This window comes from Oncorhynchus kisutch, linkage group LG6 (assembly GCF_002021735.2).
Source record: "Oncorhynchus kisutch isolate 150728-3 linkage group LG6, Okis_V2, whole genome shotgun sequence".
NCBI lineage: Eukaryota > Metazoa > Chordata > Actinopteri > Salmoniformes > Salmonidae > Oncorhynchus > Oncorhynchus kisutch.
The window spans coordinates 32,503,662-32,564,609 of NC_034179.2; the positions used below are offsets into that span (position 1 = coordinate 32,503,662).

The following is a 60,948-nucleotide window of genomic DNA, read 5'->3' on the forward strand; positions in this document are numbered from 1 at the left end:
CGGCTGGGTTGGTGTTGGGTGCTGTGTCCCGCTGTGTCTTTCACGGGGCAGTCAGTTGGGACGTTGTTGGGTATTGTGTCCCGACAGCCCTGGTCTCCGACTCCTCTGGCGCCCTGTGATTACCTCTGCCTCTGCGGGATGGCCCTGCCTGAATTTTAAAGCCAGCCCTTCTCCTCCAGTCACATGGTACAGTCACCTATGAGGAATGATGCGCTCTCTCTCTCTCTACCTGGTTTATGGTCACCCTCAAGGCAAATGGGCTGTCACCTCCTCCTCCTCCACAGACACTCCCTCTCACCCCTTAGAGGATCTCTAAGTGTTTCAACACTTCCACAGCCTTTTTGGCATGACAATTGACTTTTTCTTGACTTCTGCCTATTCATTCTTTTTGGATCATACCGTATCTATGCCATTGATGGATCACTTCGGCTCTGAGCGGGTGCTCCAATGTATGAAGCTTGCTTCGATGTAAATCCACAATTCATGTATTTCCTCTCAAATACCTATTATTTTGCAGCCTACTAGTCACGTTGCTTCTACTGGTGCTATTTATTCTGGTGCTAATTGTTCTGATATTTATCTTAATTGGAGAGTCCCATGAATATCAGTCACTGGACGTCCGTGACAAACTGTGTTTATCAGATAGCAGCTTAATCTGCGTTGTGCTAGTTTCCCCTCATCTTACCAATGTGGGAGAAGGAGGGAGGGAAGGAGGAAAGAGGAATTCTCTTATCTACTTTGGGTTAGAATTGTCCATACAATTAGCTCTCCAAAGTGGCAATCCCCCCTCTCTCTCCTTCTCTCTATCTGCTCTATGTTTAAGAGACATGTAATTTAGGGGGGCTCCTGTGGAACCCTATCCTCATAAATCAGACTTGGGCAGCACCTGAGGACAGGAACACAGCACGGCCTGGACATCAAAGCAAAGGAAAATTAGGGCAGACTGGGCTGACTGGGCTGGGTTGGGGCCATCGACTCGAATTCTCTATGGTAATAATTTTGTTTGTTTTTTATTTTAGTATCTAGACAGGCCTAGTCCAAACTGGTTGGATGGAAGTTTCATATTGTGTTTTGTGTCAAGCTGGAGTTGGTCATGTGTCAAATCAGGTACAGATACAGATGACGATATTCTGAAGGATTTAGATTATCTGCATCAGATGTCAATTGAACAGATTGAAAAGAGCAAATTGTAAAAGTGCTTAATTCACTTCATCAGAGAAAACAACAGGGGGCCATACTCACAAACCTTTGCTTATACCTGAGGTTTAGACCTGTGGTCTAAAATTGCTAGCTGCTAGCTTTTCTCATAGGTCAACCTGGCACAATAAGCTACTATTATCTGAGTATGACCAGCTGAGCACATAATTATGGCCCCCAGTAGTTTAAACCGTGTGGGGTGAATGTTTTAGAGTTGGGGAAAGCCCTGCATATACAGGATTGACCTTTGTGTTGGTTGCTTTGGTGGACACAGTGAAAGGTGATTGGCCTGACCTTTTAAGGCTTCAAAGGCTCCTGGCCAAATGTGTGTGTTGGGTAACTTAAGGATAGGCCCTCACACGGAGAACTGGAGGTCGGTGATAAACATTGCTTTCTTCCTGCCCTCTTCGTTTTGAGGTATATGTCGTAGCTGAGAGATGTCAACCATTAGCACAATTACAAAGTCCTTTCCAATCACAACTTTCCAATCACAACTGTGGATCAGAGGTGCATGGTAACATACTTGTTTGGTAAAAAGGACTTTATAAGGCTTGGTGCAGCGGTCTAAGGCACTGCATCGCAGTGGTAGAGGTGTCACTACAGACCTGGGTTCGATCCCAGGCTGTGACACAGTTGGCCACAACCGGGAGACCAATGAGGCAGTGCACAATTGGCCCAGCGTCGTCCAGGTTAGAGGAGAGTTTGGCCGGCAGTGTTTCCTCTGACACATTGGTGCAACTGGCTTTCGGGTTAAGCGAGCAGTGTGTCAAAAAGCAGTACAGCTTGGCGAGGTCATGTTTTGGAGGACAGGTGGCTCTCGACCTTCGCCTCTCCTGAGTCCTGTACTGGAGTTGCAGCGATGGGGCTAGACTGTAACTACCAATTTGATATCACAAAAATATATATGAAAGGGGCTTTTTTAAATGAATTTGATTGATGAAAAATACATTTGTTTGGTTCTTGTGTATCTTTGTCATTAAAATGTTTCAGTGAGAAAATGACACAACATTTCATTTATTTCAATAAAGCCCTTCTTACATCAGCAGTTGTCACAGAGTTCTATACAAATACCCAGCCTAAAACTCCAAAGAGCAGGGCCATGCAGATGCAGAAGCACAGTGGCTAGGAAAAAATCCCTAGAGAGGAGCCAGGCTCCAAGGGGTGACCAGTCATCTTCTGGCTGTGCCGGGTGGAGATTATAAGAGTACATGGCCAATAAGGTCAACTCGTTCTTCAAAACATTGTCACGCCCTGACCGTAGATTGCTTTGTATGTTTCTATTTTTTTGTTTGGTCAGGGTGTGATGTGGGTGGGCATTCTATGTTTGTATGTCTAGGTTGTGTATTTCTATGTTTTGGCCGGGTATGGTTCTCAAATCAGGGACAGCTGTCTTTCGTTGTCTCTGATTGAGAACCATACTTAGGTAGCCTGTTTTCCCACTGTTATTTGTGGGTGGTTATTTTCTGTTTAGTGTTTGTTGCACCTGTCAGAACTGTTTCGGCTATTATTTTTGTTATTTTGTATTCAGCCAGAATAAATTATATGAACACGTACCACGCTGCACCTTGGTCTTCACCTTCTTCTAAGGAAAGTCGTTACAGACATTCAAACGTTCATAGATGACCAACAGGGTCAAATCATAACCACAGTGGTTATAGAGGGTGCAACAGTTCAACACCTCAGGAGTAAATGCCAGTTGGCTTTTGATCATTCTCACCTCCCTTCCTCACAGAAGAGTTCTACTTTGCTTTCTTCAGCATGACTTGATCTGTTTTCCTGTTTACTGTTCATGCGCAGGGTTATCAGTTCTCGTCTTTTGTGTTTGGTGACTTTACCATAAGGTTCAGGTAAGAGTTAAGTTCACCACTTCACCTGCTTCAGGTATGAATTAGCATCACTGCTTTTCTTCCTTCGTCTCTTAAGGGTCTTTAACATTATCTGACGAAGTTCACGTTCCATATGCTTATGTTCAATGTGCCATCTCTCTCTATTCGTCGAGGCGACTGATTCACCTGTTCAGCAGGTGGGTTCGAGGTCTCCGCCTACATAGACACTTTGCTCCCCATCCCGAGAACAAGTGGTACCAGACACAACTTCCCTTGTAACCCACTTCTCTGAGCTAAGGTTCAAGATCAATCAGAAAAATAACTGTTTGGTGCCAATAGAATACCTAGGCATAAGGCTAGATTCTCTCTCTTATAAGGTAACACTCTCAGAAGACCGCATCGCGTCCTTCCGACAGTGCCTCTCCCTGTAAACAGGGGGCGCTCTGTCACGTTCAAGACTATTACAACAAGCCTTGCTGCTAGGCAGCGTTCTGCTGACCGAAGTGAACTTATAGATTTTCCCTCTGGGCCTGGCCCGTGAAAGGTTAAATCTGGATGCGACAGGCCTGCCTCTCGGAGTCATTGATACTATAGAGTGCTAGGGCCCCTTCTACAGGATCACTGTATGGAAATAAGTGGTGGGTTTTTGAGAAGCGATGTGACCAAAAACAAATCATTCCTTACCAATGCTCTGTATTCAAGGTTTTATGCTTCCTGAAGGACTTTTTGAACAGAGGGAAGGCTTTCTCCACTGTTAAGGTGCTATCTTGGCCTGTAAATGTGCTATCTTGGCCTGCTGCTATCTTGGCCTGTAATATAAGCTCCAACACGAGCATGATGGGAAAACTCCACTTTTATGTATGTTTCATGAAGGGGGCACATCGCTTATCTCCAGTTCTCAAGCCTTAATTCCCATCATGGGATTTGTCTATTGTGCGTGAGGCTATTTCACAGCAGACTTTTGAGCTGCTGGAAGGTTTGGAGATATAATATCTCTCCTTTAAGGCCACTTTACTGGTCACCCTTACATTCATAAAGTGAGCTACATGCACTGTTCGGGCCTACAGTTTGCCTGGGGCTTTTCCAAAGATACCTTGTTGCCCAACCCCACCTTTATGCCTAAGGTTAGCGGCAATTAGAATTGTCTTGACTTGGAGCTTGTGGCTTGTGGCTTTCTACCCACCGCCTTTCCCTTCTATTGAAGAGGAGGGGCTACACCGTTTGTGTCCAGTACGCTTTGTGCATATACTTGGATAGGAGGAGAGCTTTGCGCAAGAGCGACCTACATTTATGTGTCCTAGGCACCTCCATTCAAGGGCAGGCCCATTTCTGGAACCTATTATATTGGCCTATAATAGCAAGGGGTTACAGCCTCTGGAGGGCCTAAGGGCTCACTCCACCAGAGCTATGGCTACCTCTTGGGCACTGTTCAAGGACATCTCCTTACAGGTTGATATGTGAGACTGCCTGGCTTCAGAGAGCATGTGCAATAAATGAGTTGGCCATATCCCACTGTGAGATAATTGAAAGAGAACTTAAAGCTGCAATTTGTAACTTTGTGGGCGACCGGACCAAATTCACATAGAAATGTGAGTTTTGTACACTAGCTTTAAACAGCTGAATATACAATATTTTTGGTTATGGAAAATATATTTCACAGCGGTTTAGATGGTACAATGATTTTCTACACTATTCTTTCTTGTTTTGTCACATAAACTGAAATTAGGCGAACTATTACAATTTTAGCAACCAAGAAATGGCAGAGAGATTTCTGCATAGTGCATCTTTTTAAGGTTACTGTACTTAAAATAAAATAAATCGTAACCCCTGGTTCTCTGATATTGTGAGTGAGACATCTCACCACATTCCCTTACTTACAAGAGGGTGAGGAAGTTTGGCATGCTCGAGAATGATCAGAGATGCCTCCCGAATGGTGCAGTGGTCTAAGGCACTGCATCGCAGTGCTAGCTGTGTCACTATAGATTCTGGGTTTGAGTCCAGGCTGTCGCAGCCGGCCGTGACTGGGAGACCCATGGGGCGGTGCACATTTGGCCCAGCGTCATCTGGGTTAGGGGAGGGTTTGGCCGGCAGGGATGTTCTTGTCTCATCACACACTAGAGACTCCTGTGGTGGCCCAGGCGCAGTGCATACTGACACGGTTGCCAGGTGTATGGTGTTTCCTCCGGCACATTGGTGCGGCTGGGTTAAATGGGCATTGTGTCAAGAAGCAGTGCGGCTTGGTTGGGTTGTGTTTCGGAGGATGCACGGCTCTCGATCTTCTCTCCAGAGTCCATACGGGAGTTGCAGCGATGGAATAAAACTGTAACTACCAATTGGATGCCACGAAATTGTGGAGAAAAAGGGTTAAAAAAAAGAGAATGATCAGAGGGCATGTGAGTGGCTCTTTAGTTTGAGGGGAGGGGCTCCCTCATTCGCCACATGACCTATCTGTCTCCGACAGATGTGTATGATCGGTTATTCGAGCTACTTAGGAGATTCTAGTGAATTTCACTGTGAGATGTCTCACTGATAATATCAGAGAACCAGGGTTACGCAAGTAACCTTAAGATATATGTTGCCCTAAGAGTTGTGCATAGTTGGTAGAATCTTATTTAAAATTATTCACAGGTGTAAAGGCTGCCAACTGTGTTTCCACCAAGTAATAACTCTGGGGTGTGAAGACATACGCAATCAATAAAACTTCATGTTAAAATGTTTATTCATTTAGAACATGTTTCATAATTTTTCTTTCACTTCGAAAATATTGAGTAGGTTGTGTAGATTGGAAGGAAACACATCCAATGTAATCCCTTTTTACATACAATTTGAAGGCAACAAAAAGTGAAGACCGTGCAAGGGGTGTGTAATTTCACTAAAGACTGTAGAAAGCTGTATGCAGACTTTGGCAAGCAATATTCACTTCACCTTACTTTGATTTAAGCTGCCAATAGTTCCCAGTCTACTGTATGTGTCCTGCTCTCCCTGTGCTTGGCTAATTCTATAGACCACTGCTTATCCAATTGTCTGTTTAAGGCAACCATATTGTCCACACAGCAACACCACACACCTACAATTACCCTGGTGATACACCACAAAACTCCTTTACATACATTTGTAATTGAAAGTGTTTGAAGTGTCCAACTGCCTACTTGCAACATGGAGTCATAACTCATGCAGCTCGAAGTAGTGAGCAGCAAGCTAGGCCTCTCTTCACAAGTTGTATGTGATTTATGTCTTTAAGAGCACATCAGATTTGCTGCTGCGGTTGTAGAGAGAGCATGGAGAGACTTGAGCCTCTGACTCTCCCAGTCCATTCAATTGGACAGGTAATTATTGGCCGCTGGGAGTAAATCACAGGCCTTTACTGTGTAAGGGAGACCGGGTCTAAATGTAACACCTTTTGCTTATGTATGATGTACTGTAGTCATGTAGTTTGATAAAACAAAACATTTTTTTTTACAAACAACATACATTTCTCAGTTGCCATTACACACTGCAACTACGTTTCTAGGACATACATGTGGCGGAAATAAAAATGTATGATTTGAAACAGATTTTTTATGAAAATACACAAAATGTACTAAATCTATTTTCATTTGATCTTTCAGGCATGCCATATTGACCAAAATGGAGTAACTAAAATGAATGTTTTATATTAGCATTCAAAAGTATGAACTTTAGTTTTTTCTGTTTAGAAGTAGAATGACTTACAGTGGGGAGAACAAGTATTTGATACACTGCTGATCTTGCAGGTTTTTCCTACTTACAAAGCATGTAGAGGTCTGTAATTTTTATCATAGGTACACTTCAACTGTGAGAGACGGAATCTAAAACAAATATCCCCAAAATCACATTGTATGCTTTTTATTTTGCATTTTATTGAATGACATAAGTATTTGATACATCAGAAAAGCAGAACTTAATATTTGGTACAGAAACCTTTGTTTGCAATTACAGAGATCATATGTTTCCTGTAGTTCTTGACCAGGTTAGCACACACTGCAGCAGGGATTTTGGCCCACTCCTCCATGCAGACCTTCTCCAGATCCTTCAGGTTTCGGGGCTGTCGCTGGGCAATACCGACTTTCAGCTCCCTCCAAAGATTTTCTATTGGGTTCAGGTCTGGAGACTGGCTAGGCCACTCCAGGACCTTGAGATGCTTCTTACGGAGCCACTCCTTAGTTTCCCTGGCTGTGTGTTTCGGGTCATTGTCATGCTGGAAGACCCAGCCATGACCCATCTTCAATGCTCTTACTGAGGGAAGGAGGTTGTTGGCCAAGATCTCGCGATACATGGCCCCATCCATCCTCCCCTCATAACAGAAGATCCCACCACCAAAGGACCAAGCAGTGTGGCCAGGAGGAGCAGGGAGTGGAGGACATCATGGATATGGGAGGAGGTTATGGCAGGGGACAAGAACCTGCCATGGAAGCAGGCGGAGGCAGCGAAGGAGGATCAACGACAACTCCAGGGTTCGTAACCACGACGCAAGCACGAGAGGCAGCCCCCCCCCAAAAAATGGGAGGGGGCACAAGGGGTGGTTGGCAGAGCCAGGTTTCAGACTAGAGCCAACTCCCCGCACTCGCTTTAAAGAGTGTGTGACCGTTCAGGCACCATGTTATGCGGTGATACGCATGGTGTCTCCAGTGCGCATTCACAGCCCGATGCGCTCGGTGCCAGCTCCCCTTTTCTGGGCGAAAATGAGCATCCAGCCAGGACGGGTTGTGCCGGCTCAGCGCTCCTGGTCTGCAGTACGCCTCCTCGGACCAGGATATCCTGCGCCGGCTCTACCAGTGCGCCTTCACAGCCCAGTGCGTCCTGTGCCAGCGTCCCGGACTTGCCGGGCTAAAGTGAGATGATCGTCTACCACGCTGCACCTTGGTCTCCTCATTGAAACGACGAACGTAACAGTAACACAACAAAATGTGGAGTAGCTCACTAAAGTTTATTGCACAATACTGGCCACCTAGTTTATTTCTCCAATCAAATAAAATAGAAAATAGCAAAATAGACACTGCAATAAATATCAAAAAAATATATATAATAGCATCAACACACGTAGACGGATTAATCTCAGTATATTTCTCGTGTTTATATTATGGCCATATACCCACCAATATTTCTTTATGTAATTAAGCTTTTCATCTGTATTTTTCTGTCTATATAATAATATTTAATTTGTACAGCGCATTTCCCACGCTCAGTGCACATGTGAAGCTTGTTGGTACTTGCAAATCAATTAACCCCTGCAGTTTGAGATTATTTCTTCCCTTTTATTTAAGTCATTCAAATGAGATAATTCCAAGAGTCTTAACTATTTTAGATTTTTTTGTCTTGGGCTTCAGGGCTTCCAAAACTTGCTTACACAGGTTTTGGTCAAGATAACTGCTGACAAACACTTCTTGTAGCCATCAATGAGCTTTCTGTACCTTTCCACTGGTAATTTGGCTCACACTTCATCAGAAAACTGCTCTAATTCTTCTATGTTTAAGGGGTGCCCTGTAGCAACTGTTGTTTTTCATAGGTTTTGGATGTGATTTAGATCTGGTTCTCATTCCCCAAAGCCTTTGTAGCGTTAAAATCTTGTTTCCCAGAACCTTTGTTAGTAACATGACTCTTAAAAACCTTTGCACATCTAAGAGTGATCCAGACCACTCGTAGAGCAGCCAAATGCATCATTACATGCTTGTTTCGGAAGGGATACCTCGTCAGTTGTACAACTGAAATGTGTCTTCCACATTTAACCCAACCCTTCTGAGTCAGAGAGGTGCGGGGGGCTGCCAGAATCGACATCCATGTCTTCAGCGCCCGGGGATCAGTTGGTTAACTGCCTTGCTCAGGGGCAGAACAGCAGATTTCTAGCTTGTCAGCTCAGGGATTCGATTCAGCAACCTTTTGGTTACTGGCACCACACTCTAACCACTAGGCTAAATTACAACTGTGAAAACAAGTAGTGATGAAGTCAATCTCTCTTCCATTTAGAGTCATGAGAGATTTACATGCATATTATTAATGTTAGCTCTCCGTGCACATTTAAGGCCAGCCAGGCTGCTCTGTTCTGAGCCAATTGTAATTTTCTGAGGCCCCTACTAAACAGTAGTCCAGGTGCGGCAAAACTAGGGCTGGTAGGACCTGCCTTGTTGATAGTGTTTTTAAAAAGGCAGAACAGTGCTTTATTATTAACAGACTTCTCCTCCATCTTAGCTATTCTTGTATCAACATGTTTTAACCATGACAAATTACAATACAGGGTTACTCCAAGCAGTTTAGTCACCTCAACTGGCTCAATTTCCACATTATTCATTATAAGATTTTATTGAGGTTCAGGGTTAATAAATTATTTGACCCAAATACAATGCTTTTAGTTTTTGAAATATTTAGGACTACTTATTCCTTACCACCCATTCTGAAACTATGACAGCATCCCTGGGGAATTCTTGATTCTACTGTACCTTGAGTGTGTTGGAGAGGCTTCTATTAAAGAACAGCCTCTATGTTCTGTTAGTCAGGCAACTCTTTATCTACAATATAGCAGACTATGATCGATAATGTCAAAAGGAGCACTGAAGTCCAACAAAACAGCTCCCACAATCTTTTTATCGTCACTTTCTCTCAGCCAACCACCTGACGTGCCACCCCCAGGTGGTAAGGGTAGGTAACAACACATCTGCCACGCTGATCCTCAACCCTGGATCCCCTGAGGTGTGCGTGCTCAGTCCCCCTTGTACTCCATGTTCACCCAATACTGCATGGCCAGGCACAACTCCAACACCATCATTAAGTTTGCAGACGACACTGACTGGCCTGATCACTGACAATGACGAGACAGTCTATAGGGAGGTCATAGACCTAGCCGGGTGGTGCCAGAATAACAACCTATTCCTCAACGTAATCAAGACAAAGGAGATGATTGTGGACTACAGGAAAAGGAGAACCGAGCACACCCCCATTCTCATCGACACGGCTTTTGTGGAGCAGGTTGAGAGCTTCAAGTTCCTTGGTGTCCACATCACCAACAAATGATCATGGTCCAAACACACCAAGACAGTCACGAAGAGGGCACGGAAAAGCCTATTCCCACCCCAGGAAACTAAAAAGATTTGGCATAGATCCTGAGATCCTCAAAAGGTTCTACAGTTGCAACCCTCTCTCCCTCAGTAACATTGTTAGATTCTAAGATCTCCACCCGTCTCCGCTACACGTTCCAAAGCCATCTGTCTCCTACAGATAACCATTAACTTCTGATGTTACAAGCATTCTCTATCACCCCTCAGATACTATAGTATTACTTCTGATCTATTATGTCTCTAGTATAGCAATTTTCTAAGTTTCAACCAGAATCAAACAATTTGATTTGAAGTGCCGTGCTTGTTGAATGTCCTTCCCTATAAGCTTGCTGAAATTTGTTTACAGTAGAATAGCATTGTATCTGGTCAAACACAATTTTTTCTAAAAGTTTAGTAAGGGTTGATAAAAGGCTGATTTGTCAGCTATTTGAGCCAGTAAAGGGGGCTTGACTATTCTTGGGTAACATAATTACTTTTGCTTTCCTCCAGGCCTAAAGGCACACACTTTGCTTAGATTGAAGATATGGAAAATAGGAGTGACAATATTGTTCGCTATTATCATTATCAGTCATTTTGGACCTGGGGAGTGTGAAAAGACCCCTGGTGGCATGTCTGGTGGGGTAAGTGTGTGTCAGTGCTGTGTGTAAGTTGACAATGCAAACGATTTGGAATTTCCAACACATTAATGTTTCTTATAAAAACAAAAAGCGATGCAGTCAGTCTTTCTCCAACTCTTAGCCAAGAGAGACTGGCAGGCATATTATTGATATTAGCCCTCTGATTACAATGAAGAGCAAAACGTGTCACTCTGTTCTGGGCCAGCTGCCGCTTAACTAGGTCCTTCTTTGCAGCATTTGACCATATGATTGTGTCAATAATTACAATAATCAAGATAAGATAAAACTAGAGCCTGCAGGACTTGCTTTGTGGAGTAAGGTTGAATATTTTCCTGGTATTTTACAAATGTTCCATCCTGAGAATAAATCACTTTCTACCAGGTAACCCAGTATTCCCCAACAAAACTGGAAGTGTCATTCATAAGCATTTTAAAGTATATAAATATGTCTGGATTTGATTAGAGCTTTGATCAGAATGAAAATTCCAACCTGATGCTACCTGAGCCTGATGAGCCATATATTAAATACGTTTTATGAGCCATACATTAACCACATTTAATGATCCCAAGCCTAAAAAAGCCCAAATGATTTTGCCATTATCCAATACATATATGATATAGGTTAATGCACATTAATTACGACGAAAAACATAAAAGCCCATAGATGTAGTTAGCTATATGCTCTCTTGTGTAAATAAATGAAACTAGCTCCATTAGGCAAATATTTTTTTGTGTGAACTGTATTACTGTTCAGTATTGTATTATACAGTATTATATTACTGTTCAGTATTGTATTATACAGTATTATATGGACTGGAATTACGCACATTCAATCCCTGATAAAGCAGGAGAGAACATGCAATTCTGGTGCAGCACATGCGGTTTACAAGGCTAGCATATTTACATATTTGAATTATAATAGGGCCTATTTGTATTCCACTGTAAGTCACTCTGGATAAGAGGATCTGATAAATTGAGTTGATGGTGAGAGAGAGACTACAAGAGAGTTCTCGCGAGTGCACTGATTTATGCTGCAGCAAATGTAGGCCTACCTGTCACAAGGAAAACGTCACCATGATGAGATAATAGGTTTATATGCATTGTATACTGCACTCCATACTGAGATGGGCTGTCTGTCCCTACCCTGAGCGTTGATTCATCATGCAGAGGCCGTAGAGAAGCCAGATTTAGACATAATTTAACAGTTCCATTTCACACCATGCTATTCATATAAATCATTTATTTAGAATTTACCTGTTTCTCACAGTTATTTATCCCGGGGAAAGGCAGTTGATTTGGGTGGTAAATCCCGGTAATTCTTGGTAACTGTGTTCCCGCCATTTAACACTATTGTGGAGTGTGGTGTCAAAAAAGCAGAGCATATCTTTATCACGGACAGACCCCTCCCCATCTTTACAAACATTGAATCAATATTTTTCTTCACCATGACAGTTGACAATTTAAGGTAACACCAAGTAATTTAGTCTCCTCAACTTGCTCAAAACCCACACCATTCATTACCAGATTCAGCTGTGGTCTAGAATTGAGGTCTAGATTGATTTGTATCAAATACAAGGCTCTTAGTTTTAGAGATGTTCAGGACCAGTTTATTAGTGGATACCCATTCTACAACTGACTGCAACTCTCTGTTTAGGGTTGTAGTGACTTCACTAGCTGTGGTTGCAGATGCATATACGGTTGATTCATCAGCATATATGGACACACAGTCTTTGTTAAAAATGGAAAAGAGTAGATGCCCAAGAGAGCTTCCCTGCAATACACAACACTTAACATGTTTAATATTAGAGAAGCTTCCATTAAAGAAAATCCTTTGTGTTCTATTAGAGAGATACTTTTGGTCATGTAGTGTATGTGGACACCTGCTCGTTGAACATCTTATTCTCAAATCATGGACTTTAATATGGAGTTGGTCCCACCTTCTCTGCACAAACAGCCTCCACTCTTCTGGGAAGGCTTTCCACTAGATGTTGGAACATTGATGTAGGGACTTGCTTCCATTCAGCCACGAGCATTAGTGAGGTCCGTCCGGGCACTGATGTTGGGTGATTAGTCCTGGCTTTTAGTCAGCGTTCCCGATTCATCCCAAAGGTGTTCGATGGGGTTGAGGTCAGGGCTCTGTGTAGGCCAGTCAAGTTCTTCCACACTGATCTTGACATGCCATCTCCATATGAACCTCACTTTGTGCACAGGGGCATTGTCATGCTGAAACAGGAAAGAGCCTTCCCCAAACTGTTGCCACAAAGTTGGAAGCATAGAATTGTCTAGAATGTCTAACACATAGAAATACAACACACAGAACAAAACATAGAAATGAAAAACATAGAATGCCCACCCCAACTCACACCCTGACCAAACCAAAATAGAGACATAAAAAAGGAACTAAGGTCAGGACGTGACACCTATACCATTATTCCTCCTCCACCAAACTTTACACGTTTCCACTGCTCCAGAGTCCAATGGCGGTGAGCTTTACATCACTCCAGCTGACGTTTGGCATTGCACATGGTGATCTTAGGTTTGTGTGTGGCTGCTCGGCTATGGAAACCTATTTCATGAAGCTCCTGACGAACAGTTATTGTGCTGACATTGCTTCCAGAGGCAGTTTTGAACTCGGTAGTGAGTGTTGCAGCCGGGGTCATACGATTTTTACATACTACACACTTCAGCACACGGCGGTCACATTCTATGAGCTTGTGTGGCCTACCACTTCGCGGCTGAGCCGTTGTTGCTCCTGGACATTTCCACTTCACAATAACAGCATTTGCAATTGACCGGGGCAGCTCTAGAAAGGCAGAAATCTGACTAACTGACTTTTTGGAAAGGTGGCATCCTACGACAGTGCCACTTTGAAAGTCACTGAGGTCTTCAGTAAGGCCATTCTAGTAAGGCCATTCTATTAACAATATTTGTCTACGGAGATTGCATTGCTCTGTGCTCGATTTTGTACACCTGTCAGCAGGGTGTACAAAGGGGTGTCCACATACTTTTGTATATATAGCGTAGCTCTGAAACTGCTTTATTGCAGAGGTTGAAGACACATAACACATATGTTTTTTCAACAACATGTTATGGTCAATAATATCAAAGGCTGCGCTGAAATCTAACAGTACAGCTCTCATAATCTTATTATTATCACTTTCTTTCAACCAATCATCAGTCATTTGTGTCAGTGCAGTGTTGAGTGCCCTTATCTACAGTTGAAGTCGGAAGTTTACCTACACTTAGGTTGGTATCATTAAAACTCGTTTTTCAACCACTCCACAAATGTCTTGTTAGCAAACTATGGTTTCGCCAAGTCGGTTAGGACATCTACTTTGTGCATGACACAAGTCATTTTTCCAACAATTGTTTACAGACAGATTGTTTAACTTATAATTCACTTTGTCACAATTTCAGTGGGTCAGAGGTTTACATACACTAAGTTGACTGTGCCTTTAAACAGCTTGGAAAATGTCAGAAAAAAGATGTCATGGCTTTAGAAGTTTCTGATAGGCTCATTCACACCATTTGAGTCAATCGCCAGTGTACCTGTGGATGTATTTCAAGGTCTACCTTCAAACTCAGTGTCTCTTTGCTTGACATCATGGGAGAATCAAAAGAAATCAGCCAAGACCTCAGCAAAAAAATTGTAGACCTCCACAAGTCTGGTTCATCCTTGGGAGCAATTTCCAAACGCCTGAAGGTACCACGTTCATCTGTACAAACAATAGTACGCAAGTATAAACACCAAGGGACCATGCAGCTGTCATACTGCTCTGGAAGGAGATGCGTTCTGTCTCCTAGAGATGAACGTACTTTGGTGCGAAAAGTGCAAATCAATCACAGAACAACAGAAAATGACCTTGCGAAGATGCTGGAGGAAACAGGTACAAAAGTATCAATATCCACAGTAAAAGTCCTATATAAGAGTCCTATATCGACATAACCTGAAAGGCCGCCTAGCAAGGACGAAGCCACTGCTCCAAAACCGCCATAAAAATGCCAGACTACAGTTTGCAACTGCACATGGGGACAAAGATTGTACTTTTTGTACTCTGGTCTGATGAAACAAAAATAGAACTGTTTGGCCATAATGATCATCATTATGTTTGTAGGAAAAAAGGGGTTAAAAAAAGTTCAAGCTTGGTCAAAAATGGCTCTTCCAAATGGACATTGACCCCAAGCATACTTCCAAAATTGTGGCAAAATGGCTTAAGGACAACAAAGTCAAGGTATTGTCGTTGCCATCAAAAAGCCCTGACCTCAATCCCATAGAACATTTGTGGGCAACACTGAAAAAGCATATGAGAGCAAGGAGGCCTACAAACCTGACTCAGGTACACCAGTTCTGTCAGGAGGAATGGGGCAAAATTCACCCAACTTATTGTGGGAAGCTTGTGGATGGCTACCCGAAACGTTTGACCCAAGTAAAACAATTTAAAGGCAATGCTACCAAATAATAATTGAGTGTATGTAAACGTCTGACCCACTGGGAATGTGATGAAAGAAATAAAAGCTGAAATAAATCATTCTCTGTGCTATTATTCTGACATTTCACATTCTTAAAATAAAGTGGTGATTCTAACTGACCTAACACAGGGATTTTTTACTAGGATTAAATGTCAGGAAAACTGAGTTTAAATGTATTTGGCTAAGGTGTATGGAAACTTCCGACTTCAACTGTATATTGTTTAAAGACTGTGCAACCAAGTATTAGGTCTGGGGTGACAATAATTTTGTTTCATTTGTCCATGCCATTTGTCTTTATTTTCTAAATTAAATTGGTAAAATAAATTTGCAATAAGAAAATTGGTTCTGCAATGTTTAAAATCCAGTGAGTGTAGACAATGTTTTTTTCAAATTAAACTTATTTGAGAAGAAACAGGGAATTATTTAAGAAAAGTGCAAGGGGTGCCAATATATTTGGCCGCAACTGTACATGGGGAATGTTCCACAGGTCAATAATCGAGAAAGAGAGGAGGCAAGAATATTTACTTTAGGCCTCAAAAACAATATTTGTCAATTCAAAAAAGATCTATGTGTTTAGAGACAATAACCAAAAATTATCACATTGAATAACAACGTTCCAAGTGGTTTCTAAATGATATATTTTTTAGCTGTGACAACTGACTCCGTGTTACTTTTACCCCCGGCCTCCCCTACCTCACAATGCCCTTGACTAAATATACACTTTCAAGCGACGGGAACCTGCCCAACGCCACTGAACCTGAGATTTGTAAATCTCCTGCTACAAACCCCCATAATGACTGGTTGTTACCTGCTCGTTATTAGAGGTCTGTTTGCCAAACGTTATAGATGTATATTTCCAAAGGGATAGTTAAAGGGGTAATAAGTGAGTAAGGTCCGGGTTCGCTAACCTTGGCTTTGCAGTGGTATGTTAATGCATGTTTTTGGCATCCACTGGAATTTTCTCACCTCAATAAAAAGCCTGCAGTCAAAAAAGAGGGCTCCCCATTATTCTAGGCACTTCCTTTTTCTCACACCACAATTTCTGAGGAATTAATGTCTTAAAAGATGATGGATGTTTTCACCTGTAGACTCAACAATATTTTTGTCATTTTTATGATAGTTTCTTAGTAAGCCTAATAGTTGCTATTCTGTTTATTATATTGTAGCACTGCTCAAGGAATTGGCACATAGGCCTATCCATATATGTGATGTGCATATAATATATGCATTGACGTTTAGTTACTTTTGGATCGTGTCTCTGAATTAAGAGATGTGTGCACATGCAGAAATTAGTATTGATTATTGAATACACCATAAATTTACTTCAGAGTCCACTGATGCCTCTGGCACTATAGAATTCAGATGGCAGCCATTCAACATTCATCTGTAGTGCTCTGTGGAGTGGGAGTGCCGTTAGTAAGGCAATGACTTCTCAGGCCACATCTCCCTTCATATCTGGGCCCATCTCTCTCTCTTGATGTCTGCTGGCACTGACGAATGCTGTCTGTCACAGGCAATGGTGTCATTTCTTGAACCAGATCAGAGATGTGTTGTTGAAGGGGAGGAGGATCCCCCTCCCTTTCTGACTCAGGCAGGCCTCTAGTCTACTGTGTCACTTTTTCCTCTCTAGTGAACGGAGAGAGTGAGCCACATTGCATATGAGACATACATACAGTATACACACTCAGAAAGATCAGTTCAATATCATGTAGTTTTGTCAAGTTTAGTGTTGAGGTGGGGTTGTGTGTGCAGTAGTTGCGTGTTGAGAGAACCTACCAAACTTGAGGGATACTTGTCTCCCAAGACAGAGATCAGGGCCCCATACCATACATACAGTATGTGTACATCAAAGGTCCCTCCAAATATGTTCTGAACAACAAGTGAAAACTTGGAAGGTTACTGATGTGCAACATTGTGAATCATTCTGTCTGAAATTACTGGCAATTACTCATGTTCGGCTGCTGTAATCTCTTTCAGATAGCGCACCGGCCATAAAATCTGCAATGTTGAGTGGAAATAAAGATGGCATCTTCAGCACACACAACTCAACACTGAAAGTGTCATACTCAGGATGTTTGTCAAAATGTTGACTATTGATCATAGAGTTATTTTTAAGAATACTGTACTTGAATATCACTGCTGTGTTCAATGTTTTTTTTCTCCTGGGTAACCAGATCTTTCTGGCATGGCAGAAAACAGTGCTGGAGTCCTCAATGATAAGTGTTATCTCATAAGTATTTGTGGTCACATTGTGTATTAAAGAAAACCTTTAGGGTTGGGCAGGTAGCAGGTAGGCCTAATTAATTAGTCTTCTACATAAAAAAATCTAATAATTTTCAAGACACCTTTCAATACTAAAGATGCCCAACATTTTTGTCTACCTGCTTATTGTTGCATTGCAAGAGCAGAGTCCCCTGGTTGTGTGACTGGTGTCTTTATGACCGTTGGAACAGCATGTATACTCCCCTGCGTATTTATTTGGACAGTGAAGCTAAAACTTTATACTCCAGAATTTTGGATTTGAGATCAAATATTTCGTATGAGGAGATATACAAATTAAAATATATGTTTTGCTTGATATTAATGGCACAAATGTTACTTACTCACTAGCTTAATGCACCATATAATAACACTAGTACTCTATTAAAAGTGTTTAAAGCTGCAATTCTTAATTAATTGTAACATCATCCTCACCACAATTTCAGTAAAAAGCTGAGGGAAGGGGCTGGTGAAATGCAACTACTCTCAAATCCATAGTTTACGCTATGGATGCAAGGACTGACCATCCATGATATCAAAATTATAGTTTTAACCATGTTTACATTTAATTTGTTTCCAAACATGGGAGTAAAACAAGCTTATATTATGGGTTCTGATGGAGTACAACAGTTGAACTAAGCTCATGAGGCATTTATACGTTATATTCTTCAAGAATCAATGGGTACATACCATTCATTTATAAGTCGAAAATGGATGAAGCAACTAAGGATTGTCACTTTAACAGATCTTTAAACAGTAGAGCTATGTCACCATTTGAACATGATCCATTAACCCACTAAACCCCCCAGAAATGTATTCTGTCCACTGTTCCGCAAATGTCCTGCAAAATCATTCCCCTGCATTTGGGCTTTTTAGATGTGGTCAACCTAATTCCACCAGTGGAAACATTGCTTCTGCAACATGTTAACATCATTTTTTCACGTGAGGAGATTAACATTAATTTAACCCACATGTGAACTTGCAATTCCACGTGTGAAATTAGATTTTCAACATGTGAAACTGCAAATTGGATTTTCACATGTGAAAAACAATCACATTTAAAAATCTAATTTGCAGTTTCACATGTGAAAAAAATTCACATGCAAAAATCTAATTTTCACATTTGGAATTGCAAGTTCACATGTGAAAAACAATCCCGTGGAAGTTTTTCACATATGAAACTGCATATGTGATATTCATGTATGATTGTTTTTCACAAATGAAAATACAATCCCACATCTGAAAGTGAGATTTTCACATGTAGTGTTCTCTTCCATGTGAACCTGCACATTTGAATTTCACGTGTACACTTGCAATTCCACATGTGAAAGTGAGAATTTAAGATGTGGAACCGCAACATCTGAGGTGAAAACATGTTATTCTCCCCACTTGTGAAAAACTAGAGTTAACATGTAATACATGTGAAAATATGGTTTCACGTGTGAAATTTAAGCTCGACAGCTTTCACATGTGAAAATGTTATAAGGGGATACAAAACAAAAACAAACCATGATAAATCATGTGATAAGGCATTTACTAGGATCTTCCAAACAGAATCATGTGCTGTGAATTGCTGATTGATTGCTTGGACAAAAAAAGTATATTGTTTTTTTCAGTTTTTCCATGTACAGTATCATGTCATGTCATGTCAATGATACGTTACATAAGCTTTATGATACATAGACAGCTCCTGTAAAACACTCCCATTGTCTGTATGTCTGTCAGCTTATGAATAGAGGATTTTAGCTGAAGACAAACTCCAAAGGCAGAGGTAGCATGCTCATGGTGCATTCCTTGTGAGGACTACTCAGTAATTATGCTGGGTTATAATTAAGTGGTCCATTTGGAGTGTTAGAACCACTGGTCAAGGTTAAGTGTCTGTAGGCTAGTTCCCAGTTCTCTGTTCCCACACAAACCACTGCACCCAATATACAAATGGTATAAAACTGTATAACATCATTTGAAAAGAAGCACCACAGAACACATTCTGCTATTGCTGCAAGTTGTTCAGTTCATGCAGTCATCAGCCTCTTCACACACACCAGAAGAAGGATTAGGAACTTGTTTGTATATCTTTAGCACACCAAGGCAAGTATTTAGCCGACTAACCATGGCAGTTATTGATAATTGCAGCTTTACTTTCCAGGTCACTCCTGTGGAGGTCATGACCTTTTGTTGCCTTTGGCTGTTGACATCGGTGTGACATTACTTAAAAGTGTTGAAGTTCCCATTCAGTGAAGAGATTTCTAGATGAGAAAGTGACTCTTTATTTATGTTTTTCAGTTATATGGGGGAAAAACATTAACCATGATTGTGGCTAAGTGGCCTGCTACTTTTGAGTTCAGTAAATAGAAGCCAGGGTTAAATGATTTAGTTAACCCAAAGATCTACTCAACTTGAGTCTACATTTAGATTTTACTTTCAACTTTTTATTCAACACCCCCAAAAAATTGACAATGGACAAATTGTTATTATTTTTCACAAATGATAACAAAATATGCATTGTCTACTAGTAATTTACTAAAACCTTTAGAAATAATGCCCTCTAGTGGCACCAGGAATGCAAAATGTGGTAATGCTGATGGAGGCTTGTATTGTATTGTATTTTAGGCTATATTATAACGCATAGGTTACATTGCACAACTATAAACACATAAAAAACATGGCAACATGGCATTATAGCTACGGACGACATTGGTTTCCTCGGGCTCTTAAACAAAGGCTCTTACACCAACGGCTACAGGGCAGAGATTGAAAGATTAGACAGATGGTTTGATGAACATCACCTACAACTGAATTTGGAGAAAAAAAACAAAGGAGATGATCCTTGACCCTAAGTCCATTGGGGACCACAGCCCCATAGAGGTACAAGGAGAGAACATTGAGCAGGTGAACTCACACAAATACCTGGGGGTCCACATTGACAGTGGGCTGTGCTGGCGCACCCATATGGAGAATGTGTGCTCACGCATCCGACTGCTCTTGCACTTCCTGTGTCAGCATTGTTTTGATAGGCCCAAATATTGACACTGACCAAGACAGCAGGGAAGATTATATGCATGACACTTTCTTCCTCTTGTCCATGAAATCTTCGAGGAGACCATCATCAGACAGGCCAGACAGGTCATATCGAACCCATCACATGCACTGAACACAGAGTTCCAGCTGATGCCATCGAGGAGGCATTATATGGTGCCACTGCCTTTATGCAATAAACATTTGTTTGTCCCTCTGTCAAGAAAACTGCTTAGCAGCAGGGGAGACAGAGACAGACGAGGGTGACGGCAATGACGGACTGGAGCCTGGCCTATAGTATATCATATATTATAATGCAATCACATATTTCAGGGCTAACTGGCCTTGACATACAAGGTACTACTATAACAAGATGAATTAAGCTTTAATAATGCTCTATGTAGCCATAATGTCATGTTTATGACGTACGGATAGATCGTTACAATGTGGCCAAGATATGGCACCTAATACTGTAGATGCTGCCAGCATCAGGGAACATCATAATAAAGCACAAATGTTAGCTGTGATGTAGTTATAACATTATACAGGTCCATAATGTTCTTTAGACTGCACTTTAATTCATAGGAGCTATGAATATATTTCTTTATGAAAAAATTATACCCTAAAGTACTCGGGGTAAAGTGACTCAAATTGCTTATCCTGTTCTTATGTTCTTATAGTAAAGTGTAACATTTGATCTTTCATTGTATATAGTCTTTATCATACTGTACGACAGAAAGATGTTACAATATAATTTGGGTACATTTACACAAATCTAATCCATATGCATGACATCAACTGTCATTGAACGTTTGTCTTGTGAAAATATCACTGTTTGTGATTCATGTGGAACAAATATTCACGGTTTATATTTATTTCAGAGATCTAGAATTGCTTACAGGTTATGCCTGTGTTGAAAATAACTACACTTCTACCCCTTGAAATGGTGTTACTGTAGCTAGCCAATGAGATAGCTCAATTTGCTGATGGTGAACCAAATGCATGCTGGTCCCTTTAAATGGGTGAGAGTGAACAGTGATCCGAATCAGTCAGCTGCACTGTCGGCCATGTGTCCCTGCGTCCTCCTCCCCTCTCATTCAGCTGTTTCCAAACGACAACACCTCCCCCTCCCTCTTAAACCCTGCTCCTGCTCCTGCTCCCGCTCTGCTCTGCTCCGAGTGCAGTCATTTCTAGTGCAGAGACATGTCCCTGGTGACACTGAAGGATGACGCAGGCTCTCTCTCTCTCTCTTTCTCTCTTTCTTTTTCCTTTCTCTCTCTCCTTCTTTCCCAATAGCTCTATATCTCTCTCCTTGTTCTCCCTCTCTCACTCCTCCCTTTCTCCTTGCTCTCTCTCTCGCTCTCTCTCCTCACTCTCTCTTCCTCCCTCTCCCTCTTCCCCGGCACTGCAGTGCTGGTTGTGATTGCACACACACGCGCACACACACACGCCACACACCACACACACACACGCTCTCACACAGCAGAGTGTAGCTGAGAGACAGGGACTGCAGCAGCATGCACCAGCCGCGTCTGATCTGTGTGGTGACATGAGGAAGAAGAACTGGGAAGAGGATATAGCGTAGCAGCGTCTTACACAACCCAACCCCCATGCGTACGGTAGCTACGTCTCTGCTCTGCAGCAGTGGCAACGGTGCATTTCAAGAGCGGACAGCTTATGTTATCTTCCCCCTCTGACTGCACTGCCTCTGCATCCATCCCATTCACTCTGTTCCTCCCACTCCACCTCTTCCTCATCCTCCCAACAACGGCATCATTAGGCAGGACTACAGACCGTCCGGGATCACCAACGGCAATCACTGGATGCTCAGGTTTGCCCTCTCTGAAGGAGTCGTGGTGGAGATGCTAAATCATCATTACCTCCATTAACAACCGGATTCTATTCTAGCTCAGGAGACAAGGAGAAGAAAAACCACCCCAAACAACGAAAAAGGAGTCTTAGATGTTTGTGACGATCTTTGTCGGCGCTGTTGGGTAGTTGATTCGTTTCTTATATTTGCTTGATTGTTTTTATCTTCTCTGAGACTGGCTAGCAGGCACTGCAGCACCAGGAAGGACTGCAGGAGCCGTGAAGGGTAGGGCATGAGGACCCAGGGGCGAGCCAGCGGAAGGGCTTGAGCTACCATTGCTGCTGCCCCTGCTGCTGCTGAGGTGCTTATCTTGATTTTTTTTCTCCAGAAAGGGCGGCTGGTTGGGGTGGGTTGTGACAGTGCAGGTACTCAGGACCCTGCAGAGCGGAGTGGGTGGCTCTGGCATAGAGGAGCCAGGCAGGGAGGCAGGACGTCCTGTGGGAAAGGAGGAGAGAAGAGAAGAAGAAGGGCTGGCTCAGGCTCGGGCCCCTGATGGTGGCTATTTTTATCTCCCCTAGCTGAGTGATTGGGGACAGCCGGTAAAGGGAAAGATGCTTATGGGTGCGGGACGAGACACGGCGCGGGATGAGGCCCAGAAGCTTCACCGGAAATGGCTGAAGCACCAGGCCTTCATGACCGAGCTGGCCCGCAACAAAGAATGGCTGGCCAAGATAGAGCAGGTGAGTGGAGAAGGGAGGGGAGAGGATAGTGGGAGGAGGTCAGAGAGGGCAGGTGAATGGAAGGTGCTGGGGGAGGGTGGTGTGAGCACATGATTGAGAGAGGGTAGTGGGTGTGTGCGTGGGGGGGTAGCAGTGTGTGTGTGTGTATGTGCGTGTAAAAGGGAATAAGACACATCGGTGGATGGGGTGTTGGGAGGGGGGGGCTGTGTCATTACTCCATTTTGATTACTTAGCCATGAGTAAACTATAAGCAAATTTTGTTATATGCTTCTACTAAGGACATCCAGAATTTCAAGTTCAAGGTTAGAAATGTGAAAGCCGTATTGTTTGTCTGCATGAATGGTGCAGTAAATCATAAGAAAGGTATTTTTCCATTGCCTTTTCAGCTACGTACTAACATTGGATTCTATTTGCGCAGTGTTTCCTCCTCAAAATATTTCTTATTAAGAATTGGATGAAACCTGTGAACAACTTGACAGCAAGTGGGCAATCTCTCAAACCTGTGTGATACTGCCAACATTCATGGCCTTGTTTTATGAATATACCGCCCAGTCTTTATTAATAGCATAGTTCTGTACAATAGGAAATTGTTTGTATGGTAACTAGATAGGCCTACAGCAAAAACATTTATTTAACCTTTACTTAACTAGGCAAGTCAGTTAAGATCAAATTCTTATTCACAATGACGGCCTACCCCGGCCAAACTCTAACCCGGATGACACTGGACCAATTGTGCAACGCCCTATGGGACTCCCAATGCCAGCATCCCAGTTCTCCACTGCTGTCAACAGTGAATAGAACCCATACCTGTGTCGTGTTCAGTAGAGAGAACATTTTTCGAAACAGGAAGAAACTGGGAGGTACTAGCTGAACTTGTCCAATAAGGACAAGCGTACTTGAACCACACTGCTGCAGAGAGGCCTGGTGGGAGGCTCATGTGGGTGCTCCATGTTTGAATCAGTTGATTTAACCCAGAATTCCAAAATGACCCCTAGCCCCTACACCTAAGGCACTCCTGTGGAACTGGAGGATGGTATAGGTGTAAGTAATATGACACAAATTCCACACAGCCAATCAGAAGGCCTGGTGAAGCAATTGCCATACCCAATCCTTTCAGATCTACAAGGGTTAAGAGTCCATTTAGAATAAATGGACCCATTCCAGGAAATGGTCTGTGTGGTTTGTAAAAGTTTTTAGTGCAAGTTATTTGATTGAGGGCTAGGCAATACTGTGAGAATTAGCTTATCTAGCCCACATACCCTTTTGAATGCTTTCTTGACCACTGTTGCGTCAATTTATTGAGGCCCATCAAGAGAGAAATACAATAGATTGGATGTGAAAACAGCACTTGATCAACATGCTATGTAGGATCTAGCTAACTAATTATTGTGGATAACACCATTTTAAAAGCTCTATGAGTTAGTTAGATGTCTTGACGTTAAACATGAAATGTCCTGAGATTTTTTGCAAGAACTTGATTTAACCTCAGTTGGCGTACATTTTAAGATTGATATTTAACGGATTTCAATGCATTCTGGTAAATCTGTTTTGTTATTGTAGAGGTGTACTGAAATAATTTATTCATCAAGCAGAGTATTTATCTTTTCACTTCCAAAATTACATTGAATGCTATGGCATGATAAACTCGATCATCTCTAATTTACTAAAAGGATTCTGTTGCTATATATCCAAATGCAGAAGTTATTGATCACACATTTCATTTAAATCAAAATGATTTACCACTGAGATGTTAATATGATGTAGCAGAGGTTAAACGTGAAGTGGTGAATGAATGATTGAGACTGAGAGCCCCTCGCCATACCATATGTATCAGAATGCTCACATGGCCATCTTGCTTGTCCATGCATGAAATGTGTCATGCAGTGTACCATGCAAGAGTCGGCCCCCCTTCATGAGCCTGATGCTGCTCAAGATTCTGTCCTGCAGCCAAAGGCAAAAGGGCTTTGTAGAGGATCCAGGTTTGACGCCCTTTTCATAAGCACGTCTTTGTTTATTCTAGATGTGGCTGTAAAATTAAATTGGATTATATTATAATAGGTGCAGTGAAATAACTGATCAATCCAAAGGGGAATAAAAGTAGTCAGAGGAGATGTCCTTAGTTGGAGCTGCAGTACCAAACAGTTCGTCTCCATCCGTCCAACACTGACAAATCTTTGGAAAGGCCAGGGACATGTTCACTTGGACATAACGTTCTACAGAACAGGCATGCCTCTCTGTCTTGAAGAGTAGGGATTGGAGCTGGTTCTTAAATGGTTGATTTTTGGGAGTGAGGATGTACTCGGTGCTGGTGTGTCTGTTTGTAGAGTAGCTATAATATGTACATGCATAAAAAATCCCTTTCATATTCAGTATTGGATGTTAGTGACATACATTTCATACCTGTGTAAGATTTACTATCTTGGATGAAAGCATCTTACAATTAAGTATGCATTGTTTGTTATTTACATACATCTACAAATGGCTGTGAAACGTCTACTAGTGGCACAGAGATGCCCTAACTCTAGAACAACAGCTCTGGTCAAAGTGAAAATGGAGTGAAAAAGGATACCAGCTCTGCTTCGGAATCGTCAGGCTATTCGTTTAACCTCTCATGCCAGACACCAGATAGATACAGTACATCGAATGAGTGGACATGGAGTGCAGAAGATGGCTGCTCTGTCTGTGGTGAATGCATCCACAAGCTGACTAGCGGGGTTTCTCAAGGGCTCTGTCTCTGATAGCCCCCACACAGAGTGTTACAGAGACCCCCATGTCTCGCTACTCACTAACATCACTTAATCGGCCCCCACCTCTCCTTCTTCCTCTCCCTCTCTCGTTACCTGGGAGACTGGGGAGAAAAGATTACGCTGCGACCTGGTGCGATTAGAAAACTCTGTGTCCTTTTGGAAGGGTTACCGCCCCAGCCCCATGCCTCTGCTCTCCCACTGTACTTACTCAGCAGATGGGCCCGAGCCCCAGCTTGGAGCTCTGAGCTGGGGCTGGGCATGAGCTCGGAGCTCTGATCTGAGTCTTAGGACTGAGCTCGGACCTCTGAACTGGAGCTCTCTCTGTGGAGGCCTCTTCAGTCCCCTGGGGACGCTTGTCTGTAGCAAAGAGAGGACTCTGGGTTTTTACTTAAGGCTGACCTTGTGGCAATGCTTTGCCAATGGCTCAGGGGTCAAACGCTGTGTAAACATAGAGACAACACAAAAATACCTATCCATTTTACACTGTTTAACATAAGCAGACGACAGGATCTCATGTCCGTTGATTTGGTCTGGTGTAGCTATTTTTAAAATATTGGTTTCTGAGTCTGAATTTTAGTCATGGTGTTGTTTTGGTTTCTCAGAGTAGTAGCTAGAATCTATCTACACACCAGTGGAGGCTGCTGAGGGGAGAATGGCTCATAATACTGTCTGGAATGGAGTATAATGGATGGAATGGAGTGAATGGAATGGTATCAAACACATGAAAACTATGTCTTTGATACCATTCCATTTCCTCCATTCCAGCCATTATTATGAGCCGTTCTCCCCTCAGCAGCCTCCACTGCTACACACCCACTTGAGAAGCCATGTAGAGTGATTCCTCACGAAACCCAGACAAAAGAAGACCACGATTTTGGGGATTTTCACAAAATGGAACCATAGAATAGTCCATTAAATAAAGGATTGTTGACAAATATTTGACATTTGTATCTCAAAGCATAATTGAGAAATAATTTATTAAAGTTGCCATATTAATTATGTTTTGGCCTTACCCAGGCCTCCTTTAATACTCTATAGTGTTTCATCTGTAGGTGCTACAAAGCAAACATTAGTGTCATATCCCACAGGGCACAGACATCAGTTCAATGTCTAGTTTTCAATGTCTAGTTTTGATTTACATTTGGTTGAGTTGTCAACTAATGTGACTAATTGCTCTGTAATATGAGTAGTATTTGGATTTCAAAAAGTTATTTTTTTACATTACAATTATTGGCACCCCTGTTTTCAATACTTTGTGCACCCTCCCCTTGCAAGGATAACGGCACTGAGCCCTTTTCTACAATGTTTTATTAGATTGGAGAACACAATTGGAGAATTCTTAGACCATTCCTCCATACAGAATCTTTCCAGATCCTTGATATCCTTCGTTTACCCTTATGGACCCCTCTTCATTTCAAACCACAGGTTTTCAATGGGGTTCAAGTTCGTAGACTGAAATGGTCATTGCAAAATGTTGATTTTGTGGTCAATTATCAATTTTTTGGTGGATTTTGATGTGTGTTTGGGGTTATTGTCTTTGTCTTGCTGGAAGATCCACCTGTGGACAAGCTTCAGCCTCCTGGCAGAGCCAACCAGATTTTTGGCTAAAATGTCCTAGTTACTATGTACTTGGTCGAGTTCATTATGCCGTTGACCTTAACAAGGGCTCCAGGACCAGCAGCCCCATACATCAAAGATCCACCACCATATTTTACAGTAGGTATGATGTTCTTTTCTGTATATGCATCCTTCGTTTGATACATACCTGCCACTGCTGTGTGGCTAAAACCTCTACATTTGTCTAATATGACCATAGCGCCTGTTTCCAATCCAGATGTCAATGCTGTTTAGCAAACTCCCAGTGTTAACATTTGTTGGTCACTCTTAATAAATAAAAAATTCTGGCAACCCTTACAAAGAGCATATTAACATGGAGGTGGCATCGAATTGTAAATTAAGGGATTTGGTGACCCCGAGATGGGACCGAGTATTGCAATTCTCCAACTTTGGCCCTTGGGTTTTGCTTTGCCTCCAGAACCGTGGGGACAAGATACACATGCATCCTCTATCAGGAACGTTTATGTCTGTTCCAGTTGGTTTACACTTCTTAAATTGATTTAAGTGAAACAGGAAGCCTTGTAAAGCCACAATTCAATGTCTTAAGTTAATGCAGATTTCGTTTTGTTTGATTTCATTTATAATAATGTTTAGGGTGGCCAATCATTTGGACACCTCTCTTTTTGAGAACAAAAGTATTACTTATTAAAGAAAATGTCTTTATATGAGCAATTTATATGAGCAACTATTAGTGTAAAATAATATATAATGGTTTTTTTTAGCATACAATATTGCTTAGTATTTGTGTTATTTGTTTATACATTATTTTTTGCTAATCTTTATCAATCGTGCCTCATACACATGGTGTATGTGTGTATGTACTGTAGGAATGTATTGATCCCATGTCTAATGTATTCCCCTGACATCTCTTCCTCACTCTCCTCTCATATCTCCCTCTCCTCCTTTTTCTATCTTTCTGTCTTTCTCATTTCTCTCTCCTCTCCATTTCCTCTCCCCTCACACTGATGTCTCTTCTTCCTTCTCTCTCCCTGTGTGTCAGTGAAGACGAGGGAGAGGGGAGAGAAAGAGACCTAGACTGCTTTCTGCCGGCTCTGCATTATGAGAGGAGGAGAGAGAGGCAGAGAAAAAGAGAGAGGGAGAGAGAGTGAGGGAGAGAGAGAGAGAAAAAGAGAGAGAGAGAGAGCGCTAGCAGCAGTTAAGCAGAGAGACTGTGCCAAGAGGATAAATGCAGCACTGCATTATGAAAGCCACAGGATAGGCCCAGCTTGCTCTGAGAAACCTATAGGAGAGAGCTATACAGGAAAGAAGATGAGAGAGAGAGAGAGAGAGAGAGAGCACCAAGAGACCAAGATTTACAGGATGAAATATGTTGTATTCTGGGTTACTATGCATTTCCCTGCAATAGTCCAGTAGATAGCAACACCAGTTATTATCATTTAGTAAGGTATTCATAACAAAGGACCAATTTGATCCAAGGTTTTCTTCAAACGGGGTTGACTTGAAAACAAACATTGCACTAGGCAGGTCTCTTATTAGACTTTTGGTTTTGAAGGTCTGCTACGTGTGTACAATACAGGACTTTATCAGTTTCACTGCACATTTTCCCTTTGCTTCCTTATGGCTGACTGACATTCAGTGGTCCTTGATAGAGATGACGAGGAAACGTCTGATATGAACGCTTGTCATAGGAAACACCTCCTGTTCCTCTCAGTCGGAGCATGGGAGGAGACTTTGCATGCGGATTCTATTTCAGGAGACTTGGAGTGGAGCCACAGAGAGAGCTCCATCAACAAACACACACACACACACACACACACACACACACACACACACATACATACATACATACATACATACATACATACATACATACATACATACATACATACATACATACATACATACATACATACACAGAGAGAGCTCCATCAACAAACACACACATACACACACACACACACACACACACACACACACACACACACACACACACACACACACACACACACACACACACACACACACACACACACACACATACATACATACATACATACATACATACATACATACATACATACATACATACATACATACATACATACATACATACATACATACATACATACATACATACATACATACATACATACATACATACATACATACATACACAGAGAAAGATCCATCAACAAACACACACACACACACACACACACACACACACACACACACACACACACACACACACACACATACACACATACATACATACATACATACATACATACATACATACATACATACATACATACATACACAGAGAGAGAAGGAAAACGTCACAAGCTTTGATCTCTCTCTCCACATCTACACTCCCCTACGTATTTATTTGGAAAGTGAAGCTAAGATGTTTAATATGGCTCTATACCACCATTGTGGATTTAAAATCAAGTGTTTTATATGGGGCAACAGTACAGAATGCCACCCCTTATTTGAGGGTATTTTCATATATATCTCTGTTATACCATTTAGAAATTAAAGCGCTTTATGTATCCAATCCAAGATATAGGCGTCCTTCCTAATTCAGTTGACGGAGCAGAAGGACACCGCTCAGGGATTTCACCGACTTTAAAACAGTTACAGACAATAATGATGAGTGAGAATGTTACAGAGGCATAAATATCATACCCCCCCAAAACAAATGCTAAACGCTCCCCTTATTGGTAATGGTGAGAGGTGAATGTTTTGGGGGCATGATCTTTGCGCATCTGTAACTTTCTCACTCATCGTTATTCCAGATTCATTCATGATTATCACGTTTGCATCCACATTAGAAGTATTAAGAAATATGTTATATTCTTGTTTACAATAAAAGTGACTCAAAAATGACACAATACATTATTTACCATTCAGTTCTATTGGGCAGAACATAATCCAAAACACAACCAAAACCATCTGTACCATGTATCCAAAAGGTTTGCAGTGTCACAAGCTTTGTAGTCATTGCGTGCTAGGAATATGGGACCAAATACGACACTTTAACTAAATGTAATACACTATAAGTGAATTTGTCCAAATACTTATGGCAACTTCAAATGGGGAGACTAGATACATAAAGTGTCCAAACAGTAAACAGATACACTACATGACCAAAAGTATGTGGACGCCTGTTCTGTGAACATCTCATTCCAAAATCATGGGCATTAATATGGAGTGGTCCACCCTTTGCTGCCTCCACTCTTCTGTGAAGGCTTTCCACTAGATGTTGGAACATTGCTGCGGGGACTTGCTTCCATTCAGCCACAAGAGCGTTAGTGAAGTCGGGCACTGATGTTGGGCGATTAGGCCTGGCTTGCAGTCTGCATTCCAATTTATCCCAAAGGTGTTCAAGTTCTTTCACACTGACAAACCATTTCTGTATGGACCTCGCTTTGTGCACAGGGGAATTGTCATGCTGAAACAGGAAAGGACCTTCCCCAAACTGTTACCACAAAGTTGGTAACAAAGTCTCCTGGCATCCGCCAAACCAGATTCATCCATCGGACTGCCAGATGGTGAAGTATGATTCATCACTCCAGAGACAGCGTTTCCACTGCACCAGAGTCCAATGGTGGCGAGCTTTACACCACTCCAGCCGATGCTTGGCGTTGTGCATGGTGATCTTAGGCTTGTGTGCGGCCATTCCATGATGCTCCCGACAAACCATTATTGTGCTGATGTTGCTACCATAGGCAGTTTGGAACTCAGTTGTCAGTGTTGCAACCGAGGACAGCTGATTTTTACAATCCACGTGCTTCAGCACTCGGCGGTCCCGTTCTGTGAGCTTGTGTGGCCTACCACTTCACGGATGAGCTGTTGTTGCGCTGAGACTGGACATTTCCACTTCACAATAACAGCACTTACAGTTGACCGGGGCAGCTCTAGCAGGGAAGAAATTTGACGAACTGACTTGTTGGAAAGGTGGCGTCCTATGACGGTGCCACGTTGAATGTCACTGTAATTAAGGCCATTCTACTGCCAAAGTTTGTCTATGGCGATTGCATGACTATGTGCTCAATTTTACACACCTGTCAGCAGCGGGTGTGGCTGAAATAGCCAAATCTACTACTTTGAAGGGGTGTCCACATACTTTTGTATACATAGTGTATATATGGAAATACCCTCAAATAACAGGTGACATGTTTACTGTCGCTTCATACTAAACATTTGATCTCAAATCTAAAATGCTGGAGCAAAGAGCAAAATTAAAGTTCTAGCTTCCACTGTCCAAATAAAAACACCTTTTGACATTTATTGGGCCATTGTGGCCTTGCTCATGTGTTGACTTAGATTCAGGGACCAAGATTATGAATTAACCACACATTTGTTATAGCCCAGAGATTGAACAAAAGATGTGACATTTGGGGTTGTCTTGATGTTTTTGACCAGACATAACATCGGTTGTTCATTCAAAAGGTATTTGTCTTCTTTTTCCTAAACAACCTTTTAGTTAGGGTCATGACCTTTAAACTAGTGGTGATCGGGTTATTTCTCTGTTTTTAAACAACTAATTGACCGACGTCGGTTAAATTATTTGGATTCCATTTATTTCAGTTTTTTTGTGTGAGCTCAATCCGCACATTGCAGTTTCTCTAGAGGTAACTCATATCCAGCCTGAACTGTGCGATGTAGTAGGGAGTTGTAGTTTCCAACAGGCCAATATTCTACATAGTTTAGTGCATAAAATGGGTAATTAACTACAATGACCATAATCCATTGCTCATCTACTTGTCCAGTCTATTTCTTTTAGGCCTGCTACATAAAAGTATGCCTTTTTACTTTGAAGAACGACAAAATAGTGATTTTGTCAGACAGCATAGGCAGCAGTTCTATAGAAATGGGAAGACTTGGAATTAAATAATAAAGTCATCAAATAAACAAATGTAATATACACAACTGAAATATTTGATTAAAGTAATGTGAATAAATGATGGTTAATAAGTGATAAGCAGTAATGGGCAATCACTACCACCATGGGACTTTGATTGTTTTATTTATGTGTTGTTAACAGCATTCAACCCACATAATTGAAAGCGAAAGCAAAAACCGTGATTGTTTTTTAGTAATCGAACCGAAACTGAACCGACCTCAAAAAGCATTAATTGCTCAGCACTACTTTAAACAGAGACAGTGCTGTGCTTTTCTGTGGTGACTTCAAAGGATTATGCTTTGAATGACTGGGAGCCATAGCCTTTTATTGAGACACTGTAGACTTGTGTGCAGACACAGGATGATTTTCATGGAATTCATGTAAAATCAACCTAAAATCAACCTGATTGAAAAACTTGCCCTACAACCAAGCATCTTTAAATGGCCACGATGAACATAAGTATGACATTACGGAAGATCAATCCACCTACGCATAGACAGCAATAGAGAGACATGAAACATTGTCTATGCTTCAATCTGCTGCAGTCATCCTGCACATTTCACACTATGCTTTGTTAGTCAGATCTGGTCATATTAGGCTTGGGTTTAATCATTTCATATTTTCTGGCATTATGCACTAAAGAGTAGTACTGTATGGAGATTGTAGCCTATATCTGAGAGATTTTCAGCATACTGTACTAAACGAGGCAACAATCAGCACAGCCAGTGAGTAACATCCCTCCAAGGGAAAACTGACATTAAACTAGTGTACATGTTGGAGAGAATCTCTCAGTTGAGAAATCCGACTGTTCATTACTTTATTTAACATCAGAGTTTGATTTTATCACAGTACCAGCAGGGTGCCTTTACCGTTACGATAATGGCATATGATTTTAAAAAACGTCATATCAACTGAACTACCTTATATTTAACCATACAAACAGTGAAATTAATTGTTGGCCATGTAAATGACAGTAGTTAGGATAAACTAAAACTAAGAAAATAACTTTGGTAGTGCAGATACTGTATGTAACCACCGTTCTCTCTCTCTCCTCTATGTGCCTTCAGGAAGGTCAGGAACTGATCGATGAGAAGCCGGAGCTGCGTTCGGTGGTGCAGCAGAAGCTGGAGGAGATCAGGGAGTGCTGGACGGACCTGGAGAGCACCACCAAGGCCAAGGCCCGGGCTCTGTTTGAGAACAACAAGCCAGAGCCGGTGGTGAAGAGCTACTCAGACCTGGACCACCAGCTCTCTGGCCTGGAGAAACAGCCCCCTCAGCTGGAGCAGGCTCACCATCTGCCCACCTTCAATGAGCAGCTGCATAAATTCCAGGTGTCTATCTGTGGAGGCTGCTGAGGGGAGAACGGCTCAAAGTAATGGCCGGAACACAGCAAATGGAATGACATCAAACACCTGGAAACCATGTGTTTGATGTATTTGATACCATTCCACTGACTCCGCTCCAGTCATTACCATGAGCCTGTCCTCCCCAATTAAGGTGCCACCAACCTCCTGTGGTGTCTGTTTACTGTTATAGGTTGTTTTTTATGTTTTTTGTTTAAAGGCAGTTATTTTGTGACAAAGACTTTGTGCTTTGGACAACTCATATCAGAACATGGAGACTACATTTAAGATTTCAACTACATTTTCAATGAGTTTATGTAATCTTTACAATCCATTCTACTGTCTGTTAATGCTATAGAAGCCGTTGTTGTGATTTTTCTGTGCCAAGTTCCCGCCCACCAGCCACTAGGTTGGTTGACATTAAAGAATGCACCGTATGCTTTGTTCTTAAAGCCGTCTAACCCATTACATAACGTGGAAACACCACACACACATAAGAAAATAGCTGAAAGTGCTGTTCAAGCCCATGTGCTGTGTGTTTGGGGCATCAGTCTCTCATCATCTAGCTCTAACATGACCTTTCCTTCTCTCGGGCTGGCCTTCCTCAGTCTCAGATGGGGGACTTGTACAAGGACGTAGGGGAACTAGGGTCCCTCCAGGGGGTGTGCCTCCCCCAGCGAGGCAGCCTGGAGAAAGGCAGGGAAGGAGAAGGGGGCGAGCAGCCAGCTGTGGTGGAGACCCGCATCGTGCGCCTCATCGAGCCCCTGAAGGAGAGACGTCGCATTCTGCTGGCCTCCAAGGAGATGCATCAGGTCGCCCAGGACCTGGAGGAAGAGATAGTGAGTGACTGACACACTTCATTACTCCATGGTGCCTCCAGCCTTTCTTACTCTCTATCTTTCCCTCTCTTCCTGGCATAACTTAATCTATCCATATATTCAGTTTGTTTCTATCCTATAGCCTCATAAGGTCTCTAATATGTTTTTCTAAATGTTTCTTATGTTATGTGGCCAAAGGTTTAATATGTCTCCCATCCTTGATCAATTAAACCACCAGGCTCTCCTATCAATGAGATAGGTATGTACAGACAGTCACTGATGACAATTTGCTGATGTTATAGCTGTGGATCCAGGAGCGGCTTCCTCTGGCTTCCTCTAAGGATTACGGCAACAACCTGCAGAGTGTTCAGCAGCATGTCAAGATCAACCAGGTGAGAGACAGATTACCTCTATACAAGCACACAACACTATCTGCTCACAGCACAGTATCAACTCAGTCACTAGCCCTGCTCAGCTCAGACCTTACACTCCCCACAACACTAAACCATGGTTGTGTTCAGTAGGGAACACCGCCACACACTTTTGGTGAAGGAAAACGATAGTACCTCCCCAGATACTACCTCCCCATTTCACTCTGTTTGGAGGCGTTTTCTTCCAGCTGAACATGACCCCTGTCTCTTATTGGTCCGTCAGACGCTGCAGAGGGATCTGCAGGGTCGCCGGGCGCGGGTTGAGGAGGTGTTGGACCGGGCGGGGATCATCGCCTCTCTGCGGACCCCCGAGGTGGACTTTGTGCGCGAGGGGGCAGGGCACGTGCGTCAGCTTTGGGAGGTGCTGAGGCTAGAGGCGGAGAGGAGGACTGTGATGCTGGATGTGGTGCTGCAGGCCCAGCAGTATTACAGCGAGGCGGCCAAAGTCGAGTCCTGGCTGGCAGGCCAGAAACTGCACCTCATCAGCGAGGAGAAGGGTATGGTACGTATTGCTGGCATGGTATCATGAGACTGAACTGATAGGGTGGGCATGAGACTGGCCCATTGGTTAGTGCACAGTGCTCCAGCAGGACTTTTACCATCATTTGTCTGCTGTGCCTTTCTTTTACAAACAATTTACATCTGAGTGATGGTTTGTTTGTAAAATGTATGTATCTGTGAACAAGGATTTGGTCCCTAATATGAGGTCCCTCTTGTGTAGGACGAAGCAAGCACCCTGCAGCTGCTGAAGGAGCACCTAGCCTTGGAGGCGATGGTGGAGAACTACGCTGAGACAGTGGGCATGCTCTCCCAGCAGTGTCAGAGGCAGCTGGAACTGGCACACCCAGACAGGCACGAGGAGACACACTGACAGTCACTCTCAGGCTCAGACTAGATCTAAACACATCCTTCAATGATACCCACAAACAACGGCTAATTTATTAGTGGAATTTTACCATAGACCGTGGAGCAAATAAAATGATCTCAGTTTGTATAGGCTACAAAATGTCAGTGAATGATCAGTTCTCTTACTGTCTACTGTGTAAACATCACCCTCAATATCCCCTCTCTCTGTGGCAGTGATGGGATCACCAAGCAGCAGTCCCACATAGACCGTCTGTACGTGTCTCTGAAGGACATGGTGGAGCACAGGAAGACCAAACTGGAGCAGCAGTATTGGATGTACCAGCTCAACAGAGAGGTGGAGGAGTTAGAGAAGTGGATCACTGAGCGGGAGGCCGTTGCCAGCTCCACTGAGCTGGGCCAAGACCTGGAAGATGTCACGGTCAGTCTGTCAATCAGTCAGTCAGGCAATCAATCAATCAATTGATGATTCATGTTCACAATCAGTCCCTGGCAAATGGCATTGTCATGTGTTTATTCAATAAACATAATTTTATGTGAGTATTTGAGTTTTCAAGTGCACCATAAACACAGAACTGAGTGAGACAAAACAAAATGCAATAAAAATAGCGTCAATGAAATGAAAATGTGAAATATGATACATGCCCTCTATAACTTTGGTCCCAAGCTTATTTTGGTATCTCTCTCACACAGATGCTACAAGAAAAATTCACCAAGTTCTGCTCAGAGACCAACAGCATAGGCCAACAGAGGATGGAGCAGGTGAATAAGATGGTGAACGAGATGATAGACTGCGGCCACACGGACGCAGCCACAATCGCTGAGTGGAAGGATGGACTGAACGAGTCATGGGCTGACCTACTGGAGCTCATGGAAACCCGAGGACAGATGCTAACAGCATCATACCAGCTGCACAAGTTCTTCACCGACTGCAAAGAGGTATAGCTCAGTGTTTCCACAAGATTATTTTCTAGGCGGGGCACATAGGCCCCCAAATCAACATCAAGGTCCTCTTTAACCAAAATGTTTAATTGAAACCAATTGAATCAAAATAAATGTAGGCAGAGGGAAACAGAGCTAGGCAGAGAGGCCTGAGCTGCCTGTACAATGGTGAAATAAACCCTAGTACGGCTCGGCTGGATATATATTAGATAACATCAGACAGCGTAATGTTTCGAGCTGCTGGTAGACCGTAGACAGTGTAGACACTGTGGGCCTGCCATTATCCTGATGTGTGAGGTACTATTTCTGAGGGTCTTGTGATGGTGATGATGCTGTGCTGTGCTGTGCTGTGCTGTAGGTCTTGGTTCAGATTGCGGGGAAGATGAGGCAACTACCAGAGGTGAGGGCGTGCCAAGCCAGCATCGCCAACCCGGCCACGCTGCAGAGGCTCATGCGCTCTTTTGAGCACGCCCTCCAGCTGCTTGTCACACAGGTGAGTGTAAATTCCTCTATGACCTTAAGGAACATCAATGCTCTCTGGATCTCCTCTAACACCCATCAGTCAAATAAGTAATTATCATGGAGGGCATAAGTATGTTACAGATGTTAACCCCAAGATACACAGTGGAGCCGTAAACAGAATAGCATTATGCGCACAGTAGCAAAGATGAAAGATATTGTGCACGAACTCGAGTCATACTTTTGCCTCAACCTTAGCTAGCACACCTGATTAACTTGGCTGTGAACTAAACTGACGACCAACTATGATTAGATGATGATTTGAGATGACAGAGGCATGTCCTGTGTGGTACTCCAGGTAAGGCAGCTGCAGGAGAATGCGGCCCAGCTGAGGGCCATCTACGCCGGGGAAAAGGCAGAGGCCATCATGAGCAAGGAACAGGAAGTGATGTCAGCATGGAAGGAGTTGCTGGTTTCCTGTGAGGCCAGTCGCGTGCAGGTCACCTCGGTGACAGACAAGGTCCAGTTCTTCTCAGTGGTGCGTGAGCATCTCATGTGGATGGAAGGCATCATGGGACAGATTGGAGGGGACGACCCCAGGTTAGTAATTGAAGATTTCCTTACTTGAACTGAAGTCTAATTGTCAGCCATTTTGTTAATCTCATACCTCTGATACTTGACTTGAGAAATAGGCTCTGCTTAATTTACGGGTAAAAAATAACTGTAATCTGTATCTGTAATGTATATGTAATGTTCTATTTTAGTTACCATTTCAGCACCCCTAGTTGAGCTAATTCCTTCTTGGCTTGCACATACTGTAGGGTGTATGGTCCCATTCATGTTATGCAATAAAGCTCTCTTTACTGCCTAGTTTAAAAATAAAACGCTTAGCCACCTTGACCTGAATGTCTTCTGCCATTCAATTTTTGTTTACAGTATTTAAGTAGTCCTGACTCTTCTTTTAATTTATGTATGACAGGATGTTCACATCGCTCATTTACTCTACTTTCTACAGCTAGTTTCTCAATACACTAACCAGGCACTTGGCTAACATTTCACACATACACTTTACATACTACTGAACTAAGCCGGGCCAGCCTGTACTTCGCTGGCATGTTTACAGTATGTATCCACCATATAGTTACTAGAACCATGCTGGAAAGGACGACTTGAAAATAAAATATCCAAGCCAGCACAAGAAAGTATGGTTCGAACCGGAACGATATAGTGTTATAATGGTAATAGGTCCCTCTCTTCACTGGACTCTTCTTTTCTGACATTTGAATGGTGTGCTTCCCTCCTGTCTGACCTGGTCCTATGGGGTGGCTTCTGCCAGGGATTCGTCCTCTGCGGAGGTGATGATGAAACAACATGGTGAGCTGAAAGCCAAGATGGACGGCCGCAGTAAGACCCTACAACAGTGTGTTGAGCTGGGAAAGATCCTGTTGGCCGCAGGCAACCCAGCAGCTGAGGAGGTCAGCATCACACACAACACAACACACTGTATGCACCAAAACCACACAGCCTCACATACAACACAACACTCTGTATGCAGCAAAACAGCACAAGATTCTGTTGGCCGCAGGCAACCCAGCAGCTGAGGAGGTCTGCATCACACACAACACAACACACTGTATACACCAAAACCACACAGCCTCACATACAACACAACACTCTGTATGCAGCAAAACAGCACAAGATTCTGTTGGCCGCAGGCAACACAGCAGCTGAGGAGGTCTGCATCACACACAACACAACACACCGTATACACCAAAACCACACAGCCTCACATACAACACAACACTCTGTATGCAGCAAAACAACACAACACTCTATGCAGCAAAACCACACAGCCTCACATGCAACACAACACACTGTGTGCAGAAAGACAGGTTGAATAAACGTTGTTTCCACATCATATCAACCCCAATAATGTATGTGATGACATGGAGAACTCATTGAATTTGTAAAAAGTCATCAACATAAGGGCATTTCGTATTTTTGTCACCTAACTTTTAAGCTTAATCCAATGGCGTGACATCTTTTGTTGATTTCATGTTGAAATATTTGACAACTCTACCAAATGTAAATCAATACTAGACGTTGAACTGACATCTGTGCCCAGTGGGTAAACAACACACAATGCAGCAAAAGCATATTTCAATCATGCAGTGTTATTGTAACTAAAAAAGAACAATAGATATTGTATAAGTGTGTCGTCAATGATGTGCGTAAGGAGGTGTATCACTTAACCTCATATGATGATGAATGAGATTCTGTGTCAAGACTGACTTAAAATATTTTGATCAATTGTCATTACGTTACATTTCCTGTAATCTTGAATGCACCCAGTCTCTCTCTCTCTCTCTCTCTCTCTCTCTCTCACTCTCTCTCTCTCTCCACAGATAAAGGATAAGTTGGACACACTCCTGGCTAAGCAGAAGGATCTCTCTGAGAGATGGGACAAACACCAGGAAAAGCTACAGCGCAGTGAGTGACTCACTACACTGTAAGGCACTGTGGAGGGAGCACAAAGAGCTCTCAGGCAGCACTGCAGAATTTTTTATATGGAAGGAAGGAAGGGCTCGTGCTCAAGAGAAGTACTGGTTTTAGATCGTGCCTCAGCGAATCGCTTTCACTATGAATATTTATGTTTGTGTGTGTGTGTGTGGGGGGGTGGGGGGGGGAGGGGGGCTTCAACAATCATTTCAACGTGACTAGACTAGACGACACGTTACAAAACAGTACAGACATTTTTTTCTTGAGCGGAGGGGGGGATGGGGGGGGGGGGGGGGCGGAACTTAATTACAAATAATATTTACACTGCAAATTGGTCAAAATAATCCCAAACAGATATAATATTTGACTAAAACATAATAATTTCAAACCTTGCTTAAATTTGTATATGATCACGTCTCTCTCTATTATGTGTGGGAATACTTGGGAACAGATTGCCAAAATGTAAATCACTTGGAGCTGATTTCCTGTTGTTTTACAGTCTTTTATGTCCCCCAAAAATAAATAATATATACTTTTATATATATAATTACTTTTGGCTCAGAAAACGTGGGGAGCCAAATAAAACCACTGGCCCGCCGGGCTGCCAGTTGGGGAACCCTGACCTAGCACTAGAGTTGAGATAACCACCTGTAACTTTCATGTAAATCATTCATGGATGTCAGTGGGAGACAAATTCATGCCCATTCAGCATAAATGTGTACAGTATATGAGCTTTGGTTAATGTTAAAAGACTTTGTTATAATAAGAACTATCGAATTGCGCATGCCCATCTCTTCTTCTTTTCTACAGAGAAGGATCAGTTCCAGTATGCCCAGGAGACGGTGACGGCGGAGGCCTGGCTGAAGGCCAAGGAGCCGCTAATCAACTCTAGCTCCAACTCCAGGGAGGCTGGGGGTGCTGGAGGAGAGGCCCAGGCTCAGACTGACGAGGTGGAGCAGCTCATCCTCCGCCACGAGGCCTTCCGTAAGGCTGCAGCTACCTGGAAGGAGCGCTTCAGCTCACTGAGACAGCTCTCCAATGTAAGCTCTTCTTTAGATAGATACAGACAGTCTACTGTAATGTACCACTGGCTCGTCATTGTTGGCACTGTCTGGTGACAAAGCAGATTTACTTAAGTCTTTGCTTATGTCTGTTATCTAACATCTAACATACAGTACCAGTCAAAAGTTTGGACACACCTACTCATTGTTCTTTATTTTCACTACTTTCGATTTGTAGAATAATAGTGAAGACATCAAAATTATGCAATAACACATATGGAATCATGTAGTAATCAAAAAAGTGTTACACAAATCAAAATATATTTTAGATTTTAGATTCTTTAAGGTAGACACCCTTTGTCTTGATGACATCTTTGCACACTCTTGTTATTCTCTCAACCAGCTTCACCTGGAATTATTTTCCAACAGTCTTGAAGGAGTTTCCACATATGCTGAGCACTTGTTGGCGGCTTTTCCTTCACTCTGTGGTCCAACTCATCCTCCTTGCTGCTTCACGGTGGGAACTACACATGCGGATATCATCCGTTCACCTATTCTGCGTCTCACAAAGACAGGGTGGTTGGAACCAAAAAAATCTCACATTTGGAGTCATCAGACCAAAGGACAGATTTCCACCGGTCTAATGTCCATTGATTGTATTTCTTGGCCCAAGCAGGTCTCTTCTTCTTATTGGTGTCCTTTAGTAGTGGTTTCTTTGCAGCAATTCGACCATGAAGGCCTGATTCACACAGTCTCCTCTGAACAGTTGATGTTGAGATGTGTCTGTTACTTGAACTTTGTGAAGCATTTATTTGGGCTGCAATTTCTGAGGCTGGTAACTCTAATGAACTTATCCTTTGCAGGAGAGGTAACTATGTGTCTTCCTTTCCTGTGTCTGTCCTCAAGAGAGACAGTTTCATCACAGCGCTTGATGGTTTTTGCGACTACACTTCCAAAGTTCTTGATATTTTCCGGATTTAAGACTGATGTCTTAAAGTAATGATGGACTTTCGTTTCTCTGCTGATTTCAGATGTTCTTGCCATAATATGGACTTGGTCTTTTACCAAATAGGGCTATCTTCTGTATACAACCCATACCTTGTCACAACACAACTGATTGGCTCAAACGCATTAAGAAGGAAAGAAATTCCACAAATTAACCTTTAACAAGGCACACCTGTTAATTGAAATGCATTCCAGGTGACTACCTCATGAAGCTATTTGAGAGAATACTAAGAGTGTACAAAGCTGTCATCAAGTCAAAGGGTGGCTACTTCGAAGAATCTCAAATATAGAATATATTTTGATTTGTTTAACACTTTTTTGGTTACTACATGATTCCATATGTGTTATTTCATCATTTTGATATCTTCACTATTATTCTACAATATTGAAAAAATTTGAAAAAAATAAAGAAAAACCCTTGAATCAGTAGGTGTGTCCAAACTTTTGACTGGTACTGTATCTGTTAGGATTTTGTTTTCTTTCTTAGTCAAAGGGTTTCGTTCAGACGATTGATTAAATATCTTGCAAGACAAAAAAAGGTATTTTAAGTACAGTTTGTCCAGTCCCGCGGGGTTTGGGGCGGTCTCGGGCGCGCGGGCGCTCGTAGGTCATGTGTGCTGTATCTGTTATACCTGATAATTGTTTTGCTGTTATGCTTTTCATTACTCTTCACTGCAATCTTGACTTTCAGGCAGAGAAGCTGAGAGAAGAACAGAGCAGCAAGCCTGCCCCAATGCCACTCTCCAGTCGGAGGATGTTCCCATCATCCTGCCTCACTCCGACCTTTCCCCTTGCTACCTCAACTCTGCTGAGGCAGACGGTCCAGCTGCATATTGAGCCCAGGCCCAAGCAGACTAGTCTGGGGATGGCTGCCTCTGCCTCCACTGCAGCCCAGAGGTTGGGTTCTACCATGGCCAGCTACACTCCTGTCATGAATGGCTCCAGTTACCATGGACTGGACCATCAGAGCAGCAGCGGGGGGTTGGAGAGTTCTAACTACCCTGGGCTAAACCATCAGGCCTGTGGAGGTGTGGACAGCAGCTCCAGTTATCTTGGAGTGAACCATCAGACTGCCCCCCCGCCAGTGGATAGTTCTGGCTACCTTGGACTGAACCATCAAAGCAGTGGGGGTATGGTTAGTCCAGGCTACCTACCTCAAAATCAAAGTAGTGGGGGTATGGGTAGTCCAGGTTATCTGCCGCAAAATCAAAGCAGTGGGGGTATGGGTAGTCTAGGCTACCTGCCGCAAAATCAAAGTAGTGGGGGTACGGGTAGTCAAGGCTACCTACCGCAAAATCAAAGTAGTGGGGGTTTGGGTAGTTCAGGCTACCTGCCGCAAAATCAAAGTATTGGGGGTATAGTTAGTCCAGGCTACCTTGCGCAAAATCAACACAGTGGTGGTATGGGTAGCTCAGGCTACCTTGCACAAAATCTAAGTAGTGGGAGTATGGGTAGTTCAGGCTACCTGGCTCAAAACCATCAAAGCAGTGGTGGTATGGGTAGTTCAGGCTACCTGGCTCAAAACCAAGGTAGTGGGGTTATGGGTAGTTCAGGCTTCCTTGCGCAAAACCAATGTAGTGGAATTATGGGTAGTTCAGGGTACCTTGCGCAAAATCAAAATAGTGGGGGTATGGGTAGCTCAGGCTACCTTGCACAAAATCTAAGTAGTGGGGGTATGGGTAGTTCAGGCTACATTGCACAAAACCAAGGTAGTGGGTGTATGGGTAGTTCAGGGTACCTTGCGCAAATCCAAGGTAGTGGAGGTATGGGTAGTTCTAGCTATCTGCCTCAAAGTGGTGGGGTCATGGACCCCAAAATGGCATATGCGTGGCAGCATCTGAAAGCCGACTGCATGCAGCCCAGGATCAACCATATCCACAAGGCTGTCAACCCCCTCCTGGAGGCCAGCAGGGCGCAGAGGGAACAGTTTGGGGACATCCCCATGGTAGACATGATCGGACCAGAGTCCGGCCTGGAGCTCCTCCATGGAAGGCTTCAAAGGGACCCCCGCGGCAGCCGCTCCGACCCCCAGATGGACCACCTGCGGCGGGAGAGGGAGTACAAGCTGGGCCGCCAGACCTCCAGCGAACAGGAGATCCAGGCGCGGCTCAACGAGCTGCCAATGATCGTGCGTCAGGAGCGCTATAGGCGACGCCTGGAGAGGCAGTCGTCCAGCGAGCAGGAGGGCAGTGGGAAGGCGAGGACACCAAGGCAGGACGACTCCAGCGACATGGAGTCAGCCAAGGAAGGCTCTGACAAACGCTCAACGTGAGTCCAGGACTGCCTGGTCATAGCCTTAGCAGTGATTCCCTGTGCTGTCTGTTTTTGTGGCAACTCATTTCACATGCTCATTACAAAAACAGTTGTGTCTTGTCAGCAATGTCCACTGTGAACCAAATGCTTTGATTTGGAAGGTTTTGATTATATTCCCTGTTTGGGTGACTCATGGCAGAAACTGTCTCATTGCAGAGAGAAGAGAGCCACCACAATGGCTGAGATTGTGGAGCAGGCCCAGGAGAGAGAGGCAGCACAAGTAAGTTATTTCACATGGATTTAACAGTATTTCCTATTTTGGTACATTTATCTGGTGCACATTTTATATTTAGTTTTTGTATAGTGAAGATACAGTTTGTTAAGCCACACAGGCCGGATTTCTGAATGACACACCTCTCTCCTGTCTGTTCCAGGCCAGAGGGGAGACGTACCGCCCCACCAGCAGCCTCTCAGCACCCGTGACCTACGAGCGCCCGCGTGCCCGAGACCGCCCCAAACCCCGCAGGAGACCCCGCCCCAAAGAGCTTGAGGAGAAGCGACGCTCTCGCTCGGCTCCAGCCCAGAGTCCGGCGCAACTCTTGCCGCCCTCACACACTGCCCATAACGAAGGCTTCCTGTACCGCAAACACGACTTTGAGGGCCAGCAAAAGAGTCCCAGCAGGTGGGCTTTCCACTGACTCACACACACCACATACCACACCACACACTTTACCACACCCACCCTACTACACACCACACACATAACACACCATAATGCACACCCCACCAAACACCACACAACACACCCCACCACACACCGCACAGAATTAAACGGTTACTGTAGATCACTAAAGAATATATACAGTACTCTATTGCCATACTCTATGAATTAACTTTGGGAAAAAGGAGAAACACGCATATGTTGCACAATAAGCTGTTCTTGTTTTGCAGTAAGTCGTGGGTGAACTTGTATTGCGTGTTGTCAAAAGGAGAGATCATTTTCTACAAGGACGCCAAGAGCATCACCACACCTTACAATGAAGAAACCCCACTCGACCTGAGCGTCTGTATATGTGATAGCACCATGGGATACAAGAAGAAGAAAAATGTCTTCGTTATCAAGTATGGCTTGATGAAGAGGATATTTTTTTACTCCAACTTACTCCTTATTATAGCATATTATTATTTTGTTCACCTCAAAACTTTTGAGTGCCTTTAAAATCCCTGACTAGAGAATAGACTCTTGGTAATTCCATAACAATGACTCTCTCCTTTCTTCTCCAACAGGAAAAATGATGGCAATGACTATATTTTCCATGCAAAGGATGAGGTGAGAATGCCTGTGATGGAAAATGAACATGTTTCATCTAATGTCTTAACATCAATGATTTACTCCTATTAGAGAGCTAGATAGGCCACCTCTCTGTGCAGAACTCCTCTCTAAGTTTCTTCCTACAGTAGGTTCCTTCCTTCTAGGGAGTGTTTCATGGCCACTATGCTTTCGCTTCTGCTTTGCTTGCTCTTTGGGGTTTAGACCGGTTAGCTGTAAAGCACTTTGTGAACTCTGCTGATGTAGAAAGGACTTTATAAAATAAACTTATTTTGATTGATTTATTGATACAATTACTAGTCTTGCTTCTTGGTTTTGTAGAATCCCTAACATTCCCATGTCTCTGGGTGCACTGTTGCAGGAGGACCTGAAGGCATGGGTCACTAACATCACCACCAGTATAACTGAACACGAGGAGATCGCCAAGTGGGACAAACCCACGACCTCGTCCACAGATCCCGACCGCTCAGAGAGGAAAGAGAAGTCAGAGGGTGACGCAGATGCCAGGTCAGAGAGATCTGAGATGGGAGGAGAGGTGGAGGAGGAAGAGAGGTCTGAGAAGGGAGAGGGGTCCGAGAAGACAGGCGAGGGCTCCGAGAAGGCAGACACGTCGGAGAGGGGTGAGATGGCAGAGGGAGGGGCAGGAGGCTCCAGCACGTCAGGGAAGAGCAAATGATCCCCACTAAGTGGAGGAGTGGACTGCATCCAACCATCTGCCCACTCCATCCTAACATTACCCTAAGACACCAGACGGTGGTGAGCAGGCGAGACGGAGGGAGAGTGTGTGCATTTTTGTGCATATCTTCTCTCTCTTTCTCTCTCTCTCTCTATATCTCTCTGTCTCTCTCTCTCCCTGTGACATCCTGAGGCTTGTGTCCTTGGACTACCTAATGTTAACTGTGACAGACTGATCTTTCAGCCCCTATCCCAGGCAAAATACATCAATGCTTGTATTGCATTTTGGCCCTTGCTGGTAGGTTGGAGGATGGTGGAGATGAACCAGCGCCACCGTGTGGTCACAGGCATTCGTCACAGTCACAACTCATTGATAATTTATCTCTTGGATTCACAGCATCTCTCAGTATATATATATATATAATATACCTATGACTGACTATGTAATGCTCTAGAAAAACCCAAGCAATGGTGAATGAAATGTCTCACAATATTTTGAAAACGCTTTTTTTCTGAAGCAATATACTTTTTTATTTCTTCTCTATGTTTGAGAGAGAGGGAAAGGAGACAAGAAACAGTTACTTATTGTTAATTATATGATTGGTCACATTCATCATCAGCTTGTTTCCAGCAGGTCAGCAGCACCTTAAACACTTTCAACACATCTGTGTATACTCAGCATATTGACATTTCAAACTCACCTCATCTCTATATCTGAGTCATGCTGTCATGATGGAATGCTGGTATTACCTATGTGTGTTAATAATGGAATTGATCAACACACGTGTTTCTCTTCTGAACATTTGGATTAATCGTGCACAGGCCCAGGGCATGCCAGGAATAAAGGTGAACTAGGGTTGCCGACGTAAGCAAAACTCAATCACCCCCAAGAGTCTATTTGAGGAGGCAATGCCAAACTTAACCCACTTGTAGTGCCAGGCCTGTGTCTACATCTCACTTATTAAATCTAACCATCCATGGCATGACATTGTATAGTGCACCTTTTACTTTAATGAAAAGTAATGTTCTTCATGGTCTTGAAGTTAACCAGTTCTGAAATGAATTTGGCTGTGCAATAATTTAATCTAAAGGAAAGTACTGTGTATAATGCTAACATCATGGTATAATTCTGGAATCCTGAAGAACGTTCTAAAGGCTTCTCTTCGGGGATCTTAAACTCTCCCCACATGAAGTATGGTGATAGGAAGATATGTTTTAATGACAGAGCAGAGAAAGTTCCCCACATTACAAGCCCAAGTCAGACATCCTTCATGCTTCTTTCAAATTCTATTTGATCTGAGACAAGAAGCAGTATAACTTCATTGCTGTTATTATTGTATTACTGCAATATATTTCATAAGGATTGTAATTGTTGCACTAGTGAAAATACAATAGTAACATCAATATTAGATGAACCTCAGAGTATTTTATTAACTACTTCTCCCTCCCTGTTTTCTTTCACTCTGAGTTGAAACCAATAGTCATGAAATTGTACATAAGCTACATGGCCAAAGGTATGTGGACAAAGGCTCCTGAGTGGTGCAGTGGTCTAAGGCACTGCATCTCAGTGCTAGAGGTGTCACTACAGACCCTGGCTCAATTCCAGGCTGTATTACAACTGGCAGTGATTGGGAGTCCCATAGAGCGGCGCACAATTGGTCCAGCGTTGTCCGGGTTAGGGTTTGGCTGGGGTAGGCCATCATTATAAATAAGAATTTGTTCTTGACTGACTTGCCAAGTTAAATAAAAGGTTAAATAAATAAAACTGCTCGTTGAACATCTCATTCCAAAATCATGGGCATTAATACGAAGTTGGTCCCCTTTTTGCTGCTATAACAGCCTCCACGCTTCTGAGAAGGCTTTTCAGTAGATTGCAGAGGTTACTTACATCTATTCAGCCACAAGAGCATTTGTGAGGCCTGGCTCGCAGTCAGCTTTCCAACTCATCCCAAAGGTGTTCGATGGGGTTGAGGTCAGGGCTCTCTCTGTGCAGGCCAGTCATGTTCTTCCACAATGATCTTAACAAACCATTTCTGTATGGACCTTGTTTTGTGCACGGGGGCATTATCATGCTGAAACAGGAAAGGGCCTTCCCCAAACTATTGCCACAAAGTTGGAAGCCCAGACTTGTCTACAATGTCATTGTATGCTGTAGCGTTAAGATTTCCCTTCACTAGAACGAAAGGGCCTAGCATGAACCGTGAAAAACAGCCCCAGACCATTATTCTTCCTCCACCAAACTTTACAGTTGGCAATATGCATTGGGGCAGGTAGCGTTCTCCTGACATCCGCCAAACCCCAATTTGTACGTCGGACTGCCAGATGGTGAAGCGAGTCCAATGGCGAACTTTACACCACTCCAGCCGACGCTTTGTATTGCGCATGGTGATCTTAGACTTGTGTGCGACTCCTCCGCCATGGAAACCCATTTAATGAAGCTTAATGAAGTTATTTCATTTAATGAAGTTATTGTGCTGACTGCATCCAGAGGCAGTTTGGAACTCGGTAACAGACAGACGATTTTTACGCACTACGCGCTTCAGCATTCGACAGTCCCATTCTGTTAGCTTGTGTAGCCTACCACTTCGCGGCTGAGCCATTGTTGCTCCTAGACGTTTCCAATTCACAATAACAGCCCTCACAGTTTACCGGGGCAGCTCTAGCAGGGCAAAAATTAGACAAACTGACTTGTTGCAAAGGTGGCATCCTATGATGGTGCCACCTTGAAAGTCACTGAGCTCTTCAGCATGGGCCATTCTACTGCCAATGTTTGTCTATGGAGATTGCATAGCTGTGTGCTGGATTTTATACACCTGTCAGCAACAGGTGTTGCTGAAATAGCCGGATCCCCTAATTATCAAGGGGTGTCCAGTGTCCACATACTTTTGGACATGTAGTGTATCTTTGAATGTTTACCAATAAATTCTATACTCTAATTAACGGAGTTCTATGTACTGAAGTGGGTTAAGGTTAAAACATTTCTCTTAACTCCACACAAATGAAATGGGGAAAACTCATCAGTCAATTACGATATTACTGTTTATTCCATTTAAATGAAAATATGCAGATTAGGAGTCATCTTTCAAAGGATATATACACCGATATCTAGTTACATTTTACACTTTACAAGGGAAAAGAGTGCTGGACAGGTACATTTGTTGTGTATTTATAAATGTGCGTATTTCAATGAACTGATCATACGGACTTGATACAGACAGTTTTTTCTATTAGTAGCTGAATCCAGTCAGGCAAGTGAAATATTATAAGAACAGTCCTGTTGCGAGGGATAGGTCTACAGACCATTTACTTGAACGGGTTAAATGGCTTGAATGATAACAAAGAACTTGGTAGACTAAATGCTACTGTAGTTTATTTGTTAACTCTGGAGCTGATCAGTCTGGTATCCAGGCTACACACGTTTTAGCTGTGACTCTTGGGCTGTGACTTCAATGCTAAATACAACCATACATCCCACAATTTTTTTTTTGCTTAAGCCTCGGTCATATTGGATGATTAATTATAAACATATTGACAAGAACATTCATAAACACAAAGAAAATGTAAGGTTAGTTAGTACTGTACAACTCATAAACTTCAACAGCCAGCATAGTTTGACATTTGGTCGACTGTGTTTATTTTTTATGTCACTCTGAACTTCCAAGTTTCAAATGGGCCACTTTTTACAGATATGTTCTATCTGATTCCCAAAATGCCCCATATCATGGACCTGCCAAATCAAACATTACTGCTGAAACTGGTTTGTGTGTAATGTAGTATTAGTTATAACCAAATATATAAAACATTACTGCTGAAACTGGTTTGTGTGTAATGTAGTATTAGTTATAACCAAATATATAAAACATTACTGTTGAAACTGGTTTGTGTGTAATGTAGTATTAGTTATAACCAAATATATAAACCAAATATAAAAAGTACAACCTTATCAAGCCTTATCCCCAAAACAATGGAAACCAGTATTTTGAAAATGAATTAATTTAACAAAAGACACAATACAGACTGTTCCATTTGACTCAGGATGCAAATACTGGCACTTATTGCCTTTGGCATTAAAGTGTTATGACACACACAACAGTCAGGACTCTAACTGCAGCTTGTTGATTAGACGCAGTTAACTTATTGGTAACACTTGAAAATGTCACAATATATGTGTTATGTCCTCTATCACAACATGGGAAAGAAACTTTTGCGAAACTGTCAATTACAGTATAACAACAAACTGTCTATTGTAGGTGGTTATTATAGGTACCACACCCTTCTATATTACAGACTTTAAAAACTAATGGTACCTAAAATTGTCATCTATTTGTAGGCCTATAGCCAGTTGTTTTTAGTGTAACCTACTCCTCCGGAATTGAGCCTTTCATTGCAATCTTTATTGGTTAGTTAAACACTAGTAGCTGTTTCTTTTATTCTCCTCTGTGGAAGGAAAGAGAGGCTCTACTTTGCACATGATGTATAGTTCCTCCAATATAATTATAACGATAATTATATGGATGTAATTCTATTCATTCCAATTCTATGGTTTCTCCATCTCCATTCTTATCAGAGAAATCCCCAAATCCCCATCCCCATCGATTCCGCCTGCACTGATGAGCGTTGCGTTTGGAGTGACACGATCTGACGTTAGACAATGAGAAATCCTGTCACTTCATGAATAAAACAGGTTAATGATACTACAGTACCTACCAAACAAACAAAAATACTACAAAACCTACTAAACCCACAGAAACAAAGCTCTTGACCTCATTGCTGGTGAGAAGTGTTTTTGTGATTTTGTGTTTTTGTGTTTTTCTTGTCTCAGATACAGTGTACCTTAATGATACCTATACTTTGCTGCTATGACATTTTCTCTATGTAAACCTCCTTACTTGCTGATGCAAAATTGACATGAACATTGATGTATGCTTGACACAGAGGTGTTAAGCCAAGATTTTTTCTAAAAGTCAACATCAACCATCCTCCACAGATCACTAGACACATGATGCATTCTATATAGTGGTGGGAGTGATTAAGAAATTCCTGACGTTGCAGCCATTCACAGTGTATAAAAATCAAGTCAATTTACTTGATTGACTAGAGAAAGTTAAGAGATTCCTGTGTAAGGGATTAAACTCAGTATAAATAAATAAACAAAAGAGAGTACAATTTTTGAGATAAGCTTTCATAAAGGTCCATTATCATGATTTTGAGGGGGTATACATACTGTCATTATAATACCTCATGCCATAATCACCAATTAGCATAGGAAAACATTTATTAGAATTCATGGACTTAAACCATATGACCAGCTATGAGCTCCATGCTCCAATCTCCACTTCTTTAATGCCTTTGTGCATTTAACACATGGAGCAAAATGTCATGTGTCATGATGATGCACTTATATAGGCATAATGACACAGTTATGCGTACACTTTCAACTAAAGTATTCCCTGTATTTAACTAAGTCATTTGATTTATTTTTTGTAAGAAGAAAAATGCTGTCAGTGTCTTCCACACCTTGTAGTATTCATAATGCCATCTGGGGATAGTAACATAACCACATAGCTCTGATAACCTAAGTGATTAAGTCAGTGATGGATGTCAACTGAAGGGCTGGTCTTTAAAAAAAAAAAAGGTTTCTGTTTAGAGTTAATAACGCTTCAGATCATTAAGCTTGAAATCTTTGCTTGGTACAAAATAAAAATGTTTTAGCCCTCTAATAGCAGATCAGTGAAAGGCTGAAACGCAGCAGTGCTACCCGCAGTTTTCAAGATGTGCAAGTGGAAACATGAATAATTGATGATGTGGAAGAAGAAATGTCATGCAACTTTTGTTTTGCACTAAAGCACTGCCCCATTGCACAGTGTAAAATGCTAGTGGTGACGCAGGGTCTATAAGAAATATACATGTATACAGTATTGCACAAAGTCTGCACAACTCAATGTAAGTATTTTAAGAATGTACATTTTAATTCTGATTTGTTTATTAAATAGACTGGAGTAACATCTGCCAATATCTGTCTGTTGAAATATGAAACATATTGTCTCATAAACTCTGTTCATCCCTTAATCTTGGCACTGTCATTTTTATGACTTATTATTATTGCTTGAATGGCACTCATTTACATGAAAATCATATGTTTTATGACACAATGTGCAAGAACTTCATCTGTATTGTGTTGTGTTAACCTCAAATCTAATTATTGGCTTTGATCATTGGTCCATTTGCAGTAATATGAGCAGACCAATTCTATATGGCTTCTATATGATGATACTGTATCATTATTTACTGCTATACTGTAGGTCTATGTTGGTCTTTCTGCTTCACCAACCTGCAGATTTCTTTCTGTACGTTGTCACTGCATCTCTGTAAATGATGCTGTTTTAGACATAACCACAGGCTTCAGACACACAGGCAGTGAAGGAGACTACCAATCTGTGAACTGAAATGTATTTTAATTTAATTTTACCTTTATTTAACTAGGCAAGTCAGTTAAGAACAAATTCTTATTTTCAATGACGGCCTAGGAACAGTGGGTTAACTGCCTGTTCAGGGGCAGAAAGACAGATTTGTACCTTGTCAGCTCGGGGGTTTGAACTTGCAACCTTCCGGTTACTAGTCCAACGCTCTAACCACTGGGCTACCCTGAAAAGGATATATGGATCTATTTCAAATCTGCAAATGGCATGGTATGAAACAGCAAATGGTTTATTAAGACTTTCTACTTGACAATGAGGTGTGACCAATGATGTACATAAATGTACATATATACGCATGCTGAAGGAAAATAGAGCCAATTTTGTTGGAAAGGAAAGGGTTAACACTGAGTTTTGTTTGGTGGTCTCTTGGGCGATAAATCTAGCTAGCTAAATCAGCCATTGGCTAGTCCATCAGAAGCTAGATAGAAGGCATCTGCCATCTACTCTCTTTATGTAGTGTTGTGTTGTCTCGTCGTGATGTGTGTTTTCTCCTATATTTATATATTTTTTAAATCGGTTTAATCCCAGCCCTCATCCCCGCAGGAGGCCTTTTGCCTTTTGGTAGGCCGTCATTGTAAATAAGAATTTGTTCTTAACTGACTTGCTTAGTTAAATAAAGGTTCAATTAAATTTGAAATGTAACTGTATTAGGTCCACATTTTGGAGTGACAGTGGAATCAACCAATCACATTTTGACCGTTTTTACGAAGAATATGGAAACTTCAGCCTTCTCAAAGGCCAACAGGTCACAGGAGCAGTAGATTTCCCATGGTCTAGCTAGCTATCTTTTGCTGAAAGTCAGTTTGCAGCGGCAGCAGCAGGTGTTATCGAAGAGGATGTTGTTGCTAATTTGTTAACTTCTCCCTTTTCAAGAATAACTTTCAACAATAAGTTAAGTATAAATGATCATCATCTGGTGAGTGGAACTGTTTTTTTTATTTTATTGGAGCTCGCTGATAGCCATCTCTTTGAAAATAACTTGTGTGTGAAACATTGATGCATTTAAACTTTAGGTCACAGGTTACTTTGTGCTAAACATGAAATATTTTCTGCAATGGGAAGTAATTATTGTATATTTCGATAAGGAAATAATTCGCCTAATGGTTGTGTTTTTGCATTCTTATGATTGGAACCTACTGGCTTATTATGTCAGAGTGAATGGTCTGCTTATCTTTAACATCATGCTGTGTGTGGCTGCTGTCTTTCCATCAGCCCTGTGTAGTGGTGCTTGGAGAGGTGTGTATACTCTGATTTGGCAAACATTTTCCCTAACAGCCTGCACAACGAAGGAAAGGCACCCTGTGTGAAAATTCCTATGTTTTTCTGTTATTTTAATTTTTCCTATATATTTTTCAGATTTGCATTCTCAAAATTAAACTTTTTGTTTTATAGAAAAACAATAAAAATGGCATGTTCTAAGTCCACAACAATGCTTAAACTACATCAGGAGACCATTTTGGAGACCTGGGAAAAATCTGCAAAAATATATTTTTGGGGGGTGGGAGGTGCTGAGGAGTATTTTTGTAATAATAATGTATTCTTTTTTTGTTTTTGCTCAATCTGTTTGGGTGGGCCTGGCTCCTCAGAGGGTGGGCAAATGGGGCATGATGACTGAATTATCCATCACAAATAACTAACCAAGACTTCGGACTAAACTTTTTCAATACCTGGTTTGCCTACCCATTGTTGCCTTAGTTAGCATTTACTTGTAGATATCATAAGTTGAAACGCCTTTCCTACATACCTGATAATAATGAGTGTTTTACTCCGCTGATCTCGGCTGGTCTCTGGAAGAAATTACGTGTCCTCACTGTCCGAGACCAAGTCAAGACCGAATACAACTGTATCCGACACAAGACCGAGACACTCAAAATGTGGTCTCGATACAAGACTCCTACATCACTGGTAACTACAATGTTGTTGATCCATCCTCAGTTTTCTCCCAACAGAGCCATGAAACTCTGTAACTGTATTAAAGTCACCATTGGCCTCATGTTGAAATCCCTGAGTGGTTTCCTTCCTCTCCGGCAACTGGAGTAATCAAAAAAGTGTTAAACAAATCAAAATATATGTTATATTTGAGATTCTTCAAAGTAGCCACTCTTTGCCTTGATGACAGCTTTGCATACTCTTGGCATTCTCTCAACCAGCTTCATGAGGTAGTCACCTGGGATGCAGTTCAATTAACAGGTGTGCCTTGTTAAAAGTTCATTTGTATAATTTATTTCCTTCTTAATGTATTTGAGCCAATCAGTTGTGTTGTGACAAAGTAGGAGAGGTTTACAGAAGATAGCCTTATTTGGTAAAAGCCCAAGTCCATATTATGGCAAAAAGAGCTCAAATAAGCAAATAGAAATTACAGTCCATCATTACTTAAAGACATGAAGGTCAGTCAATAAAGAACATTTCAAGAACTTTGAAAGTTTCTTAAAATGCAGTCTCAAAAACCATCAAGCGTTATAATGAAACTGGCTCTCATGAGGACCGCTACAGGAAAGGAAGACCCAGAGTTACCTCTGCTGCAGAGGATAAGTTCATTTGAATTACCAGGCTCAGAAAATGCAGCACAAATATATATTTCACAGAGTTCAAGTGACAGACACATCTCAACATCAACTGTTCAAAGAAGACTGTGTGAATCAGGCCTTCATGGTCGAATTGTTGCAAATAAACCACTACTAAAGGACACCAATAAAAAGAAGAGACTTGCTTGGGCCAAGAAACACGAACAATGAACATTAGACTGGTGGAAATCTGTCCTTTGGTCTGATGAGTCCAAATTTGCGATTTTTGGTTCCAACCGCCGTGTCTTTGTGAGACGCAGAGTAGGTCAAGATGATCTCCGCATGTGTGGTTCCCACCATAAAGCATAGATGAGGAGGTGTGATGGTGTAGGGGTGCTTTTTTGGTGACACTGTCTGTGATTTATTTAGAATTCAAGGCACACTTAACCAGCATGGCTACCACAGAATTCTGCAGATATACGCCATCCCATCTGGTTTGCGCTTAGTGGGACTATCATTTGTTTTTCAACAGGACAATGACCCAACACACCTCCAGCTATTTGACCAAGAAGGAGAGTGATGGAGTGCTGCATCAGATGACCTGGCCTCCACAATCACCCAACCTCAACCCAATTGAGATGGTTTGGGATGAGTTGGACCACAGAGAGAAGGAAAAGCAGCCAACAAGGGCTCAGCATATGTGGGAACACCTTCAAGACTTTTGGAAAAGCATTCCAGGAGAAGCTGTGTGAGAGAATGTGTGCAAAGCTGTCATCCAAGCCACATTTTACTCCTGGATGTTTTAGCTTAGCCATAAAAGGGGTTGAATACTTATTGACTCAAGACATTTGAGCTTTTCATTTTTTATTCTTTTGTACAAAAAACCTAAATGTAATACGTTTTAAATTCAGGCTGTAACACAACAGGATGTGGAAAAAGGGATGTTAACACTTTCTGAAGGCACTGTGTTCATATACATAAATAAATATGTAAATATGGTTCATGAGAGCACTACAGAAAAGTTTGTTAAAGTCTGTAAGAGATTAAATGAAGTAATAATGGTTCATTCAACATTAAATGGCAATTTTAAGGAATGTCTACATGATAGAGGTGAAAGAAGTATTAGCATGTTGTACTGTTAATAAATGTATCCGGCCGTAATCTGCTGTGTGTAACTCGTACGCTGGGAGTCGGGAAGCAAGTACAGAGAGTGAATCGTTTTATAAATAAACAAAACATGGAACAAATCAAACGTAATAATCTGCCGACATAAAGAGCCGGAGAGGGGGAGCGGGAGTAACACGTAACACTGTGTTAGCATTCAGTAACATTCATTTAACTTTGTGAAGGCATACTATGAATGACCATTTACCTAGCAAATAATGCTAAAGTTCTCATCTATGGCGAAGCAATTGACATGCATTTCACGTTCTGGTGTTTGAGTTAGGCCTACAGACATGTTACTGTCTCACAGATCCAGAAGAACAAATTGCTGCATGTTTCATCATTCTAGCTCTGTAAGGGATCATTGAAGGTAGCAGGGTGCATCAGCTATATACAGTCCTCAGTTCCATGCATGTTATTAGGCTCTCCAAGCATCTAAAAACCTAAAAGCACACAATACCATCAGATTGTCAATGTTGCACCAATTCTGTCAAATTGAATTGGTGCAATTCTGTAAATAATTTTCTTACCTTATGGTCAGTGGTGTGCCATCCACCCATGTCGTGGTCGATTCCATTTCTATGTCAGACAGACCAATCCAGTACCTCATCTTTTGGAATCCATTGTTAAATTCCTAGCATATTGGCAGAAAAAAATATATTGGCATACTGGCATCAACAGTCCCACACTAGTTTCCCTCCTTTCTTTCTCTCACCTGTTCCTCTTTGCTGTTTACGATCACCAGGTCTGCTCCTCTCCTCTTGCAGTCCTTTCTACTCTCCTCCCAGGATTTAGTTTCAGTAGAGATGTAATACCAACTGGAGCCGAAAAACCTCCATCCCCGTCGTACCATCCCTGTTGAAAAGCAGCATAATAGAGCAGTAGAAAAGTAGCACTCGTGTCCATATTGACACAAAAACATTAGTGAATTATCCATTTAGATATATAAATATTATGGTTGTTTAAGGATTCCAAGATGGTGAATCAATGACTGTTTACACTCTCGCTCTCCTTTTTCAGATAAAGTACAACTCGCCTAGCACACAGTTGAAACTGATCTCTCACTTTAGTCATGGTATCATAATTTGTCTTCATCTGGTCTATAGCTTTAATTAACTGGTCTCTCTCGTTAATTAACTGGTCTCTCTCTCATTAGTCACGTCATTGAAACTGGTCTGTGCCTGGTCTCTCTCGTTAGACATGGCAGTGAAACTGGTCTCTAGTTGGTTTCTATCTTTTAAAGTGAGATTGAAAAGGGTCCGTAGCTGGTCAGTCTCTTCAGTAACTGGTCTGTAACCAGTGTATCAGTGCAGAGTTGGCTCTAAGAAGAGAAGCTAGGATTTAGATTGCAGAAAGAGCCTATGATTCATGAGCTGTTTGTTATTTTCAGCATGATATGTACAACTCCTTTATCTTTTGAAAAACATGCAGTTTAAGATTCTCCAGTTACAAGCATGTCATTACTGTAGTTTGTATCATTTTCCTGATTTTGCTAACTATATTTAAAAGCTATTTTGTCAGAAATAATTTCACTCACAGAAGAGGTGCAGGGAGACATTGAGTGTTAATTGTACAATGCACAGCAGACCAAAGCTCACAGTGACCAGTCTGTAGACTCTTCTCCCTGGCCCTGTATTCTCAGCTCCTGGGATGATTAGGAAACAGCAGAGGAAGGCACTGAATAACGCCTGTCTACTTCTTGACAATGACATTGAATGCACAACTAGCAAGGTAGTAACCTAATTTGTGTGGTCCCTAAAAACAAAACGCATCCTTATCATGACACATTATAACAGGTTATACATCCATTTGTCCATGGAAGAGGAATTTAGCCTGACAGGATGTTAGGATGTTGGTTTGAATCTAACATCCTAACATTTGTACTCTGCATTTAACAGAGTACAATGCAATTTGGATAAGCTCTCTTACCTGTTTTTTTCTGCCTCCTCTGAATCATTTGCTGCAGTCTTCATGTGTATATCCTTTGTATCCTCGGAAAGGTTTCCATGGTTCACATTGATTTCAGAATTTCCTGCTCTGACAATGTCTTCCATCTCTTGTGATGAAGTATGCGTGGTGACAGTGTGGTTCTCCACAATGGACAAGCTCTGTGATTGAGGAACTTATTTAAGCAAATTGAAAACAGGAAGCTGGTATATCAGGGACAACATTTAAATGTTTTTCTTATCATTATTCTTCCTCCTATATATTGCCCTACCTTTCAGGTCTCAACTTCTGTCAAAGTTTTCATGTGGTTTTGGCACAGAGGAAAAGATAGACAGTGACCTTGTTGATATCCTGGAAAAGTGGTTGCCTCTCCATTGATATTATACTTTATTGGTACCATTGCTTCCCAGCATGATAATTATAGGTGTCAAAAAACATGTAATTCAAAGTAGTAGTAGACAGGAATAGAACAATTATGTTGGGCTACTACAGTGTTAAATTGTTTTAAAATCCATGAGTGATGATTCATTGGAAGATGGTATTTACACAATTAAACCCTTTACACCAATAGTTGTCACAAGTGCTTTAGTAGGACCTAACCTGGCCAGGACCCCAAAATATCAAGCAGAAGCACAGTGGCAAGGAAAACTCCCTAGAAGGGAGAAACCTCGAGAGGACCAATAATCAAACATACAGTGCATTCTGAAAATATTCAGACCTCTTCCCTTTTTTCATATTTTGTTACATTACATTACAGCCTTATTCTAAAGTAGATTAAATGTAAAAAAGCCTCATCAATCTACACACACAGCTCACAAATTACTGCACCTGTACATAGCCCACCTATAATTTAGCCCAAACAACTACCTCTTTCCCTACTGTATTTATTTTATGTATTTATTTATTCATTTTATTTTGCTCCTTTGCACCCCATTATTTGTATTTCTACTTTGCACATTCTTCCACTGCAAATCTACCATTCCAGTGTTTTACTTGCTATATTGTATTTACTTTGCCACCATGGCCTTTTTTTTGCCTTTACCTCCCTTATCTCACCTCATTTGCTCACATCGTATATAGACTTGTTTCTACTGTATTATTGACTGTATGTTTGTTTTACTCCATGTGTAACTCTGAGTCGTTGTATGTGTCGAACTGCTTTGCTTTATCTTGGCCAGGTCGCAATTGTAAATGAGAACTTGTTCTCAACTTGCCTACCTGGTTAAATAAAGGTGAAATAAAATAAATAAAAATAAACACACAATACCCCATAATGACAAAGCAAAAACAGGTTTAGATATTTTGGAAAATGTACTAAAAAAAATCTGAAATACCTTATTTAAATAAGTATTCAGACCCTTTGCTATTAGACTCGAAATTGAGCTCAGGTACATTGATTATCTTTGAGCTGTTTCTACAACTTCATTGGAGTCCACCTGTGGTAAATTAAATTGTTTGGACATGGTTTGGAAAGGCACACACCTGTCTATATAAGGTCCCACAGTGGCATCCATCATTTTTAAATGGAAGAAGTTTGGGACCACCAAGACTCTTCCTAGAGCTAGCCGCCCGGACAAACTGAGCAATCAGGGGAGAAGGGCTTAGTCATGAATGTGAAGAAATAGCACATTCCACCTCCCACAACCCCATGGCGTAAGTGGAAACATGAATAATTGATGATGTGGATGATAAAAATGCATGCAACTTTTGTTAAGCACTTAAGCAGTACCACTTTGCACATTTTAAGGCCAGGTTCAGCGGTAACCCACGTTAACCGATAAACACATAGCTTATCATTGCTTTTGTTTAGGCAGTCGGAGATGTAACTGAGTTGGAGCTTTCAAATCGGTGATCATCTGCTTTTATGGTCATTGTCACTGAAACCACACCCATCCAAATATCCCACCCCATTAGAAGTTCCAAATGAGAAAGTGTAGGCTATATATACACTGAACAAAAATAAATGTAAAGTGTTGGTCTCATGTTCATGTTTCATGAGCTGAAATAAGATCCCAGAAATTTTCCAAACTCACAAAGCTTATTTTTCTCAAATTTGGGGAACAAATCTGTTTCCATCCCTGTTAGTGAGCATTTCTCCTTTGCCAAGATAATCCATCCACCTGACAGGTGTGGCATTTCAAGAAGCTGATTACACAGGTGCACCTTGTGCTGGGGACAATATAAGGCCACTCAAAAATCACTGGTCTACTAGCTGCCACCGATCCCTTTTTCTTTTCTGTTGGTTTTGTATTGATTGTTTTCACCTGTTGCTTTTTTTTGGTTCATCAATGGTCTATTTCAACTTCCAGTGCCCGTCTGCTTTTGTGCTGTCTTATTCCTACTGTCAGTGGTGAAGTTGTTTTCTCCTACGCAATTTGTTGTATGTTATTTCCTGGTTTTTGGAGACATACCTGATTTATGGTCATTGCCTGATTGTTGGCTAGACCAAGCGAAATAAACGCATCCATTGGAAGTATTGCTCTCTGCGCCTGACTCTACACCCACCACTCCTAGAATTCTGTGACATCTATGGTATATTGGCAATCACACAATTTAATGTCCACCTACTTTGGGGATGGAAACAGGATTCCCCAAAAAAACTGAACTACCAAAAAACCACCAAAAAATGTATAAATTAAATAAATCAAACAACGTTTCTGTAAAAAAAAATAAAAAAAATAAAACCAATCTGATCCCTACACAGGTTCAAGGAGAACCTGGGAGGGCGGGTCTTCCGGCTCCAGTACCCCTTGCGAGTCTTCAGATGTAAAATCTTTGAGTCCCAAAAACGTTTATGCCGCAGACAGAATAATGTCCAGTTTTTTTCCACTTCTTTTAGACTTGTGCTGAACAGTTTATAACTGTGGCAATGAACACAACAAAATCCACCTTTTTAACACAGGTTTGCTGTCTGGCAGCAAACATTTACTACAGGCTGTGGTGTATCCACTACCATATCTTCAAGAGCAACACTTGTTTTCTCAATTATTTTAATCGCCT

The 60,948-nt window shown here is 42.0% G+C and overlaps 1 protein-coding gene across 1 annotated transcript; it reads left to right on the forward strand.

Moving 5' to 3' along the window:
• The first annotated feature begins 21,889 nt into the window (after positions 1 to 21,889).
• On the forward strand, positions 21,890 to 51,923 carry LOC109892122 (spectrin beta chain, non-erythrocytic 4). The gene is made up of 19 exons (XM_020484544.2): positions 21,890 to 23,000; positions 33,302 to 33,565; positions 34,186 to 34,416; positions 34,698 to 34,787; positions 35,050 to 35,328; positions 35,548 to 35,678; positions 35,907 to 36,111; positions 36,384 to 36,629; positions 36,991 to 37,125; positions 37,450 to 37,691; positions 38,428 to 38,566; positions 39,497 to 39,581; positions 40,401 to 40,630; positions 42,288 to 43,864; positions 44,066 to 44,129; positions 44,284 to 44,531; positions 44,801 to 44,971; positions 45,137 to 45,179; positions 45,541 to 51,923. Exons 1-19 carry the CDS (start codon positions 22,872 to 22,874, stop codon positions 45,853 to 45,855), a joined length of 4,824 nt encoding a protein of 1,607 aa, XP_020340133.2. The 5' UTR covers positions 21,890 to 22,871; the 3' UTR covers positions 45,856 to 51,923.
• The last annotated feature ends 9,025 nt before the right edge of the window (positions 51,924 to 60,948 follow it).

Excerpts from the sequence above, each read along its gene's own strand:
- LOC109892122 (XM_020484544.2), top strand. The coding sequence starts at position 22,872 with ATGCTTATGGGTGCGGGACGAGACACGGCGCGGGATGAGGCCCAGAAG. Across the intron at positions 38,567-39,496 it reads GCAACCCAGCAGCTGAGGAG|ATAAAGGATAAGTTGGACAC; the intron begins GTCAGCATCACA and ends CTCTCTCCACAG. Across the intron at positions 45,180-45,540 it reads TTTTCCATGCAAAGGATGAG|GAGGACCTGAAGGCATGGGT; the intron begins GTGAGAATGCCT and ends GCACTGTTGCAG.